At 41.6% G+C, this 72,089-nt stretch overlaps 2 protein-coding genes and 1 pseudogene across 2 annotated transcripts; all 3 read right to left on the bottom strand.

Annotated features, from left to right (window-relative positions):
• Positions 1–15,467: 15,467 nt before the first annotated feature.
• LOC121328962 lies at positions 15,468–23,855 on the bottom strand (annotated as a pseudogene).
• Positions 23,856–28,027: 4,172 nt separating this feature from the next.
• Positions 28,028–34,132, bottom strand: LOC121328961 (tripartite motif-containing protein 48-like). The gene is made up of 3 exons (XM_041274117.1): positions 34,108–34,132; positions 28,612–28,808; positions 28,028–28,320 (listed from the first exon to the last, which is right to left on the bottom strand). Exons 1-3 carry the CDS (start codon positions 34,130–34,132, stop codon positions 28,213–28,215), a joined length of 330 nt encoding a protein of 109 aa, XP_041130051.1. The 3' UTR covers positions 28,028–28,212.
• A 3,505-nt stretch (positions 34,133–37,637) lies between these two features.
• Positions 37,638–48,867, bottom strand: LOC121329256 (type 1 phosphatidylinositol 4,5-bisphosphate 4-phosphatase-like). Its single transcript, XM_041274759.1, has 7 exons — positions 48,406–48,867; positions 42,192–42,355; positions 41,384–41,490; positions 40,913–41,024; positions 40,758–40,810; positions 40,539–40,629; positions 37,638–37,790 (listed from the first exon to the last, which is right to left on the bottom strand). Exons 1-7 carry the CDS (start codon positions 48,527–48,529, stop codon positions 37,647–37,649), a joined length of 795 nt encoding a protein of 264 aa, XP_041130693.1. The 5' UTR covers positions 48,530–48,867; the 3' UTR covers positions 37,638–37,646.
• Between the last annotated feature and the right edge of the window lie 23,222 nt (positions 48,868–72,089).

Below are 72,089 nucleotides of genomic sequence, written 5' to 3'. Positions count from 1 at the left end.
AGACAGGGAGTTTTTTCGGTTCTCAGGCACCAAAATTAGAGTGGTCCGGCGGCAAAGGGTTGTTAACTGGTGTCCAGTCTCGCTGCTATGCACAGACTACAAAATTGTAGCCAAGGCTGTGTCCCTGAGGCTCAAGTCTGTCTGGCAGATGTGATCCACCCAGACAAGTCCTACAAGGTCCCAAATTGGACCATACTCGATAATGTCTTTCTGATTCGGGACCTGCTCCACTTCTGCAGTAGGACTGGTCAGACAGTCGCCTTCCTGTCTTTGGACCAAGAAAAGGCATTCGACCGATTGGATCACAAGTACCTGTTTGGAACACTGCAAGCATTTGGATTTGGGCTGTAGTTTGTCGGACTTCCAAATGCTGTGTGTCTCTGCAGAGTGCCTTTTGAAGGTAAATTGGTCCCTGATGCCACCCCTCAGATTCAGGAGAGTACATCAGGGCCGCCTTCTCTCCAGTCAGCTGTACACGCTGTGCATTGAGCCCTTCCTTTGCCTCCTTCATAGGAGGCTTAAGGGGTTGGTACTTGGTGCGCCGGACATAAGAGTAGTCCTGTCAGCCTATGCTGACGATGCGTTCCTTGTGGCCTCTGACCCGGTTGATCTGGAGAGGATGCAGAGCTGCCAGAGTGTAAACTCTGCAGCTTCCTCTGCCAGGATTAACTGGGACAAATGCTCCAGGGTATTAGTAGGTCCCTGGCAGGTGGATTCCCTCCCTGTCATGCTCCAGAGCTTTAAATGGAGCATGACAAGTATCAAATACCTGGGAGTCCACCTGACCAGACCTCAGTCGCAGTCAACAGGGTGGAGTTGGAGAACAAAGTTGCTGCACGGCTGAGATCCTGGTCGGGTCGGTGAGACTGCTTTCGTTCAGGGGGAGGGCTCTGGTGATCAACTAGCTGGATGCATCAATGCTGTAGCATTGGCTGATCACCCTGAGCCCGTGCCCTGAGTTCATAGCAAGCGTCCAGAGGAAGCTGACGGGCCTATGGGCCGGAAAGCACGGGGTCTCTGTCGGGGATCTGTGCCTCCTGTGATCAAGGGAGGGCAATGGTTAGTGTGCATCAAGATACAAGTGCACACCTTCCCCCTGCAGACCCTGCAGTGATACCTTCCCAGCGACAGCGAGTGGAAGCGACAGCGAGTGGGAGAAGTACAGGCGTGGAAAAGTACAGAGCAGTTTCGAAGCAGAAAGGAGAAATTGCATCTTGAATTGCTTTAATCAGAAAACAGAGGACATTGGGGAAACATAGCAGCAGCTCAAAGTCAAACAGCCGCGTGTGTTTTTCTGATAACAAACAAGCTGAAACTCGGAGCAGCTGATTCAAATTCAGCGCCGTTTTGAGACACGGGCGAGAGGAGGAGCCAACAGCACAGGAGAACAACGCAGTTAAACGAGGCAGTCTTCCCAGCGACAGCGAGTGGAAGCGACAGCGAGTGGGAGAAGTACAGGCGTGGAAAAGTACAGAGTAGTTTCGAAGCAGAAAGGAGAAATTGCATCTTGAATTGCTTTAATCAGAAAACAGAGGACATTGGGGAAACATAGCAGCAGCTCAAAGTCAAACAGCCGCGTGTGTTTTTCTGATAACAAACAAGCTGAAACTCGGAGCAGCTGATTCAAATTCAGCGCCGTTTTGAGACACGGGCGAGGGGAGGAGCCAACAGCACAGCAGAACAACGCAGTTAAACGAGGCAGTCTTCCCAGCGACAGCGAGTGGGAGAAGTACAAGCGTGGAAAAGTACAGAGCAGTTTAGAAGCAGTTTGAAAGCAGGTTGACGGCTGCAGAAGAAACTAAACTTAAAAAAAAAAAACCTCAACATGGTCTTCAAGCCAGTAATCTGTGACACCTGCTTGATGTGGGAAATCCGAGAAAACCCAGCGGAGCTAAACCAAGTAAGCGTAAAGTGCCGCGCGATCCAGGATTTGCATAAACTAGTAAGTATGCTAGAAATGGAGCTGGAAGAAGTGAGACAGCAACAGGATCTTGAGGAACTGGCACACCCACAATTCATGGAAGTCTGCATCACCCCTAACAGACTGAAAGCCACCAGGGAGATAGAAGGTCAGAACAGCTGGGTTCAGGTAGGCAGAAGCAGGGAAAAAAAGAAACTTCGTCAAACACCACCACCAGAAATCAAAACAACCAACAGATTTGAGTCACTTCAGAATTTTGATGAGCAGAACCAACAACAAGAGAATGAAAGGAACAACATCCAGGACCCTATTGACAGTGGTGACAAGACAGTAAAAAGAAGGGAGGTCATGATTGTTGGGGACTCCATATTGAGAAACACAGCAAGTTCAGTTCGCAGTTTGGACCCCCTTACTACAACAGTGTGCTGCCTTCCGGGAGCCTCGGTCAAGCACATCACTGAAAACGTGGACAGGCTCCTAGAACGAACAGGAGACGACCCGGTAGTAGTCGTCCACATCGGTACAAACAACATTGGAAGAGACAGACCAAAATCCCTGCAAAACAAATTCAGAGAGCTAGGAAGGAAATTAAAAGAGAAAACCAAAACTGTGGTATTTTCTGGTATACTACCCGCACCTTGCAAAGGACCATATGGACAGCTGGAAATAATTAATCAAAACGCATGGCTGAAGACGTGGTGCACACGGGAAGGCTTCACCTATCTTGATCATTGGACCACATTCTACAACGAGGACTATCTGTATAGACGGGATGGACTGCACTTAAATAAAAAGGGAACTAGTCTACTCGGAGAAAAGATCCTCGAGCAGGTTCGGAAGCATTTAAACTAGAAAGGAAGGGGGGAGAAATCAACAAAAAAACAGAAGGGAGACCGCATCAAAACAAGAACAACAACTCAGGTAAGACAACCATTAAATGTATTTATCTAAATGCTAGAAGTATCAGAAACAAAATTCTAGAACTTGAAGCTACTGCACTAACAGGTAACTATGATGTGATAGGTGTTACAGAAACGTGGTTGTCTGAGAGTGATGGGGACGAATATAATATTTGTGGGTATACACTGTATAGGAAAGACAGGCAGGACAGAAGAGGAGGAGGGGTAGCGCTATACATAAGAAACAGTCTTGAAGCCCAGGTGTTAAACCTGGACAAAGAAAATAAAACCGAATCAATATGGGTCAGAATAACAGACAAAAATTCAAAAGGCATAATAATAGGAGCATGCTATAGACCGCCAGATTCAGACGGTGAGCAAAATAATCTGTTATACAATGACATTAGAAATGTGTGTAGCAAAGGAGAAGCCATACTAATGGGGGATTTCAACTTCCCCCAAATAAAATGGGAAAACCCGGTGGGTAGCACGAAGGATGAAATAGAAATGGTGGAAATGACAAATGACTGCTTCCTAACACAATTTGTGAAGGCACCCACTAGAGGGGAGGCATGCCTTGATTTAGTCTTTTCAAATAACGAAGATAGAATAACTAAAACAGAGGTCAGAGAACCACTGGCAAACTCAGACCACAACATGGTCTCATTTGAAGTGTTTTTTAAATCCCCAAAAGTAAAGACTAAAGCTAAGGTTTACAATTTTAGAAAAGCAAACTATGAAGGCATGAAACAGAGACTAACAGAAGTAGATTGGAGTAAAATAGAGAAAACACCCACAGAAGAAGGATGGTTGTTCTTCAAAAATGTAGTACTAGAGGCGCAAAACAATTACATCCCTAAAGTAGACAAATCTAAATGTAAAACTAAATTGCCAAAATGGTTTAATAGATCAATTAAAAAAAAATATTCAGCGAAAAAAGGCACTTTACAGAGCATTAAAAAAGGACCAAAAAGAAAGTACACAGAAAGAGTACACAGAACTGCAAATGCAAGTCAAAAAGGAAGTTAGAAAGGCCAAGAGAGAAATAGAAATGAACATTGCTAAGGGGAGCTAAAACCAATTCCAAAATGTTTTTCCAATATTACAACAGCAAGAGAACATTCAAAGAGGAGATTAAAAGTTTAAGAGATACAAATGGCAAAATCGTAGAGGAAGAAAAAAAAAATAGCAAATATGTTAAATGATTACTTTTCACAAGTTTTTACAAAGGAAGATACTGACAACATGCCCCACATGTCATCCAGTTCCTATCCAGTTTTAAATAACTTTAGCATAACTGAGGCAGAAGTGTTAAAGGGACTAGGAGCTCTTAAAATAAACAAATCCCCTGGGCCGGATGAGATCCTCCCAGTAGTACTCAAAGAAATGAAAGAAGTAATTTACAAACCGCTAACCAAGATCATGCAGCAGTCTCTTGACACAGGGGTGGTACCGACAGACTGGAAAATTGCAAACGTAATACCGATCCACAAAAAGGGAAACAAAACTGAACCAGGTAACTACAGACCAGTAAGCCTGACTTCTATTATATGCAAACTTATGGAAACTATAATAAGATCCAAAATGGAAAATTACCTATATGGTAACAGGGTACTGGGAGACAGTCAACATGGTTTTAGGAAAGGGAGATCGTGCCTAACTAACTTGCTTGATTTTTTTGAGGATGCAACATCGATAATGGATAATTGCAAAGCATATGACATGGTTTATTTAGATTTCCAGAAAGCTTTTGACAAAGTCCCGCACAAAAGATTAATTCTCAAACTGAACGCAGTTGGGATTCAAGGAAACGCATGTACATGGATTAGGGAGTGGTTAACATGTAGAAAACAGAAAGTACTGATTAGAGGAAAAACCTCAGAATGGAGTGTGGTAACCAGCGGTGTACCACAGGGATCAGTATTAGGTCCTCTGCTATTCCTAATCTACATTAATGATTTAGATTCTGGTATAGTAAGCAAACTTGTTAAATTTGCAGACGACACAAAAGTAGGAGGAGTGGCAAACACTGTTGCAGCAGCAAAGGTCATTCAAAATGATCTAGACAAGATTCAGAACTGGGCAGACACATGGCAAATGACATTTAATAGAGAAAAGTGTAAGGTACTGCACGCAGGAAATAAAAATGTACATTATAAATATCATATGGGAGATATTGAAATTGGAGAAGGAATCTATGAAAAAGACCTAGGAGTTTTTGTTGACTCAGAAATGTCTTCATCTAGGCAATGTGGGGAAGCTATAACAAAGGCTAACAAGATGCTCGGATACATTGTGAAAAGTGTTGAATTTAAATCAAGGGAAGTAATGTTAAAACTGTACAATGCACTAGTAAGACCTCATCTTGAATATTGTGTGCAGTTCTGGTCACCTCGCTATAAAAAAGATATTGCTGCTCTAGAAAGAGTGCAAAGAAGAGCAACCAGAATTATTCCGGGCTTAAAAGGCATGTCATATGCAGACAGGCTAAAAGAATTGAATCTGTTCAGTCTTGAACAAAGAAGACTACGTGGCGACCTAATTCAAGCATTCAAAATTCTAAAAGGTATTGACAGTGTCGACCCAAGGGACTTTTTCAGCCTGAAAAAAGAAACAAGGACCAGGGGTCACAAATGGAGTTTAGACAAAGGGGCAATCAGAACAGAAAATAGGAGGCACTTTTTTACACAGAGAATTGTGAGGGTCTGGAATCAACTCCCCAGTAATGTTGTTGAAGCTGACACCCTGGGATCCTTCAAGAAGCTGCTTGATGAGATTTGGGGATCAATAAGCTTCTAACAACCAAGTGAGCAAGATGGGCCGAATGGCCTCCTCTCGTTTGTAAACTTTCTTATGTTCTTATGTAAACTCTCAGCCTAACAGGTAATCTTTTAAGGTCTCAAATGCCCATTTTATAGCCAAGCATTCCTTCTCTAGGACTGCATACTTCTTTTCTCGCGGTAGGAGCTTTCTGCTAAGATAGCCTACAGGATGTTTCTCACCATCGATGATCTGTGTCAACACAGCCCCTAGACCCACTTCTGAAGCATCTGTCTGTAACACAAAGGGTTGGGAGAAATCGGGTACCTTTAATATTGGACTGTTACATAAGGCTTCTTTAATAGCTTTAAATGCCCTATCTGTCTCGGTGTTCCATCTATCACAAACCGAAGCCGTCTTTTTTATTAAATCAGTAAGGGGGGTGGCAGTGGAGAAAAACTCAGGCACGAACCTCCTATAATAACTTGCCAAATCTAGGAAGGCTCTAACTTGTTTCTTATCTTTCGGAACTAGCCAATTAGTGATAGCTTCCACTTTATTAATCTGGGGCTTAACTTTACCACCCCCCACCACAAACCCTAAGTACTGGGCTTCCTGCAAACTCACAAAACATTTGGCTGGATTTTCCATAGGAGCTGCTTCTCTTAGGGACTGTAGTACTGCATTGACTTTTTCAAGATGTGTTTCCCATGAGTCTGTAAATATCACAATATCATCAATGTAGGCTGATGCGTACTGGGCATGAGGTCTCAACACTATATTCATAAGCCTTTGGAAAGTGGCGGGAGCGCCATGCAAACCAAACGGCATTACTTTATATTGGAACAGCCCTAAAGGTGTAGAAAAAGCAGTTTTTTCCCTGGATTCGGGGCTATGAGGGATTTGCCAATATCCCTTAGTAAGAGCTAAGGTTGTTAAATATTTAGCCGAACCAAGCCTCTCAATTAACTCGTCTACCCTAGGCATGGGATAGGAATCAAACTTGGATACCTGGTTTAATTGCCGAAAATCATTGCAAAACTGCAAGTTCCGTTGGGTTTGGCCACCATTACAATAGGACTGTTCCATGGACTCGAGGACTCCTCGATTTATGTCCATTTGTTTCATAGATTCGACCTCGTTAATCACTTCATTCCATTGGGCCTCTGGGATCCTATAGGACCTAACCCGGACACACACCCCAGAGGGTGTGTGGAGCTCATGTTGAATTACCGGGGTTCTTCCTTGTATGGGAGAAAACACATCTTGATTATCCTTAACACAATCCTGAACCTCTTGAATTTGCTGGGGAGTAAGTGAGGGCCTATATTAATGGACCTTTCTTCTAGTCCTGTCTTCCCTTCTTTACCCAACGCCACCATTGCTACCAAGTCTTCCCGATCTACCCATGGTTTGAGAATATTGACGTGATACACCTGTTCTTTCTTTCGCTTATCCGGTTGTGTTACTCTATAATTCATCTCTCCTACTGGAGCTATTAACTCATATGGCCCCTGCCATCTAGTATATAACTTACTCTCCGGAGTTGGCACTAACACCATAACTCTGTCTCCAGGGTTAAATCTACGGCGTATCGTTGATTTATTATATTGACCCGCTTGTCGTACCTGGGCTTCTTCCATGTGAGCCTTTACTATGGGAGTTACTTTGTCAATTCGGTCTCGAACCTGTAAGATGTAATCAATCACATTGCGACCTGATGATGTTTGAGCCTCCCACGTTTCCTTGGCTATATCCAAGATTCCCCTTGGCTGTCTCCCATACAACAACTCAAAAGGTGAAAACCCTGTAAAGGACTGTGGTACCTCTCGAACAGTGAACATCAAATACGGTAATAGGAGGTCCAAGTCTTTCCTGTCCTTTGAAGCGACCTTCTTTAACACTGACTTCAGGGCCTTATTTAACCATTTCACAAGTCCATCCGTTTGAGGATGGTAAACTGATGTCCTAATAGGTGTAATCTTAAGGGCTATGCAAAAATTATTCAATAATTGACTCACAAACGATGTGCCTTGATCCGTTAATACTTCCTTAGGGATACCTACTTGAGAGAACAAGTGTATCAGCTCTTTAGTAATAGTTTTGGAGGTTGTGTTCCTCAAAGGAATAGCTTCGGGATATCTGGTAGCATAATGTAATATAACCAAAATATATTTGTGCCCACGGGCCGATTTATTTAATGGCCCCACTAAATCCATAGCTATTCTTTCGAAAGGTATCTCAATAATGCAATGGTTTTCTTGGATTTGGACTAGCCAGCTGACATTCAGGACATGATTTAAAATATCGATCTACAGCCTTTCTAATTCCCACCCAATAGAACCTTCTCAGTATACGTTGCAATGTTTTTTCTGACCATAAATGACACCCAAACAAATGTGTATGTGCCAAATATAAAACTTGTGACTGGTAAGCCTGGGGAACAAACAACTGTTCTACTGGCTCTTGGTTAAGCTGCGTACAGCAATACAGTAAATCATTCTTTACAATAAAATACTCAAGCGGATTAACTACAGTGTTCTCTACCCTGATACCATTTACTGACACCACCCGCTCCCGGATATTCACGAGAGTAGGGTCCTGTTCCTTTTCCCTAGCAAAATCTCCACTCGGGAATTGAAGACAATCTTCCCAGGGCCCCTCCTTTGGGTTTTCTATTGCCACCTTTCCTGTTTCTGCAGCAATTTATATCTCATCACACTGTGTAGACACCCCCTTACTATTGCGTTTTGCTAGGACCCCAAATAAACTTTGTGTCCTAGTATCACGTTGTTGTCTGTGCTGAAGGCGTGATTTCCTCACTCGAACACAACTGCTTTCAATAAACATATCTGGGTCGGTAAATGGAAAAATGTCATGAGGGCTCTCTTCTGGCGTATTTTCTGCCTTATTGTTTACTTCAGGCTTTGCCAATGGTCTGTTAAATTTGACCTGGGTATCAAACCCTGGGATATTTCATTAATTATTTGGTGTGGAAGATGGGGTACCACTCCGACTCAGAGGTCTACCACCTGAGACCCAACTTCAGTGGAGACTACCACAGTCGGATAGTGCTTAATATCCCCGTGGATACAAGTAATTCCAGTCTTAAAATCATAATCCAATAGACTGTCCGCCAACTACTCTGACGTAACTAGTGTTATAGCACTCCCTGAGTCTGCAAGAGCCTCTGCCTTTTTCCGATTAATCTTTACCCAGACTAGATATGGATACATCCCCCCAGGATGACGTGGCATGATTATATTTCCACAAAATTGGCTTTCAGTGATACCAGGTTTAACAACATTACACTCCATTCGTTCTTCTTGTGTACAATATTTAGCAATATGTCCAAACTGATTGCATTTAAAACAGTGGTAATTACCATAACCCCAGGCCTCCACCCTTACTTCCCCATCTGTCCCCAGTCCCTTCACGGCCATCGGCCGCTCTTCACCCCTCTCTGGCACCGGCGGTTGCTTACCCGACCTTACAAGGCATCCGAATCCTCCATGACGTTTGTCATGGGTTCCGTGCTGCTGGGATCTGGGGCTGACAGGAGAGTTCTTCTGTGGCTAACTGCCGCTCCTATGAGATCCACAAACTCATTAATGGTAGTGGGGTCTCCTTGCCCCACCCACTTCCTCAGTGAAGCTGGTAATGACCTTAGATACCGATCCATGACCAGGATCTCCACTACCTTCTCTGCGTTATTTATATCCGGCTTGAGCCACCTAGTAGCCAGATGAATCAGATCATACATCTGGGATCTGGGTGGAACTCTGGTGGTGTAACCCCAGGCATGATATTTTTGTGTCCGGACAGCCAAGGTCACCCCTTCCTGAGCAAGGATCTCGGCTTTCAAATGGGGATAGCTGTCAGTTTCCTGTGGGGCCAGGTTATGATAGGCCTTCTGCGCCTCTCCTACCAAGAACGGTGCCAAAATCCCAGCCCATTTCTCTGACGGCCACCCCTCCCGGGTGGCAGTGCGCTCAAATGCCAGCAAGAACGTCTCTACGTCATCCTCCCGCGTAATTTTCTGTAAGACGTGGGAGGGTAGAATTGGAGACACATGTGGAGGTACCCCTGACTGATCCAAACGACCCTTTAAAATTTCTAGCTCCTGTCGGGTTACCTCCAATTGCTGTGTGTTTAGCTGGTTGGTCTCCTGTTGTAGTTGTACAGCCGACTGTTGAAACTTCTGCATTTTAGCGCATTGGTCCTGTAGCACTGCTGTAGCATATAGCAGAGCTCAAATCAGCACGTCGGTGTTCTCCATCTTTTTTTTTAACTGACTGGAGTATGTTTCCGGTCGATCAGAATCCCACTGCTGCCACCAAATGTAACGGAACCAGTAGCCACTTGCTGCTGAACCACTGCCTTCCCGTTCCACCTACTGACACAGACACAATATGTTTACAGGCAAGTACGTTTTATTTACATTTACATCAAAAATAACTGTTTCTGTCAAAGTTCACGCCCTGTACGGACCACTGACTAACTCACTTCTTCAACCGTCTCTAAGCTACTTCAAGACGTGGAGATAGAAGAGTAGTCCAAGGATCCTTCGAGTGAAGTGAGTCAGTCCACAGGAAAGAATTGGGTCAGCTCTCTTCCGTAAAGCTGTCCTGAGTCACAGGTAAGTGCAGGATGGACTCCCTCTCCTGGAGTGTTCCGGTGACTTAGGTAAGTACAGGACAGACTCCCTCTGCTGGAGTAGGCCTGTAGCACAGGTAGGTACCAGACAGGCTCCCTGTGCTGGAGTTGTCCTGGAACACAATACAGACGACCCTAGACATCCAAAGAAGTGAGCAAAGATAGAATTAGTTATATCTAGGCTGTGGAGAAGGAACTCCGGCAGCCAACTCCTGGTCATCCACGGAAGAAAATTGTATTCTTTTTAAAAGCCAGTGTCCATTGTCCCTATGTTAACCATATGCTCAGAGTCTTGTGTCTGTGTTAAAAATAAACAACGTTTTGCGCTTCCAGTCTCACGAGTCTGTTCTTTCTGGTTATAATTTACTATCTCTGCAACACGTAAATGATCAAAACCCCTCTGGGTTATAAAGCGTATAATGCAACACACTCCTGTTGTGATGGGGCACAACCGCACAGCACCGAACACCGCAGGTCTCTTTTTAATTTGCTAAGAAATACACTATCTTCAAATAACAACCAACAAAAGAAAATAAATAAACTTTTACAAACAAAAGAGCTACCTCAACACGAGGAAAAATCGCACTTAGTTTAAACTAAACGCCAGCTATATTTTAACACAAATGAAAACTTTACCTTGCGATGTTTTTCCAACACACTGTAATTAAACGCTACCTCCTTGTAGGACAGCAGGGCTGTGTTCCCCACCCCCATTATGGCTCTGCCCTGCTTCTTTTTAAACCCAGAAACCCTGCCCAATTAATTGGCACTCAGATTTCTGGGTTGTGTAGAGTCTCCCTTAGCGCCGCCATTTCTTAAAGGCGACGCTATCCTTTCCTCACTATATATATATATATATATATATATATATATCTATATATATATATATATATACCCACACACAACACACACATACATACAGTGGCTTGCAAAAGTATTCAGACCCCTGACCAATTCTCACATATTACTGAATTACAAATGGTACATTGAAATTTCGTTCTGTTCGATATTTTATTTTAAAACATTAAACTCAAAGTCAATTATTGTAAGGTGACGTTGATTTTATGTTGGGCAATATTTTTAAGAAAAATAAAAAACTGAAATATCTTGCTTGCATAAGTATTCAACCCCCACACATTAATATTTGGTAGAGCCACCTTTCACTGCAATAACAGCTTTAAGTCTTTTGGGGTGAGTACCAGCTTTGCAAAGTGTCGGAGTGATTTTGGCCCATTCTTCTTGGCAGATTTGTTCTAGGTTGGTTGGACGACGCTTGTGGACCGCAATTTTCAAATAGTGCCACAGATTCTCAATGGGATTGAGATCAGGACTTTGACTGGGCCACTGTAGGACATTCACCTTTTTGTTCTTGAGCCACACCAATGTTGCTTTGGCCTTGTGCTTGGGATCACTGTCCTGCTGAAAGGTGAATTTCTTCCCAAGCTTCAGTTTTCTAGCAGACTGAAACAGATTCTCTTGCGTATTTTCCTGTATTTTGCTCCATCCATTCTTCTTTCAATTGTAACAAGATGCCCAGTCCCTGCTGATGAGAAGCATCCCCACAGCATGATGCTGCCACCACTATATTTCACAGTACGGATGGTGTGTCTTGAGGCATGGGCAGTGTTAGGTTTGCGCCACACATAGTGGTTTGAGTTTTGGCCAAAAAGCTCTATCTTGGTCTCCTCTGACCACAAAACCTTTTCCCACATCGCAGCTGGGTCACTCTCATGCTTTTTGGCAAACTCCAGATGTGCTTTCAGATGGTACTTTTTGGGTAACGGCTTCTTTCTTGCCACCCTCCCATACAGGCCAGTGTTATGCAGAGCTCTTGATATGGTTGACCGGTGCACCATTACTCTACTCCCAGCCACTGAACTCTGTGGTTCCTTTAAAGTGACTGTTGGCCTCTTTGTGGCTTCTCTCACAAGTCTCCTTCTTGTTAGAGCGCTGAGTTTTGAGGGACGGCCTTTTCTTGGCAGTGCCTGGGTGGTGTGATGCAGCTTCCACTTCCTGATTATTGATCCAACTGTGCTCACTGGGATATCCAAACATTTGGATAGTATTTTGAACCCTTTCCCTAATCTATGCTTTTGTATTACTTTATCTCGAACTTCTGTAGAATGCTCTTTGGTCTTCATTTTCCTTCAGATTCACAGCCTTACCAATGATCCTTCAACAGTGGGGCTAAAACAGTTTTGTGCTCAGAAATAAAATTAAAAGAAGCTAGAAGTAAAAGAGATTAAATAAAATTAAAAGTGTACAAATGAGAGAGAGAGAGAGCACATAAGCTTTGTGTTTCTAATTGCATCACCTCTGTACCTGTTCTCAATTAGCAGCCACTTAGCCACAGCCCCCCAGCAATCTTTGACCCACAGCTACAATATATTGTGCAGGATACACCATGCTATGAAAATTGTAGCCACAATTTGGGGTCTTAAACACCCCCCCTGATTTGCTAGCTATAGGCAGCGAAACCTAATTTCCAGTTAATTATAGAGTGGTGTTAGATGCTGAGCCAGAGAAAGTGTTTCATGTAGATAATTTGAAACCATATTCTGGCTCTGCCTCCTTGTACCTCTGGAACACACACACTATGTAACATAGGGTCAATTGCAATGAAATTGCAGTTAGTACGGAGATGTGTATTAAGTTGCGTAATATTTTTTTAAAAGAAAAAAAATGAAATGCATTGCACAGGCAGAGATTGAACCTGGCATCTCCAGCACAGCGGCTACAGCTCTGATCCGTTATACAAGAGAGCTGCGCCATTTACCAGTGAATCAATATTGTTGTGTTGCATCACCTACCAGTCCTGACCCCTACCCCATGCATGCTACAGCCTACTAATATGTAGCACTGGCTACTAAAAGCATAATTTGACACAAGTATACATATAGCCTGTTATAGATAACTTCAATTACTCATATATTAAATATTGCAATTCTGTTCCATGTGGGTAATACATAATTACTGTATGGCTTTCAATATATTCTCAATTATTTCATAATATTTGTAATAAATCCTTTCAACCGTAATTGTAATATTTTGTCGTTAGATCATTTTTTCACTGTGGTAGCGATTTGATCAGCGTGGGGGTATCGTTTTCCGTATTGTTATCATGTCATCATGAAACTCATTCTAATGCTACACAAATATATTGTAAAGCAAGCAATGACATCCCTTATAATATATATATATATATATATATATATATATATATATATATATATATATATATATATATATAGGTATAGTGGGAGGGTCAGATCCCTCCCTGCCTAAAAACCATGTGAAAATGCACTTTTTGTTTAATTGCTTTTGGTTTAATGTGATAATTGCTAATTGTCCCCTGCACCTGGAGGTAATTGTGAATTAGAACCAGGTACAGGGTATTTAAAGAGTACAGCCAGTTTGTTCAGGAGTGAGTGGCTGTAGGGTGAAGAGCTTGTTTGCGACGGTGTGCAAATAAAAAAGGTATTAGTGAGAGACCTGCAAACGTTTAGTTAGTGCTCAATGAGAGCTAGGTGTTTGTTTGTTTTGATTTGTAATTTGAATAAAAGTGCACAGAAGCGCTTAAAATCTGGAAGTTTTTATTTCTGGATCACATATTTTTAAAAAGGGCAGAAATCCAATAACGACCAGCCACTATACTATAATATATATATATATATATATATATAATATATATAGATATATATATATTATATATATATAAATTGTGTTTGTGTGTAAATATGTCTTCTATATGTAAAATAATGAGCTACCCAGCTGGGCTCAGGCATGGTCCAGTGTGGTAAAATGTGTGGAAGAGTGCCAGAGGGAACATATATTAACCTACAGTTAAGAAGATTAGTATTTCCTTATTCAGGGTCTCTAAAATAACTGGGTAACAGTTTAGTATATGGATCTGTTATAAGTATTCACCCCCCTTGGATGTTTTCACATTTGTTGTGTTACAACCTTACATCTTGATGCATTTAAATGGGATTCTTTTTCCTTTGATTTACACAACCTACTCAACACTTTAAGAGGCAAGAGAATTTTTATTGTGAAACAACAGTTAATATAAGTCTCCACCCCCCTGAGTCAATACTTGGTAGAACCACCTTTGGCAGCAATTACAGTTGCAGGTCTTTTGGGGTAAGCCTCTACCAGGTTTGCACATCTGGATCATACAATATTCATCCATTCTTCTTGGCAAAATTGTTGAAGCTCTGTCAAGTTGGATGGGGATCGTTGGTGGACAGCAATCTAAGTCTTGCCACAGATCTCAATCAGATCCAAATACAGGCTTTGACTGGGCCACTCTAGGACATTCACTTTCTTGTTTTTAAGCCACTCCAGTGTTGCTTTGGGTGTGTGCTTGGGATCATTGTCTGAAAGGTGAATCTTCATCCCAGTCTTAGTCTTTTGCAGACTGAAGCAGGTTTTCCTCAAGGATTTGCCTGTATTTTGCTTCCATCCATTTTGCCCTCTACCCTGACAAGCTTCCCCATAGCACGATGGTATTCAGAATTAATCAATAATATTAATCAGGAAGGCAGGGAAACATTTTTTTCGTAGGTTTTTTATGGGAAAGCAGTGAAGTCAGCGTGAATTGAGTCACCATTTCCAATGTTTTTCAGGTGTTTTCCGTGTTTATTCACTATTCATTGATTCCATTTTTTTTGTATCAATTAAAACCAAAAATCAGAAACCCTAATGATATTTCACCAGGCTCAATGATACACAATACAGCTCTATACCAGCTGCTACAGATACTTCAACAGGCACAATGGATTCTTCATGTTTTAAATCAGCACATTATCCACATCTGGAATTGGAGGGCTAGCTTTCGAAATCTAAACCAGTGGAACCACCATCAAATTTACTGATTCAAAATTTTAATCTCTATTTAACCAGGAAGTCACATTGAGATTGAAAATCTCTTTTTCAAGAGAGACCTGGCTAAGAAAGCAGCAGTACAGAAACCATCACACACACAGAACTGCACAGATTAACATGAATATTGCAAAAATAATAATACCATTAAAAAGTAATTAATACATTTCATTGTTCATTTGATTTCTGAGGGAGAATCATTTTCCCAGACTTTACTAAACCTTCACACAACTGCACAAGATGACAGTGTTTACACAGCAAAATAATTATATATATATATATATAATATATATAATAGTTATATATATATATATATATATATCTATCTAAAGTTCTGTATGCAGCAAAGGGAGTTTAATGCTTCAGATGGGTTCCTAATACCTGCTGCACAGGGAGTGAATCTACAGTGTGCTGCAGGAGAAATGGGCTTCATCCCATTCTAAGGGAATTAAAGACTGGAAATGCAAAAGAAAAATAAAAGGTTAGATCATGTGTTAATGCCTTGGTTATTACCAATCTTTAGATATATAGTTACATAAATAATATCATAAACAATGTGGTATCATAGTGGTATTAGATTTAGAAATTGTACATTAATTATAAAGAGCTGTCTCCCAGCCAGCTTCCTTTTAATCTGAGCTCCTCCACACAGGTGTGTTGAGCAGTCAGCAGGAATGATGTATTTCCTGTGTTTCTATTGGCTGCAGTCAGAGTGACCTGATATTATACCAGTGAGACCCGGCCCCTCCATATAAACCCCCAGCACCTCCAGTGAACCACACAACCTGCTCCTGTTCTTACTGGTTTACTGCTCATCCCTTTAACGCAGGAGGAAATGAGCTTCACTGAAACTCTTCACCTGTAACTTCCACACCTTCCCCTCCTATCAGTGTGCAGCAGCCAGCAGGGTTACAGGCATATTATTATTATTGATTATTATTATTATAATTATTATACATCCCTATTGTTCATCTGGAACACATTGGGATAGTCTACTTTTATAACTGCCTTCACAGGGCATATTCTGAGAGGGGCAGTTAGGCAAGCCAGACCAGAAAAATGGAAACATTCTCTCAGTAAATTTGTGTTTAAAAGTGTAGTCTCATATCACTGGAAGAACTCCCCCCCCCCCCCCCCCCCCCCCACAGTCCAGCTGAACTCTAATCTTCTGGGGTTTATTCTCCACAGTGAGTCGTGTCTCTGGTGAGGTCCCTGTCCTGTACTGATCCCCACCCCTCAGGGCTACTACTCCTGGGTTCAGAGTGAAGCTCCCTTTACTCTGGCTGGACTCTTTTGTCACACCCAGATCCCAGTCAGGTTTGTTTCCCACTTCCACATCCCAGCAGTGTTTCCCTGCGGTGAATCCCTCAGAGCCCAGCACACTAACACATCGATCAAACCGCTGTGGGTTGTGAGGAAGCCGTTGTCTCTCATTACTGAGTCTCACACTTGTTAGATTCTCAGACAGTATCAGAGCAGGGTGTGCTGTGTTGGGATCCAGTGTCACTGGAGCTGAGAGAGGAAATGCGAGACAGGTTAGAAATAAGAACACCCCCCTACAAGTGTAATGGGTGTGCAATGTCATTTATTTATTTTTCTTTGGTGCAATTTTTGTTTCATTTTTTTATGTATGTTTACTTTGATAATGTGGTACATCCCCTTAAATCTCCAAAAAACTTGTTGATCTCCATAGTAACTGCAGTGCTAATTGCTAATTGGGACGTGTATAAAAACACATCAGGTCACCCAAACAACAGAGCTACCGGATTTAGAAGTTGTGTGAGCCGAGGGCACGGGTCTGTGAACTACAATTTGGTAAGGTTTAACTTTAAACCATAAATTGTAGTGCTTGCATGCACTGGAAATGGGCTGGAGTGCTAGATGCTAACAGTAAACGTCTTGCTATTCCCATTGAATAGTTTGGTCCGCTCTGTATTACAGTGGTTTGGTATAGTAACCCTCGTGCTCTCAGACCGGGGTAGCTATTTTGTATGTCTCTTGTCTAAACAAAAGAAAACAGCTCTTTTTAATTGTGAAAGAAATACCTAGATGCCTTCCTAACTATTGCCGTCCTGAGTATACTGCAGTAGTTGGTTTGAATCTATGTGCAATATATCTGTGAGTCCTGTGTATTAGCGTGCTTTAAATTTGCAGAACTAGCGTCTTTTTCTTTACCATTCTTTGAGTCTTGTTGTCTGTCCACTATACATGGTACATCAAACTTTGATAGCAAACTCATCTTGTAGCAACCTGCATAGTGATTCAATAGTGTCTACAGGAGTGTTTGGAATTAGGCAGTTTAAAGTTACATGATGCTTTGTGTTTTAGTTCTATGAAATTAATAACTTGCTGCTATTTTTGACATGTGTTATTTTAAAGTATATGAAGTTTTATTTATCTCTGAATTGTGCTTGTGAAACTCACTGTTTTTGAAGTGTTGGTGTGAAACTTACTGTTTTCGAAGTGTGTGTGTGAAACGCACTGTTTTTGAAGTATTGGTGTAAAACGCACTGTTTTTGAAGTGTGTGTGTGTGAAACGCACTGTTTTTGAAGTGTTGGTGTGGAACTCTATGTTTAAGGCACTATAGCACTTTTTGGCCCGATTTGAGGTGCTATTGTAATCTGCTGCTATATTTGACAATCTGTATGGTTTTTGCTATCAAATTGCTGAGTGATAATTATTGTTGGCAAGTGTTTTCTTGGATGGAAATTAAGTACTAAATGACTGATTAGTTCTTAATGTGTTAGTTGTCATACGCTACCCAAATAAAACCTGTTACTTTTTACTATGGTGTCGCCCTCACTTTATACACTTGCCTCTCTTGATTGTTAAAGAACCTGCTATTTATTTGAATCAGAAGTGGTAACCAGGGGCTGTCACGTTGTCTCCTGTGTTGGGCTCCGTTGGTATCCTAGGGGGCGCTATACAAGCATTTGAATAAATCAAATGGTAAGAATTGTATATATTTCTTTATACTATACCATTTCAAACAGTATTATTCAATATCAAACACATGTTTTAAAAAAATAAATTCACAGCATGTGTAAACCCATCTTTGATTGGCTAAGATGGTCAGTGAGAATTGTAGCTGCTAGAGTTCTATCAGAGCAATAGAATATAATACTGTGACACTGCTCTGTGCTGACATTCTTAGAGCTCTGGGAGCATTCCAAGACAGTGAACTGAACTCAGAAGTCTGTGTTCTACTGCAAGAGTTTCTTTACAAGGAGTTTTAATGCAGACCAACATGGGATCAGAAACCATTTTGCTCTCTTGGAATGCTCTTCCAGCTCACCTCAATACTATGTGTTTTAATATGAAACTGAGAGATGATCTTTCTGATAGATAGAAGTGTATTTGCTCCAGGTCTATAAGTTACATTGTGTATTATTATTGATTGTATAGAGCTGTATCTTGCTGCTTACACATATTGTGGATTGTGGTTATACCCCCCCCCCCCCCTCCCCTCCTTTGTGATGCTGCCCCACAGTACTCACTGTATTGAACAATCCCCAGCATGTTCTCCAAGGTGCTCGGCTACATCTATCAGCACTCCTGAAACACACTGTGGATCCTGTAGTGTGCACTCGGCTCTGCAATAATATTCAGGAGTTACTGCTGCTCTGTCCTTGCGTTCAATACAATACAAGAGAGGAAGACAGGCCACATCTTACATACCTTCTCTTTGTGTCTTTGTAATTCTGAAACAAATAAAACATGAATTGAGACATTATTAAAACACACCACTTTGATTGAAAACAGAAACAACGCTGTCCAGCTTTACATTTTGAACTCAGTGTTTATCCATTAACATATTCTCTGGAGCACCAAACCAATGAAACACCTCTGCTGGTTTGTGGGGCTGGAGGTGTTAAAAATTAAGTTAAAATGCTTGTAAATGTCACACACAGTTAACATTCACAGTATAGTAGCAAGTGTGCATTCACAATAAGAACCTGTCACACAGAGTTAAACAATCACTACCTGCAGGAATATGTCTACAGCTTCAATCTCCTGTTCTATCACTCTGATTGTTTCTGAAAGGGATGAGATTTCTCTTGTATGTTTTTCAATCTTCTCTTTTATGATTCATCCCTTTTGTTCCTCTCCCACCATGCAGAGGTTGAAACAGTGAGGCTCTGAAGTGGTTCATTTCTATGTGCAGAGGTTGAAACAGTGAGGCTCTGAAGTGGTTCTTATCTATTGCACACTGACTGGAATAGAAACAAACTGAGATATTTAAACAATACAGCTCTGCACCGAACATTAATACAATAACTCAAAGGGTACTGTCTGTGCAGATGAAAATTAAAAAGTCACACAAGCTCAATATGACAGCCTTATTAGGTCAGAGGTCAGTGGCAGGGTCACTACAGCATTAAGCATGTTGGAGTTATTGTGGTGGGAAAATTATAATGTTGCCACTGCTATGATTGTTTAGTTTCCATGCTCAGGTTTAAATGCTATTACGGGTTATAAGATTTAGGTATCATATAATAATAATGTATCATGTACTGGTAATTGTTATTGTACATACTTCCTCTTGTTGCAGGGCAAGTGGCCCATATAAGGGATGGAAAGATATTCACTACTAGCAAGAAAGAGGAAGTTCACTTTATTATCAACCGCAAGCTGCATCCGTGACAGTTCTCAGAAATGTCACTAACTTAGTTACAATAGGTCTAATTTCAGGGTGCTTGCAATTTAGATAAGTTGTTATTGTTGCATATGATTGGTCTCATCTTAATCTTCCAAGTTGTTGCTATCCAACTTATACTGAGTTAAGCTTCTGTGATTGGCTCGCAATAACTGTAGGTTACAAGGTATATATTATGCTTACTGGCTCTGTGTAGTCAGAACATTGCTCTGTTTCCTAACACTTGTGTGTGTGAGTGTATTCTCAGGTTTGCAAGCCTTGAGTAGTAAACTTTGTTCGATTCGATCTTGTTTGTCTCACTGAGTCTCTTTCAGAAGTTGAGTGAAAAACTTCCATGACATTTTGGAGACGAGGATGGGATCCTGAACTCCTCCCGTTAAACATCCCGGGAGACGGAGTAAATCACCAGTGAGACCTTAACTTAGGTCAGGACGCGCCATTACTAAAAAATAGTTGAAGGGGTCTGCTTAGAATCTGCCTTGGGGGCATCGGCAAGGTGGATAAAGGATCCCGAACACGAAACGTGAGACCTGGTGAGATAACAATTTTGAATTAGTAATAGAGTTTAAATTGTGAGATAATAATACTGTGTCTTAAATTAGACTGTGTGTCTAGGGATAATAAGACTGTGTGTCTTAAATTAGACTGTGTGTCTATACAGGACTGTGTGTCAGTCCGCGGGAATAAATTAGACTGTGTGTCTATACATAATAAGACTGTGTGTCTTAAATTAGATTGTGTCTATACAGGACTGTGTACCAGACTGCGGGAAAGTGAATTCCTGACATTGAATAAGACTGTGTGTCTTGAAATAGTGTACACAAATTGAAAGTAATTACTATTATTGAATAAGACTGTGTGTCTTGAAGACTGTGTGTCTTGAAATAGAAATTGAAATATCTTGTTATTAATTCTTTTGTTTCTGTGTTTGTCTGTGTCGCCGGCTTGTTATGTCCTAATATATGTCTGAATTGAGTGAAATCTGGTTTGAAAAGAATGGTTATAGTTGACTTATAAAATACAAAGAAAATACGTATTACATAAAAAGTATTTGGCCCAAAATTGAAATCCAAGTATTTAAATGTACGTTGTTTAAATTAACGATAGAAAAAGTTTGTCTCAAAGGACCAGAAAAATAGAAAATACTTTCCCTAAAAGAAGATATTATAATAAATGGGTATTTTGGAGGATATCCAATTTGACACAATAATAAGGAATTAGAAAAAGCATGTTTAAGAGAAGTTAGGCGACTAAGTGACATAATGGGTGCGGCAAAAAGTAATACTGTTGACTGTACTAGTTTGACTGGATGCCAGAGAAAAATGCATGATAGATGGGGAGAAAGTCCCCAGAGTCAAAATGACTTGTGGTATGCTAAGTCAAATTTCCCCCTTAGTGGAACATTAAGTACAAGTAAATTAGCTAACTGTGGGATGTAGTTAGAAAAATGGGATAAAACAAAAGAAGAAGCGTAAAGGAAGAATAGATTGGGATAGTTTTAGAAAGTGGGAAAGAATGGCAGAAGATGAGCTAGAGAAACAATAAAAGGGCAAGGGAAAGAATGACACAGACGACAAGTGTTACAGAAAAGAAAAAAGGCAAGAATAGTGTGGAGAAATTGGAACGCCTTCCCCCTCCCTATTACGGCCTTGACCCCCACCGGATGCTGATGACGATGAAGGAAATGACTCCAGTGACAGCAGCAGCATGGTAACATCCAGCTCCACCCTTTGGGGAGGGTCCAGCCCAGGAAAGCCACAGAGCTACGCAGCAGCAGCTGCACCTCCAGCAGCAGCCACAGCCCCGACCACACGCTCCAAAACGGGAATGAAGTCAAAGAACAGTACAGTGAAGGGGAGGTGTTTCCCCTGGTGGCATATCCTAACCCCCATAAAAGACCACCTCAAGACTCAGAAGGACATGACGACTGGGAGCCCACAGTTAATGTCCAATGAGACTGGGATATTGGCGAGATGAATGACATCGCCAGAGACCTGCCTGATCACCGTAAGGACTCTGGACAGTTCGTTGAACAGGTGCAAGCACTGGTTCAAACGTATCGGCCTAATGCTGGCGAAATAGGACAAGTATTGCACCACAAACTGAAGTTGGTTTGGCAGGCAGTTAGTGAACCATTTGACATTACTCTACCATACAAAAAATGACGGACATTATATCCAACAACTCAATGCTTTATTGAAGCGGATTGCTGATAAATGGCCAGTATAACCAGACTGTACTGTAATTCATAATTGCAAGCAAGGCTTAGAAGAAAGCTAGGATGATTATTACACTCGGCTGTTGAAGTGTTATCATGATCATAGTGGACTGAAACAGAGTAAATCTCATTTTAATGAAATGTTGAAAACAGTCGTCATGAATGGAATAAAACCCGGCCTTCGGGGTCCAGTAGCCCAATCCTGCATTGGATGGGAAACCAACAACAGGCTGCACAAGAAGAAAAGAAAAAAGAAGACAAAGAAAAAAAACAGGATTGCAATTGGTGCAGCTGCAACACTACCAGAATCAAATACCTGAATACGGGGCCGCACAGGGCAAAGTAGGGGGATGTGGTGGTCGTGGTGGACAAGGACAGGGGCAACAGCGATGGCAAGGTAGGGGCCCAGTGGGTCAAGGTTTTGATAACAAACAACAGGGTGAATGCTGGACTTGTCGTAAATAAGGACATAGGAGTAACAAATGCAGTCAGTCAGGGGGTGGATCAGGAAAGCGGGGAACACAGGGTTTATGGGCAGATGAACCACAGACACAATGAGATAAGGAGGGAACAGCAGAGAGACCGAGTGAGTCTCTGGGTCGTGACAGAGTTGAAGCAATAATAAACATACCACAACCGATTACAAAAAAAAAAAAAACAGATGATGACTTTCTTAGGCATGACTGGTTATTGCAGGAATTGGATACTTGACTATGCTACAAAGACACTATGGGACTCTGTGGAAATTACAAGATTTCCTGACTGCATCCAGGAAACCCATTAATATGGTGAATTAGTAAGGAACCTATTAGAGGCCATGCAGCGGCCTAAGACAATAGCTGTAATAAAATGCACAGTGCACACTAACTCCACTGATGCTGTCTCCCTGGGTAACGCACGAGCTGATGCTGCAGCTAAGGCAGCAGCAACATGTGACAGTTCTTTTCCGGTCCAGCAGTTGCTCATTTCCTCTGTTGTAGATCAACCTTTTTCCTTACAGGACATTCTTGACCTCCAGGCATCTGCTGGTGACAAGGAAAAACACCAATGGAAACAGAGTGGTGGTCAAACGAAGAGTGGTCTCTGGTTGGGTCCCAATGGCAAGCCCATCCTACCCAGAGCCTGTTATCCTTTGATCATGACCATGTGTTCAAAGGAGGGATGGTGGACTATGTTTATCAATTTTGGTTTTGCTTTGGCTTTGCTGCTTTTGCTGCTCAGCTTTGTTCTAAATGTGTTATATGTGTGCAGAACAACATGGGGAAAGGAACCAGGGTTTCCATGGCAGCCCATCCCAAACCAAACCAGCCCTTTGACCACGTCATGATGGACTTTATTGAACTAATTCCATGGCAGGAAAAAAAAAGTACTGCCTAGTCCTTGTAGATATGTTCTCACGCTGGGTAGATGCTTTCCCCATCAAACATGCATCCGCTCTAGCGGTATCCCGCGTGTTGGTAAGGGAAATTATACCCCGATATGGAGAGCCCATGAAATTGAGCTCGGACAATGGGTCACGTTTTGTGAACGAAATAATTGACTGTTTGGGGGCCTCTTTCCATGTTGATTTAAAAAGACACTGCGCTTACCACCCGTAAAGTGGGGGCACTGTGGAACATGCAAATCAGACCTTGAAAAGTAAGCTGACTAAACTCTGTGCTGAAACAGGGCTGGCATGGGGGACGGTTCTTCCTCTGGCCTTGATGTACATCAGAGGACGCTCTCATTCTGCACACGGCCTGAGTCCACATGAGGTTTTGACTGGACGAGTGATGTGTATGCTATCACAAAGACAGCCGGAGTGGGTGGAGTCAGACCAGAGCCAGAGAGGTGGAGTTTGGTTGAGCTGAGCAAATGGCTTCGCTCGGCATTTAATAAATAAACAAACAGACAGAAAATAAACAGCTGTAACAATACAAAAACAGGACACGGCACATTCGCCAAAATAAATAGACAAACAAAACGGACTAAACAAACAAACAATAGACCAACAAACAAACATGGTGAGCTTCTATTTTTGAACGATTACTATTATTCTTATTATTTCTATCTCCTATCCCGTTCTCCACTCACTGAACACCCAACCGCGAATGAGTGAAAACATGTTGCTTTTATGTAGCTGTACCAAGACTTGGTTGCTAATCAATCGTTCAGTTGGAGTCTGGGTACAACTGCACGTGAATTAATAAAGTGCAATTCTCAGTGCTCACATATTATTACTTTTTACTTGCACGTGAAGTGCTGTGCAATCCTCATGCCTAAATACAAATATACATTTTAAACACTTGTGTTACACAGACCAGTTTATATCCGAGAAGCGAGGCAGGCATCCTTGGACAAAATGAGACAGGCATCCTTGGACGAAGTGAGGCAGGCATCCCTGGGCGAAGCATGGCAGGCAGTCAGGACAAGCTGGGGTGCGGGTGTTTGCCCTCTTCTCAGCCACTGCGGCCGTGTGGTTCTTCCCCATGCTTCCCTCAGCAGCCTATGCAAGGGCTGCTGAGGACCGTCAGCATCTAGTCCTGGTCCTTCTGGTGAAGGGAGAGGCAGCTCCTGCTCCTCTCCCCGTGACGGTGGGGGAAGTGATACCAGCAGACATTCCTCCTCTGCTGGCGGACAGGGACCCAGCAGGCATTCACCCTCTGCTGGCGGACAGTGACCCAGCAGGCATTCACCCTCTGCTGGTGGCGGAGGCAGAGGCAGCTCCTGCTGCTCTGCTCCTGCCAGTGTAGGTGACAGAGGCAGAGGCAGCTACTGCTGCTCTGCTCCTGCCGGTGGAGGTGGCGGAGGCATGTAGTCTCCTGCCAGTGAAGGTGGTGGAGGCAGAGGCAGCTCCTGCTGCTCTGCTCCTGCCGGTGAAGGTGACAGAGGCAGAGGCAGCTCCTGCTGCTCTGCGCCTGTCAGTGGAGGTGGCGGAGGCAGAGGCAGCTCCTGCTGCTCTGCGCCTGCTGGTGGAGGTGGCAGAGGCGTGTAGTCTCCTGGCGGTGGAGGTGGGAGCAGCGTGTAGTCTCCTGGCGACAGAGGTGGGAGCGGCATGTAGTCTCCTGGCGACAGAGGTGGGAGTGGTGTGTAGTCTATCCTTGTTACAGGGGACTGGTGCGGCTCTCCCTCACCTGCAGGGGGCTGGTGTGGCTCTCCCTCACTTGCAGGGCTGTTGCAGCTCTTCTGCTCTGGAGACAGCGGTGGAACCTCTCCCTCTGGCGCTGGAGACGGCTCCTCTTCCTTCTTCCTCTGCTGGTGGAGATGGGAGCGGTGGACGCTCTGCCTTCCTCTTCCCCTTTTCCCTTCTCTGCCTCCTCCTCACCTTCCTCTCCTGGGCCAGTTCCTCCTCTTCCTCTTGGTAAGGGCAGCGCACCACCAGGTGCCCGAACTCCCCACAGGCAAGGCACCAGCCTTGGTCCTCTAGACCACCGAGGAGGTCCTCCAGATCCTGGAAGCCATCTCTCCAGTTCCAGCCTTCCATTTCTTTTTTTGTTGTTGTTGTTTTGTTTTTTTTGTTTTTGAACCCAAAACAGCGGTTGGAGGAGGCAGAGGCAGCTCCTGGCGGTGGACTGGTCTCATAGCCTTCAGACGAAGCCACTCCTCCACATCCTCCACCTTTCCCTCATCGAGGGCCTTCAAAAAGAGGGGGTCTTCATAGGGGCAAACTTCCCGGAGGTGCCCATACTCCAGGCAGAAGGCACACCATGGAGCCCCTCCTTCCTTCAACTCTTCCTGGCGATCACACCACGGCTGCCTTTCTTCCTCCCATCCCATTTTTCTTTTTTAATTTAATTTTTTTTTTATGAATGTGGTTCCTGCTCTGGACTGACGCTTCTTGGAGGCGCTGTTATCCCGGTTTGACACCACGTGTCACAAAGACAGCCGGAGTGGGTGGAGTCAGACCAGAGCCAGGAAATAAGCAACAGAGAGGTGGAGTTTGGTTGAGCTGAGTGAATGGCTTCGCTCGGCATTTAATAAATAAACAAACAGGACACGGCACATTCGCCAAAATAAATAGACAAACAAAACGGACTAAACAAACAAACAATGGACCAACAAACAAACACAGTGAGCTTCTATTTTTTAACGATTACTATTATTCTTATTACTTCTACCTCCGTCTCCTATCCCGTTCTCCACTCACCGAGCACCCAACTGCGAGTGGGTGAAAACATGCTGCTTTTATGCAGCTGTACCAAGACTCGATTGCTAATCAATCATTCAGTTGGAGTCTCAGTACAACTGCACGTGAATTAATAAAGTGCAATTCCCCGTGCTCACATATTATTACTTTTTACTTGCACGTGAAGTGCTGTGCAATCCTCATGCCTAAATACAAATATACATTTTAAACACTCGAGTTACACAGACCCATTTATATCCCGTGTACCAATGACTATACACCAACATTTAACACACCACACACAACATATAACAGATAATATACACAGGGGAGGGCACTTTGTCACAATGCCTAATCATTTATCTCATACCAGGCACCAGCTGACCCTTCAAGGATTTGACGATGAGTTAATTGCATATTGTGTGGCTCTTAACAATGTGCTCAAGAATCTTTTCTCTAGGGTATGAGCCACCTTGCCTGATCCAGCTGAGGGACCCAGACACAACATCCATCCTGGAGACTGAGTGGTGATCAAGGACCTGCTGAGGAAGCATTGGCACCAACAACGCTGGGCAGGTCCATTCCAAGTGTTGCTATGTTTTCATGAACCCCTGTACTGTGTATTACACTAGCATGCTGCTATGTTTTCATGAACCCCATGTACTGTGTATTACACTAGCATGCTGCTATGTTGCAGGACCACAAAAGGATTATTCCTGAGCTGTAGCCATTTCCTTTCTGTAGGCTGAGTGCCTACAATCTGAACATGTGCCATGAGCAGCAGCAGCTCCTCCCACATTCTTTTATTATAATCTGCACACTCCAGTACATGGCTAACCGCAGCCAACATGTAAACCAATCCTGTTATGTCTGGGCTGCTGTCCCACGAGGGAAGAACATGGGAATGAAGAATAGGACCCATTTGCCTGGGTAAAAGACCTACTTGAGCATGGGGAGCTACTCTGTTCCACTGGGCTATGTATGGATTAATATTGCTCATAGCGCTTTATCACTTGCATTAAGAAACTCTGTACCAAAGTGTTGGACACTGCTGTAACCATGCCTCTGCTTACCACTGATAGTCAATGTGACAAGGATACTGATCCCTTTTCTGAACTGGCTGATGATTTGATGTAATTTTCTCTTAGGTTGTAATTTAATTACAAAAGTAGGGAATGTGGTGGGAAAATTACAATGTTGCTACTGCTATGATTGTTTAGGTTTGCATGCTCAGGTTTAAAAGCTATTACGGGTTATAAGATTTAGGTATCATATAATAATAATGTATCATGTACTGGTAATTGTTATTGTACATACTTCCTCTTTCTTGTTGCAGGGCAAGTGGCCCATATAAGGGATGGAAAGATACTGGCTACTAGCAAGAAAGAGGAAGTTCACTTTATTATCAACCGCAAGCTGCATCCGTGACAGTTCTCAGAAATGTCACTAACTTAGTTACAATAGGTCTAATTTCAGGATGCTTGCAATTTAGATAAGTTGTTATTGTTGCATATGATTGGTCTCATCTTAATCTTCCAAGTTGTTGCTATCCAACCTAGACTGAGTTAAGCTTCTGTGATTGGCTCGCAATAACTGTAGGTTACAAGGTATATATTATGCTTACTGGCTCTGTGTAATCAGAACATTGCTCGGTTTCCTAACACTTGTGCATGCAAGCCTTGAGTAATAAACTTTGTTGGATTCGACCTGGTTTGCCTCACTGAGTCTCTTTCAGAAGTTGAGTGAAAAACTTCCATGACATTATACAACTGTAAATATGAAGTCACTACCTGTAATGGGTCAGAGATATAAGGCTTACAGAGGCGTGGCTGAAACAGCTATAAAATAAGGAGACGTACAGTAAGTACTTTCTATCTGCCCTTTTGTGATAGTCTGTATGTGTATATATATATATATATATATATATATATATATATATATATATAGGATTATGTTCTGCTCAGACTTGTTGGATCCTGTTGTTTAAATTGCCTCTTTATAATACCCCACCCCCCACCAACATGATTACTTGAGTACAGGAATAATAAATGAAACCCTACTGTGAAAACAGAATACTGTGTTTAAATGATTTTTTTTTTAAATCTGAGAAATCAAAGTTCTTCACAAACTGTATAATCCTGTGCTGCCTCCTCGACTGGACAGCACTTGTGATTTTCATGTTTCTTTGATATTTGACAAACAAGACTACGCAGCGACCTAATTCAAGCATTCAAAATTCTAAAAGGTATTGACAATGTCAACACAAGGGACTTTTTCGACCTGAAAAAAGAAACAAGGACCAGGGGTTACAAATGGAGATTAGACAAAGGGGCATTCAGAACAGAAAATAGAAGGCACTTTTTTACACAGAGAATTGTGAGGGTCTGGAATCAACTTCCCAGTAACGTTGTTGAAGCTGACACCCTGGGATCCTTCAAGAAGCTGCTTGATGAGATTCTGGGATCAATAAGCTACCAACAACCAAACGAGCAAGATGGGCCGAATGGCTTCCTCTCATTTGTAAACTTTCTTATGTTCTTATGAGGTCTTTTCTCTTTCCAGCACTGATCCAGACATGATTTACAGAAGCTGTGGTTACAACTAAGAGTTACAGGATCACTGAAAATATCACAGCACACAGCACAGGAAAGCTCTTCCAGACGAGAAGTGTGTAGCAATTCACTTGCTCCATAAAGTGGGTGTACGTTTCACCCACCTGTCCCTTTAATTAGGGTCAGTAGCCTGGCCAGGTTAAAATTCAATTTCCCATAGTTCCTTGTTATCACCCTCTGTTCATCCTCTCCCCCATTGGCTCATTCAGATTTCCACTCCTCAAATCTCAGAGCTCCTTGGAAGCCAGTACTGGTATTAAAGCTGGCTGCTAGACCAGGGGGGAACTTCATTTTCTCTTGAGGAATCCATTTACAAATAACAGCATATTACTTAATTACAGTGTAACGTTAACTTTATTTTAGATAAATACTGGTGCATCCATTTACTCTTTTGTTTTGAGTGGAAGCGACAGCATGGCGAAGTACAGGCGTGGAAAAGTGCAGAGCAGTTTAGAAGCAGTAAGGAGAAATTACATCTTTATTTCCTTTAATCAGAAAACACAGGACACTGGGGAAACACTGCAGCTCAAAGTCAAACAGCCCTGTGTGTTTTTCTGATAACAAACAAGCTGAAACTCGGAGCAGCTGATTCAAATTCAGCGCCGTTCTGAGACACGGGCGAGGGGAGGAGCCAACAGCACAGCAGAACAACGCAGCTAATAACGAGGCAGTCTTCCCAGCGACAGCGGATGGAAGCAACAGCGTGGGAAAAGTACAGACATGGAAAAGTGCAGAGCAGTTTGAAAGCAGGTTGACAGCTGCAGAAGAAACTAAACTTCAAAAAAAAAAAAAAACCCTCAACATGGTCTTCAAGCCAGTAATCTGTGACACCTGCATGATGTGGGAAATCCGAGAAAACCCAGCAGAGCTAAACCAAGTGTGCGTAAAGTGCCACGCGATCCAAGACTTGCATAAACTAGTAACTATGCTAGAAATGAAGCTGGAAGAAATGAGACAGCAACAGGATCTTGAGGAGCTGGCACACTCACAATTCATGGAAGTCTGCACAGACTGAAAGCCACCAGGGAGACAGAAGGTCAGAACAGCTGGGTTCAGGTAGGCAGAAGCAGAGAAAAAAAGAAACTTCGTCAAACACAACCACCAGAAATTAAAACAACCAACAAATTTGAGTCACTTCAAAATTTTGATGAGCAAAACCAACAAAAGAACGAAAGGAACAACATCCAGGACACTATCGACAGTGGTGACCAGACAGCAAAAAGAAGGGAGGGTCATGATTGTTGGGGACTCCATACTGAGAAACACAGCAAGTTCAATTCGCAGTTTGGACCCCCTGCCTTCTGGGAGCCTTTGTCAAGCAGATCACTGAGAATGTGGACAGGCTCCTAGAATGAACAGGAGATGACCCGGTAGTAGTCATCCACATCGGTACAAACAACATTGAAAGAGATAGACCACAATCCCTGCAAAACAAATTCAGAGGGCTAGTATTGAACTTAGAATGCAAGCCCAAAACTGTGGTATTTTCTGGTATACTACCAGCACCTTACAAAGGACAGCTGGAAATAATTAATCAAAGCGCATGGCTGAAGACATGGTGCACACGGGAAGGCTCCACCTGTCTTGATCATTGGACCACATTCTAGAAAGAGGACTATCTGTATAGATGGGACAGACTGGACTTAAATAAAAAGGGAACCAGTCTACTTGGAGAAAAGATCCTCGAGCAGGTTCAGAAACATTTAAACTAGAAAGGAAGAGGGGAACAAAAAAACAGAAGGGAGACCGCATCAAAACAAGAACAACAACTCAGGTAAGACAACCATTAAATGTATTTATCTAAATGCTAGAAATATCAGACAAAATTTTAGAACTTGAAGCTACTGCACTAACAAGTAACTATGATGTGATAGGTGTTACAGAAACTTGGTTGTCTGAGAGTGATGGGGACGAATATAATATTTGTGGGTATAACCTGTATAGGAAAGACAGGCAGGACAGAAGAGGAGGAGGGGTACAGCTATACATAAGAAACAGTCTTGAAGCCCAGGTGTTAAACCTAGACAAAGAATAAAGCCGAATCAATATGGGTCAGAATAATGGACAAAAATTCAAAGGGCATAATAATAGGAGCATGCTATAGACCGCCAGATTCAGACAGTGAGCAAAATAATCTGTTATACAATGACATTGGAAATGCGTGTAGCAAAGGAGAAGCCATACTAATGGGGGATTTCAACTTCCCCCAAATAAATGGGAAAACCCGGTGGGGAGCATGACAGATGAAATTGAAATGGTGGAAATGACAAATGACTGCTTCCTAACACAATTTGTCAAGGCAACGACTAGAGGGGAGGCATGCCTTGATTTAGTCTTTTCAAATAACGAAGACAGAATAACTAAAACAGAGGTCAGAGAACCACTAGCAAACTCAGACCACAACATGGTCTCATTTGAAGTGCTTTTTAAAACCCCAAAAGTAACGACTAAAGCTAAGGTTTACAATTTTAGAAAAGCAAACTATGAAGGTATGAAACAGAGACTAACAGAAGTAGACTGGAGTAAAATAGAGAAAACATCCACAGAAAAGGATGGCTGTTCTTCAAAAATGTAGTACTAGAGGCACAAAACAATTACATCCCTAAAGTAGACAAATCTAAATGTAAAACTAAATTGCCAAAATGGTTTAATAGATCAATTAAAGAAAAATATTCAGCGAAAAAAGGTACTTTACAGAGCATTAAAAAGGGACCAAAAAGAAAGTACGCAGAAAGAGTACACAGAACTGCAAACGCAAGTCAAAAAGGAAGTTAGAAAGGCCAAGAGAGAAAAAGAAATGAACATTGCTAAGGGGGCTAAAACCAATTCCAAAATGTTTTTCCAATATTACAACAGCAAGAGAACATTCAAAGAGGAGATTAAATGTCTAAGAGATACAAATGGCAAAATCGTAGATGAAGAAAAAAATATAGCAAATATATTAAATGATTACTTTTCACAAGTTTTTACAAAGGAGGATACGGACAACATGCCCCAAATGTCATCCAGTTCCTATCCAGTTTTAAATAACTTTAGCATAACCGAGGCAGAAGTGTTAAAGGGACTTGGAGCTCTTAAAATAAACAAATCCCCTGGGCCGGATGAGATCCTCCCAATAGTACTCAAAGAAATGAAAGAAGTTATTTACAAACCGCTAACCAAGATCATGCAACAGTCTCTTGACACAGGGGTGGTACCGACAGACTGGAAAATTGCAAACGTAATACCGATCCACAAAAAGGGAAACAAAACTGAACCAGGTAACTACAGACCAGTAAGCCTGACTTCTATTATATGCAAACTTATGGAAACTATAATAAGATCCAAAATGGAAAAGTACCTATATGGTAACAGGGTCCTGGGAGACAGTCAACATGGTTTTAGGAAAGGGAGATCGTAACTAACTTGCTTGATCTTTTTGAGGATGCAACTTCGGTAATGGATAATTGCAAAGCATATGACATGGTTTATTTAGATTTCTAGAAAGCTTTTGACAAAGTCCCACACAAAAGATTAATTCTCAAACTGAACGCAGTAGGGATTCAAGGAAACACATGTACATGGATTAGGGAGTGGTTAACATGTAGAAAACAGAAAGTACTGATTAGAGGAAAAACCTCAGAATGGAGTGTGTTAACCAGTGGAGTACCACAGGGATCAGTATTAGGTCCTCTGCTATTCCTAATCTACATTAATGATTTAGATTCTGGTATAGAAAGCAGACTTATTAAATTTGCAGATGACACAAAAATAGGGGGAGTGGCAAACACCGTTGCAGCAGCAAAGGTCATTCAAAATGATCTAGACAAGATTCAGAACTGGGCAGACACATGACAAATGACATTTAATAGAGAAAAGTGTAAGGTACTGCACGCAGGAAATAAAAATGTGCATTATAAATATCATATGGGAGATACTGAAATTGGAGAAGGTATTTATGAAAAAGACCTAGGAGTTTTTGTTGACTCAGAAATGTCTTCATCTAGACAATGTGGGGAAGCTGTAAAAAAGGCTAACAAGATGCTCGGATACATTGTGAAAAGTGTTGAATTTGAATCAAGAGAAGTAATGTTAAAACTGTACAATGCATTAGTAAGACCTCATCTTGAATATTGTGTGCAGTTCTGGTCACCTCGCTATAAAAAAGATATTGCTGCTCTAGAAAGAGTGCAAAGAAGAGCGACCAGAATTATTCTGGGCTTAAAAGGCAGTCATACGCAGACAGGCTAAAAGAATTGAATCTGTTCAGTCTTGAACAAAGAAGACTACGTGGCGACCTAATTCAAGCATTCAAAATTCTAAAAGGTATTGACAGTGTCGACCCAAGGGACTTTTTCAGCCTGAAAAAAGAAACAAGGACCAGGGGTCACAAATGGAGATTAGACAAAGGGGCATTCAGAACCGAAAATAGGAGGCACTTTTTTACACAGAGAATTGTGAGGGTCTGGAATCAACTCCCCAGTAATGCTGTTGAAGCTGACACCCTGGGATCCTTCAAGAAGCTGCTTGATGAGATTCTGGGATTAATAAGCTACTAACAAACCAAACTTTGTCTAAACCTTTCTTTTTTTGTTTACACTGTTACTTTAAGTTTATTTGCTGTTCAAGGTCTGTTTAGTTTGTTTTTGTTAGTGTGTACAGTATCCATTTTGTTCGATTCTCCTGATATTTTCCAAACGGCTGTTCACCACTCAACCCGGTACTACTCAACAGACTCACCATTTTCTACGATCGCTATTTTTTCATCAGTCTTCATCCATCATCATCAGTACAGGAATTTGGGACTTCATTATTTGTTGGTGAGATTATTCCTTTTTTGTTTGCTGGTTTTTTCTACTTTGATACTTTGGTTCCTGTAATTTTGGTTTTGTTCTTTTGTTTGGATTTCATGCGCATTGCTTCACTGGACTTGTTAGGCCTAAATTTAATTTATCATCCATTGCCATCAAGAATGTCTTTGTAATGTTTTCCCCATATAATTACACTATGCAACACAATTTTTGTTCCTGGGTAGTAAGTGTTATTTTCAAATTGCTTATGCCTCAAAAGTATAGAAAATGGCTATTATTCCCCACAGACTTTGCTTTTGTGACCAGGACAGTGATATTTTGAAATGTACCTATTTCCAATGAGAAAACGGGCAAATTTGTGTCTTTTCGTTCACATAAAGTCAGAAAAAAACAACAAATGAATCCAAATTAACATGTATTTATACTAAAGTAATACAAAAATGACTACAAAAGATTTAGAAGTGAGTAGTTTTTTTAGATTTACGATTATACTGTAAATCACTTTCATGAATCAGCCCCCAAATGTAGTCTCCCATCATATTCTCGTTATACTGTCCTTCGTAGTGGCGTTCAAAGTCCAGTATATCCTGGTGGACGCGCTCACCTTTCTCCTCCGAGTACGCTCCCATGTTCTCCTTGAATTTATCAAGATAAGCATCAAGGATATGGACTTTGAGGGATATCCTACAGCCCATTATGCCGTAGTTCTTCATCAGAGTCTCAACCAGCTCTACATAGTTTTCGGCCTTGTGATTGCCCAGGAAGCCCCGAACCACTGCGACAAAGCTGTTCCAAACCGCTTTCTCCTTACTAGTGAGCTTCTTGGGGAATTCATTGCACTCCAGGATCTGCTTTATCTGTGGTCCGACGAAGACACCGGCTTTGACCTCTTGAAGGTACTTGAAGGCTGCCGACTCCTTATCTAGAGCTCTGACAAATTGTTTCATAAGGCCCAATTTGATGTGCAGTGGTGGCACCAGCACCTTCCGGGGGTCCACCAGTGGCTCCCACTTGATGTTGTTCCTCCCCTAAAAGAACTCGGTCCCCTGTGGCCAGTCCCGCCTGTGGTAGTGCACCTTGGTGTCCCTGCTGTCCCAAAGGCAAAGATAGCAGGGAAACTTGGTAAAACCATCTTGGAGACCCATCAGGAATTCCACCATTTTAAAGTCTCCTATGACCTCCCAGCCGTACTCATCATACTTCAAGGCGTCCAGCAAGGTCTTGATGCTGTTGAAATCCTCTTTGAGGTGCACCGAGTGAGCCAGGGGAAGAGACTGGTACTTGTTACCATTATGGAGCAGCACGGCTTTGAGGCTCCTGGATGAGCTGTCAATGAAGAGGCGCCACTCATTCTGGTTACAGGCGATTCCGATTGCCTCGAACAGACTGGTCACATTGTGGCAGAAGCAGAGCCCATCTTGACGGGTGAAGAAGCTGGAAAAAGGTTGGTGACGCTTCCTCTGATCTGCGACTTGCACACTTTCATCCAACAAGTTCCACTGCTTGAGCCTAGACGTCAAAAGCTCGGCATTGGACTTGGCGAGACCAAGATTTCTAAACAAGTCGTTGAGATCTTTTTGGTTGGGGTAGTATGGGTTTCTCTCCTCAGCTCCACCTCTGAAATTGTCATCTGGATCTACAACGTCTTCCTCGCTCTCTGACTTGCTGCTCTCTTTTAAAGACGGCTGCTCTCTCTCCGGAGGAGTGGGTACGGGGAGCTCATGGCAGTGTGGCACCGGGGCGATGGATGAAGGAAGGTCCGGATACGTGATAGCAGGTGCATTCTTGCCAGTCCGACGTTTGGAAGGGTCCACCATGCAGAAGTAGCAGTTGCTTCAGTGGGTTCCCGCCAAATTCTTGGGATAGCGAACTTCATGGCTCTCTTTTCCCCTCTGTACCATCCTACAAAAATACATTTATTTCACCCATGACTAATGTGTAAGAGATTCTCGCAACATTTTTCATATATATTTTTTCAATAACATTGAAAATTGTAAAACATTTTAAAATTAAAAACTTTTACAATTTTAAAAATTTTAACAAATTTTATAACATAAAATTCCGAGCAACAATTGTCCATCTTACCTTCCAGAGTTTTTTTGCAGTGCTCGCAGGTGAAATGAGGTGCCCAGGGTTTGTCTTGATCCCCGACAGGCATGCCGAAATATGCCTTGTAGGCCTCACACATCTTAGCAGATGTTTCCACGGAGTACTTTTTCGCTTGTCTTGATAAATTAGCCAGAGACATAGCAAAATGCGTCTGCCGGATGCTTGCAGCCTCTTGATGCCATCTCAGAAAAATGCAGATATGTATCCACTTAGGCAGCTGGAACTAAACTGAACTGATGGGCTTAAGGCCCCTGTATTTATACTACCATTTATATTACTGGAAAGTTCTAGAAGTTACTCCAAGTTTACTCATCACTGAATCTATCTGGAATGTTCTGGAAAATAGGTAAATTTCAAAATATCACTGTCCTGGTCACAAAAGCAACGTTTGTGTGGAATAATAGCCATTTTCTATACTTTTGAGGCATAAGCAATTAGGAAATAACACTTACTACCCAGGAACAAAAAAAAAAAAAAATTGTTACACGGTGTTATCAAGTGTTCTGGGTAATAGCAAAGCTATTCACAGGGAATTTTGTGTGCCAAGTGAGAAGGGGGCTGTAGTGTCTGGGTGGGTTAGCTACTATTAAATACTTACCTGGTAAAGACAGACAGCCATAAATCTTGTTCCACAATAAGATCTTATATAGCAACTACTTACGATGGGAATAAGTCTTTAACCAATCAAATGAATACGTGGACTTTTTTGTTTGGTTGTACTTTGTAATCTGATGCTGATTTGCTGTAGGGAGAGAACTGTATACAGGGACAGGGAAGATGTTCCTCACTAAGTTTCTTTGAGAGGAGCTTCCAGTACTGTGGTCATTGTAACCAAAAGACAAAAAACTTGTCAAATTGTTTAAGCTTGACCTCTATTGTATTGTTTCCATGTTCTAAAAATATTTCTTACAGCATTGGCATCACGAACAGGATTCCCAATTGCTCGCTCACCCAACCGCTGAGATAAGCTAGAGTACGATGTGGCTGACATTCTTAGGGTAAGGATATTTAACATATTTTGTCTTATACGGTTTTAGAAGTCTTGCTTGCATTCAAAGAGGATCGACAGATCCTGTAAGAGAAGTGTTTATATGTATGTATATGTATGTGTGCAGTGGACTAGGGATTGTTCATGCCCTTGATACAATGTAACTGAAAGTTTTGGTGGAAAGTCGCAGGTGTGCGTTTGGTGTTTGTAGCATGAATGGATGGGGCGTGAGGAATTGTGTCCTGGATAAATGCATTTTAAATTTACAGGGTGTGAAGAGGTTTGAACATCGTGTTTCAGATATTTCTTGGAAGTGTCCAGTGCTAAGGCTCTTGAAGCTTTCATGTTTTCATTTGTTTGTGCGGCCAGTCTTGGGAGCGCACTTGCATTTATTTTGCTCAAACCAGTTGCAGTGTATTGGGGGTATGAATGATCCTGGAGGCTGCTCTCTGTGTGTGTGTGTGGATATATGTCTATATATATATATATATATATATATATATATATATATATATATATATAATATAATATATATATATATATAAATATATAATATATAATATATATATATATATATGTGTATATATTAGTGCTTAAACACAATAAATAAACATTTTTTGTAATATACTGTTGTTGTGTGTGCCATGTATGTGCTTTAACAACATTTATTTTTTTCATGCTCAATTTTAATTTAATGACAGGACAATTATTATTATTTATTATTATTATTATTATTAGCTAATTAGCATCTATCTCGCTCCCTTTCTTTTGCTCTGCCTATATGTTTATCTCCATCCCTCCTCTCTCTCACTCACTCACTCTGGATTTTTTCTGTAAGGCACATTTGTAGCAATATGTGGGTGTGATGCCTTACTTTTGAATTCTCCTTTAACAAGAAACTTCTTTTATAATAATGTCTGTCTCTGTACCCCCCTCTAACTCTCTCTCTGTTATACTCCAGTTTAATCAGAATAGTTATAAATCAGCTCCACCCCTCTCCTTTTCTCCCTCCCACCCCTTCCTCCTCCTCTCCTCCCTCTTTCCCTCTACGTGTAGTTCTGTACAGGCTCGCTGATTTTAATGCGGGTCCAGTAAACAGCCCAACCCAAACAAATCACACAGAGAACCAGAACCAAAGCCCAGACGGCATAGATTGCTCCGTAATGCTCAGCCTCCTGCCAAGTGCCAGCCTGTGTGAGAGAAAGAGAAATTCATACTTACAAATATTATTATTCAATTAAATTCTCTTTTTACTCCTGCTTCATGTTTCATTGTATTGAAAGATATTAAAAACAAAAGAAACCATGAAGTGTTTTTGAAAACACAGTTTGAGTGAGTTGCTCTAATTAGACCTTCCTCGGCCTGTTTGGTCTTAATAATTCCTTGATATTTTTTGGGGGAGTCGACGCACCAATTCATTTGAAATTGTGCGTGATGGTATACAACAGGGTTCTTCAATAGGCGCCCCGCGGGCCAAATCCAACCCACGGTAGTAATATTATTTTCTTTAGTGCGGCGAAACTATCTAAATATTCTTACAAACATTGCTGTGCATTAATTTAAAGCCAAAAATCCACGCCTGTGTCTAAAATGGCAAGTGATGTGCGGGATTAACATAAAAACCAACAAAGTGATGCTTCAGATTGGCAAGTGAGTCAGAATCGGGGCATACAGCTGCAGGTAATGCACATCACTCGAAAATGCTGCACTCTTTCCAGGCACTGGCCAAACTAGCAAGGGAAATGTCACGCATAGTGATCAACGTTTTGTTTTGTTGTGATCCTATTTTCTGTTATGAGGAAAGTACCAATAAATGAAAAGCAAAAAGGTGTTTTTTTTTTCTTTGTACAATGCCCCCTTTCCCACATATATTTTTTGAAGAGTAAAGTTAAATTTGACAGTTTTCAAAAAAGTAAACCCCAATAATGTTATTACTTTATGAAAATGTGTCATTTGCCACTTTGCTTATTGCGAAGAAACTACAATGGCAGGGATAAAAAGAAATGGAAAAGAAAAAAGCGATGTCTACTTATGTACTGTTTCTGCCTGAAATACATCTGTGAAATGTGTATCATTTAATGCGTGAGATCATCTGCTTTATCGTTAATTCAGTGGAGCAAAGTAAAGCCTTCACAACCTGTTCTGGAATATTACAGTATTGCACATTATTTTAGGATAAATAGTTTTGGAAATTGCTTTAATTTTGTTAGATTTAGCTGGGATTGTGCAGCAAGTGATTGGAACAGGAAAGTGAAAGTAGTTTTTGTATTAATTTAACTACAATACGTTAGCAATGTACTGTAGCTTAGGCATTGTAGTGAGTTATATGACTGATTAACCTATTATTTTTCATATGATAAACTAAGTACTGTTAGGAAAATTAACAATGCAGCCACCGGTAAGTGTTCAGTCAAAGGAAATTGGCCAAAGAAACCAAGCCTGTCAAAGATCTTTTATTTGGCACCAGTAAGAAATGCACCCACGGCACACCTCTCAAAGATGGCACGGTGGAAATGCACTTCAGTTTATTATCCCCTCTGTTTACTGCCATACCATGTATTTCATTGAGAAACTTTTCATTTACATTTAAACACACTGCAGCCAGAACATGCATATTTACACCGTGCTGCACTTCTAATCAGGTGCTTAACAAGATGCTTATACAACATCAGTGCTTTCGTTAACTTGAATGCTTGCTACATAGTGACTGTCGGAACGTTTTCTAGTTTTAATAAAATTAAAATGAATAACTTGCTGTTTTAATAGCAATACAGTGAGATTTGTATAATTATTTGTTTGCAAGATGTCATTTGAATACTGGTCAGGAAATTGTATTTGCTTTCTATTTGTATTGTTAATGGTGCTCAGACATTGTATCATATTAAGTAGTTATTTCTGAGAGGTGTTCGTTGATTGGTGCAAGTGCAGTGTTTTGTTATGGTATGTAAAGTGTGATTGGATAGTCAGATTTTCATGACCATTTGAACACCCCCCCCATCAGGACGCACATCTTGAGCGCCCTGCGGCCCTCCAAGGTCTGGACATTGCCTTATCTGTCCACCACAGGATGGAATTGAGTGCCACTGGTATACACCATTTAAACATATTCTACAATGAAAACATTTTAGTTGTACTAATAGAGCATCGCATTCCTGTTTAGTTGCTTTAATTCTCAAACATTATTTTGAGATATCTATCACTGTCATGTGGAAGTCAGTCAAGGTCATTCTCAGGTGCGAAAAACATGGCCACAGAATGTACCAAGTGGGTGTGGCCATGTAGCTCTTTGTAGTACACAAAGGCCTTGAAATGATCCTTTATTATTCTTCATTATTGTTAATTACGATGCCAACTCTAACTATTATTACTGTTTCTTTATCCGTTTTTATTTTAGAAGAATCATCTATGAAGGTCAGGTTTGTGTTTAGACAGTTGTCATTGGGAGGCAGCCATGTCCCAATGTATGGAAGTCTCCATGTATAGGAGAAGATACTCTTTTGACAACAGCTATATTTTTCATATCCAAAAAGCATACTTTATCATTGTTATTATTGAAATGATTATTATGTATTTGTTTATTAATTATTAATCCACCCTTATTAATCTACTTTTGTGTTAATTTCTATTTCTATATCCTCTTATTAAGTAACCTGCTGTTGTTGTCAGGGGTCTACAGGCCCTAGTGTATGAAGATGCCCATGCACTGGGATATGTAGTCTTTTCACTAGAATGTCAACACGCTTACTTATTATTATTGTCATTATTTCTATTACTATTCTTATCAATATTACTAGGATTGTTATTATTACTATATATTCATATAAAAACTAGATACAAAAAGAAAAACACTTACCCAAAGTACATACAAAGTTAACTGTAAACGTCAAACTGGCTTCCTCCTCTCCCCCCCCCCCCCTCCCTTCCTCCCTCCATCTCACCATTATTCCTCCAGCGATGACAGCAAAGAAGAGACCCAGCATGAAAAAGTAAACACAGCGTTGCCTGGGGTAACGTTGCCCAATAACGGACCTGAGAGAAAGACAGGGGACAGTTACACATTATAATATGATAAAATGTGAGGATAAATTCTGGACTGTGTAAGTGGCAGGGTCAGTGTGTGTGTGTATATATATATAAAACAGACAAACAGGTCTTACACTTTCCGACAGTGAGGGCATCTGGCAAGTTTCTTCTTTGTAAAGTCAGTCCACTGAGACAGAGAAAGAATTATCATCAATCTTACTGATTCTTATTACAGTACTTGTGATTATTAATTAGGATGATGAATATGAAGATGAATTGTGACTCGTACCAGGAATGTGTGAGCGCAGTGTCCACAGCTCACTCTGGCTCCACAAGGCTGTAGCTCTGGGCTGAGAGGACCTGAACCTGACTCCACCGGACCCAAGTTTATAATTCTCTTACTGAGAGAGAGAGAGAAAAGAAGGAGAGGGAGATGGAGAGGGAAATGGAGAGAGACATAATTACATATGTGTGCATGTGGGTCTTAATCTCCCCCTCCCCCATCTCCTCTCCCCCCACTCCAATCGCCACCCTCTTTCCACTCTCCTCTCCCCTCCCCCATCTCCACTCTCCTCCCCATCTCCACTCCCCCCTTTCCTGTCTCCTCTCTGCCCTCTCCCCCATCTCTACTCTCTCTCATCCCCACTCTCCTCTCCCTCCCCCCTCCTTCCCCCTCTCCAACCTCCACCCTCTCTTCCATCTCCCCTCTCCCCCATCTCCACTTTCCTCTCTCCCCCCACCCCCCTATCCCCTCTCTTACCAGTAAGGACGGGGACAAGCCACTCTCTGTGAAGTTGCTTTGCAGATCAGGAGACAGTTACAAGGACAGCGTACATACTTCTTACCAGGAGGAGGGTTCTTAATGGGCTGACAGAGAGAGGGGAAGGGAGGGGGAGAAAGAGACGAGAAGAGAGAGAGGGAGAGAGAAGGGAGGGGGAGAAAGAGATGAGAAGAGAGAGAGAGAGAAGGGAAGGGGAGAGAAGTGAGGGGGAGAAAGAGCCGGGAAGAGAGAGGGGAGAAAGAGAGAAGGGAGGGGGAGAAAGAGACGAGAAGAGAGAGGGAGGGAGAGGAAGAAAGAGAGCCAGGAAGAGAGAGGGAGAGAGAAAGAAGGGAGGTTAACACAGATACACTACTTTTCAGTACAGTAATAATTAAAATAATATGCAGACCTAGCTTCACACACGCACACATAATTACACACGCACACACATTTACACACACGCTGAGACATGCACATACTTACCCACACGCACACATACTTACACACATGCACGCACACACGCTGAGACATGCACACTTGCACACATGCACATGCATACATACTTACACACATGCACACGCATACATACTTACACACATGGATACTTACAAACATGCACACGCACACATACACACACGCTGAGACACACACACATACTTACACACAAGCACATGCACGTATACTTACACACGCACACATACTTACACACAAGCACATGCACGTATACTTACACACGCACACATACTTACACACATGCATACTTATACACACGCTGAGACACGCACATGCACACACACACTCTCCTTACCGTTGCCTCGTTGCAGACCCCACACTTAACAAGGTGCTGCTGGCTGTTTGCCTTCACACTAATGAGAGATTGACACACACGACAGTTGATCGTGGAAGTGCTGCCCGACGTCATTGGGGAGTAAGGAGGAGGGTCTTCCTCGATTGGGAGAACTGAGGGGAGGTCTGGAGAGAAGGGGAGGGAGATGGACAGAGAGAGGTTAATAAAGAGTGAGAGAAAAAAGAGGGCGGGGGAAGGATAAAGAGGGAGAGAGGGTGAGGGAGAGACAAGGTCAAGGTCAAAGAAAAGAATCTTGGCTGCACAGAACAGATTGGCTGTGTGGTCACAGTGAGACACAAGAATTGGAAATAGAGATGCACTTTCTCCTAAACTGCCATAAATACTTCCAAACCGAGATTAAAAAGATTACAATTTTCTCTGCCATTTCCCAAAATTGACAGAGCCAGAAAAACTGGCATTCCTCTTGGGAGAGGGACACACAGCCCCACTGGCTGCCCAGTGTGTGTGCGCCTGTCACAACTTGAGGGAACAGTCAGTGTGCACTCTGCATAAAGGCACCACTGGGGTTCATACCATCATATTCTGTTGAATTGTATTTTTTCTATAAATGTACTGCATTGTGTTATTATCGCTATCAATGCTGTTAGCCATGCTATTATTTACTCTTACAGTAAATATTTACCATTTAAATTCCCATTAATGTATTAATGCTTTATTCCATTTTTCTGCTCTCGCTCTCTCTCTCATATATATATATATATATATATATATATATATATATATATATATATATATATTTATCTATATATGGGCCATTCCTTGTCAGTATCAACCGGTGTGCCAATGTCACCATACGTCACAAATTGGATAAAAATCGTCAAAAAGTTAGTAAAAGTGTTTGTGAGGAACATTGATCTAACTGGAACCAATTTCATTCTGGGATCTTTTTCCATTCCTGAGATATAAAGAATTATTCATAAAAGAGATTTTTTGGGGTATATTCTATTCCAAATCAGGGGAGAGCAAAAAGCAATTTCTTGATTTAAAAAAAAAAAAAAAAAAAAAACACTATATTATATATATATACACACACACACACACACACACACACATATATATATCTATTCACATACACAGTATATGTAGCGTGATCGAGCTGTGTTCCCAGTGTTCTTGTGAATGTTGTCCAATGACGTGTCTTGTTATGTCTAAATGTTTTCTCTGGGTTTGGGGGTAAAAGGGCAGCTTGCACGCTGCTGTGGGCTGTGCTGTGGTGGCTGACCTCAATAAAACCTGAATGAGACCTTGCTGCGGTCGTCTGCCTCTCTTTTGTTTACCCTGGAACGCTACACTGATATCAAAAGTGGGACGGAATGAAAGTGTTTGGGACGAACAGAGGGAGCCAGGGGGAGACCTACCAGAGCAATCATGCAACCAGGGGGTAGTGGACTCCGAAAGGCGCTGAAATGTCGGGTTTGCATGCCGGCAAAGAAAGTGTCTCCAGAGTGGTCACAGGATTGGGTCGGCTCACTGGATGGAGAGCGGGAGCGGAGTTGGAGTGAGCACGGCGCAGAAAGACAGGGCTCGTCCAGGCCGAGCAGCAGAACCGGAGGAAGCACGGCAACTGGCACTGAACGACAGGGCTCGTCCAGCCAGCGGGAGACGGCAGAGATGTACCACATCTTTCACCCTGACCGACAGTCGCAGCACAGAGGCCACGACAGCACAGCATATTCTTTCATGATGGTTTTTCATTTCTGTATGTTTAGTAATGTGTGTGGTAACCAAAGAGAGCCCACATCTTAAATATAAATAAGTGGCTAAGCAAAGCCTTTCAATATAAGCTATTGTATTATTTCAGCTATTTAACATGCATACGTTGATGTACTTGTCAGAAAATGAAAATACTGTACTCAAGATTTGAAAAAGTATGTGTACAAATGATTTCCTCTCCCAAGGGTTGGCTGTTCGAGTATTAACCCTCGTATATGTTTTTTGGTAGCTGGGCTTCGTCCTTGGGATGCGCTGGCTATGCCACCCTCAATCAGCAACCACCTTTCTACCCTAATTTCCAGCAAGGGACGTCGGCCCTCTACTAAGTCTGGGATTCGCCCTTTCTTCTATCCTAAGAGTGTTCCTTCAGGGTCACTCTGTCCTAACTGCTCTTTCTGCTTCCTCTGCCCTATCCTTACATACCCAGCTCACGCCCCGGAACTGTTTTTTAAACCCCTATACAGCAGCTTATTTTCAGTGTTGAAACAGTACGTGTTCTCATTCAAGATATTTCAGGTGGCAACACATAGAACAATTGTATTGTGAGCAGTTCAGCAGCTTAAAATTTAAATGCAATATTTAGGGATTGTTTGGACAAAATCTTAAACACTAGTCATCCCTTCAGCCCTTAACCCTTTGCGGTTCGATGTCGGACCAGGTCTAACATCACAATTTTCCTTCCAGTCCTATGTCAGACCCTATCCGACATCATCAAAAATACGTAAAGCACAGGTCTCTAGTTTTTTTTTTCTCCGGAAAAAGCCGAGAAAACCCTTCAATGGCCGAATGAAACTGGGGAGGAAACCTAATACCTAATAGCCTCATGCACTACAGAGACAACACAGACATAACAAAGGAGAGAGCTGCTTCTGCATCCCGCTCTCAAAGAATATCACGGACATTTGCAGAGCTTTTTGAGATGTTATAGTAATAAAATAATGACTTGGATTGCATTATTGAGGAGTTTGGTGATAAAATGAATTATCAGGAGAGGATTTATCAGTATGCATGTCTATACAGAGGTATGTGAAAAATACAACGAACAAGGAGTGGGGCTTGGCTGAAGATACAGTACTGAGTGTCCTGTTGCAATTCAATGCCTTTTAAACCTGTTTTACGCTGAAAAAAATATATTTTAAACAGCGCGTGTAAAATAAACAGCATGTGTGAAAATAAATTGGACCTGACGCGCCTGACAAGCACTGAATAAATGGACCGCTAACGGTTAAGAGGGCTTTTAACATTGAGGCTGGTTTGCACGTCGAACATCCACGACATTCCTCAGAGTCAGGTCTTTATTAAATCGTTGTGAAAATGTAAACATGCTGCAGCTGTCAGTGTCAGGCTTCACATCATAATGACAACAATACCATTGACAGTTTTTTTCCAGGAAACAGATGAAAGAAATGGGATACGTCCAGCGCAGTCTGTTTCACCACAGAGCGACACCCTAAATATTTGGTAATTGCATTCATTTGGATAATTTCAACCAGGTGGAAGCTCTCAACCCAGGACAAGCTCAAACCTGCTCAAAAGCAGGAGAGCTTTCAGCCCGAGTCAAAAGGGTTGGGTTGAAATAAGCAACATGAATACAGCTGTCTTAGGATTTAGGATGACCTATAAAACTATATTGTTTCAGTCCAAACATTACAATGGCTGAATTGGAAGCTATAAAGTGCTCTATCAGGCTGATACTTAATCAGGAGTGTCACAAAATACAAGGATACTATATGAATGTCGAGTAAGAAAGGAAAGGTCTTTATTATTTTACCGGTAACCATACAATACTTGCCATGAAGGAAATACGATTGTAAAGCTAAGTAAACAAATATTTTTTATAACTTAAGGGCAACTAAGCTAGGAGTTGTGAAGGGTTATTACAGTTTGTTGGCCCTGAAAATTCAATTTATGTCAAAAACAATTTTTTGTGAATAATACTTTATATCGGAAATGGATTAGATTAGACCAATGTTTGTGATTTTAGATTCTATGACCTACAATTTATATGGGTGTGAATTTGTGAGGTTGTAGATCGCCAATATTTTCCCTTACCACTTTCAACTGTCATTGCACCTGTTAAATCTCATGTTCCATAATGGAATTGTTGATAACTCCTATAATCGAATAATGTAAATATATTCTGCTATGTATATTTTTTAGAAGGTACAGGTCCTGTTCTAAGTAAGTCTTTTAGTCCCGTCTTTGGCAAAAACCATGTAACCAATCAGACGTGACCCCCCCAGGGCTGACTGTTTTCGGAACGAAGTTCATTTCCAAAAACTCAAGTGAGCTGCATGAACGGACAAACTGTGCGCGTCACAACAGACCACACAGCATGGGCATAAACATGAGCACATCATCACTGTGGACCAAACACCACAAATAAAACAAACCGTCACTTCAATGACATTATTAGAACATAAGAAAATACGAGAGGAGGCCATTCGGCCCATCTTTCTCGATATTTTAAGAAAATGACAAATATCACCTACAAAATCTCTATATACAACAACACGTACCAGAAGCTCTCTGCGTAACTAACAATAAATAAATCAACAATATACACTTACTGAATAACCTAGCTACATGAATAATCAACGAAAATAAAAACTCAATTTTAACGTCAGCTGTCTTTCAACACGCTATCATGTTTCACTGTTTGTATCAAGCAGCCAAGCGAGGCAGTCTGTCACTGTAGCCTCCTCTGGAATCATGCACAGCTTCACTGCTTTCAAATCGTAGATACTGTTGACACATAGTATTTAAATACGAACCCTGAAAACGTTCCGATAGCATGCCTCCTTCTTCTCCTCCTTCCTCCTCTTTATAAACAGTAAAGTACAACAGATTATACAGAACAATCCATCCAATACTGTAATAAACTATAGTGCAGTATAATAAACTCTGGTACTGTATAAGTTTACTATACTAGATTGTTGTATCAGTTTACAACACTAATCACGATGCTATACTGTAAAAAGCTATAGTATAGTACAATACACCCTGATAAACTGGTACACTGATATCAACATGAATTATTTTTAATCTATTTTGATAATGTATTGAGAGAAGTAGTTTTTTTTTTTTCTCAGTCAGGGGCAGCGGCTGTGTAAAGGTTTCTGGAAACAGTCGTCACAAAACTGTACTTGGACTTATTACAATTTCCTGTTTTGGGCGAGTAAACTTCTGTGTGTCACTGTGTGTGTTCAGTTTGCGTGCGTCAGTGTATATGTGTGTCTATCTGTGTCAGCATGTATGTGTGCATTAGTGTGTTTCAGTGTATGCGTTTGTGTCCGCGACTACAATTTATAAAAATCACAACCAAGTAGGTCTACAATACAATAGCAGTACTAGCAGCAGTAGCAGTATTATTATTGTTGTGTATGTGTGTATACCTATCCAAGACTGTACAGTACACAATCAGATATATCTGACTGTTCGAGAGACCCGGTAGAACTGACTTCAGCAGCTTATGACGGTACATGATTTTGCACTGTACTTTATTGCCCTTTGCTATACTCTAGTACACAACAAAGTATTTATTTTGACATTGAATGAGCGCTATTTGTGTTTTTGAATTATACTGTACTGTAGGCCAGGGGTTCCCAAACTGTGGGTGGTCACTCATCTCTGGGTGGGCCACGGAAGCAATGTTTTTTTTTTTTTTTTAAACAGCAAGTAAAATGCATTTTACACACTCATAAGGATTTTATATAAATTAAAGCTAGACTCGCATCAAGCTTGGGTTGAGTTTCTGTGTAACTCTATGCATTTTAATTCTAATAAGTTGAAAGCCGTATATGCGCGCGCGGTTTGAGAAGCAGTTGCAGTAGCTGCTTTGAAACAGTGTGTTGTTTATTGTGCGCCAGTGGCAATTAGGACGCGTACTCGAGTTCTGTGGAGACGAGGTATTGTTTTACTTAGAAGGAATTTGTTTGTTTGTTTGATGACCATTGAAAATAGCTGCATTTTAAAAGACTTTTAGTGTACAGGTTCCTAATGTAACACCATAATGACAATAAACTAAAAACATAAGTTTACTTTTAGAATTTTATTAAATTTTTTTAAAAATCCATGTACATATTCATTGTGATTTTCAAAATATTTAGAAAATGTGAAATATATTCAAATAAAAACAATACTTCACATTAATATTGACATTATTAACCGTTTAAACATTGTATACTTTTATAATGCGCTGCTGGTGTGTCGCAGTACCTCATACAACTTATCAGCTGGGCCTGGCTCCAGTGAAAAAGTTTGGGAACCCCGGCTATAGGCTATTGTATTGTACTGTGCTATGTTGAACTGTTGCGCTGTGCTGTAACCATCACCCTAGTTTTATCGTGGCTAGTTAGCAAGCCAACATCAGCTACACGGTACCAATATAATATGCGCTACATAACTGCAGGATACTACAACTATTATTATTACTACTCACTCTGCGCCTGGCTAGGCAGCCCGTACGCCGCCGCAGCTGTCCCGGGCAACACTGCGCCGCTTCCGCCGATTGCTAAGTCGCTTGGCTCGTAGGAGAGGAGCGGGGATTTCTCGCCATCCGCCATGCCAACACGGGGACCCGCGCCGCGGCAATAATAATAAAATAAACAATAAAAAATGAAAGGTGGTGTTACAAGAGGTGGATTTGGAGACCGCAAGAGCAGCCAGGAAACAAGCAGCTCGCCTTGTCATGTGATTGTGTGTGTCTGTCTGGGATAATGGGGGCGTTCACAGCGATCATTCTGCGCAGACCCAGAACTTTGGGTGCGTTCTTATAGCACAGATTTCCTCAGTTCACAGATATGCGCAGTTCACAAAATAAACCGCAATTTGTACAATTGGACAGAACTGCAGAAATCTGCGCTAAAAGAACGCACCTATTCTTACAAGAATATTGTCTAAACAGGACAGAATCTGTGCAGAATGATCTCTGAACGCAGCAAACAAGATATGACACAACACAGGCCCGGTTTTTGAATGGAACCGCACAACAGTCTCGCGTTTTCATTGGTACATGTCTGTCACATGAATATGTCGTCACATGATTGGAAAAACGTGCAGGCATTTTTAACGAGAGAGAGAGAGAGAGAGAGAAGCCTTCCAGAAGTGACTAGCATGATAGGAAATGAGTGTGATTACTTTGAGAAATCTGATTTTTCCACAGTTTCAGTTTAGTTGTGAATGCTTTCACATCATCAAACACTGTTGTCACAAGCTGACCAGGATCTTGTAGCTTCAGGTTTAGGTTTTTCAACTCTTTGGTGATATCAACAAGGAAAGCAAGATCCATCATCCATTTTGTGTCTTCAAACTCTGACAGGGGCATATTAATCTCTTCCATGAATCTTTTCACCTCTGTTTTAACTCAAAGAATCTCTTTAAAACAGTGCCCCTGCTTAGCCAACGCACCTCTGTGAAGTACAGCAAGTGGCCATATTTGGATTCAATTCAGTCCGTGCTGCAAGCCCCTGGAGCGAATGTAGTTCACACATTTCACAACAACAGTCATAACGTTGTCGAGCTTCAAAGATTTACTGCACAGTGCCTGCTGGTGAATGATGCATTGTATTGCTCTGGTGGCTCTTTTTTTGCACAACCACTACCAACCCGTTCTTTTTCCCAATCATTACTGGGGCTCTATCTGTTGTTAGGCCTGCTAAATAATGCCACTGCAGACCAAGCGTGTTCTAGTGCGTCCTTAAGGTTTTGAAAGATCTGACTTGCTGTTGTTCTACAGCGCATTGTAGACAAGCTTAGCAGTTCTTCCGTGACTTGAAAGTTATCATCAACACCTCTCACAAATATCAACCAAATCGGTGCTCTCATCAAGCGCGATAGAGTATGCACTGAATGCTTTGCCTTTCTCGCAGAGCTGCTCCTCAAGATCTTTAGAAAGCTCAACAACACGCTCTGCTACTGTATTTGCAGACTGGCTAATATTGCTAAAAACATTTCTCCTGTCAGGACATACGACCACAGACACTTTGATTATACAGTCTTTAATAAATTCACCATCAGTGAATGGCTTCCCAGACTTAGCAATCATTTCACTCACCACATAACTTGCCAAAGCTGTTGCCTCTGAAAAAGCTGTTGCTGCAACAGTAATCCTTTCTTTAACTGCAAAGCCGAAAGTTCCCTTCCTGGGATGACACACTTGGTCCCGCCTACCGAGGGAATAAAACCGTCAAGCTCCTCCTCTTTTCCCCTCTCAATACAGTACAGTAAGACCTCTGTGTTGAGCGAAGTGTGTTGATAGAAAAGAGCTTCTCGGGTCTATTTGAGTCAGTTGTATTTCCCCTGCATTCGTGCTGAAAGACGGCTTGCCACTTTCCTGGAATAAACAACTTAAAAAGACTGAGTCCTTTTTACCTTTCTGTCTTTCAGCAGCCTCCCCACTTGAGTGGTAGGCCTAGGCCGCTCTCTTTTATATGTCTGTTGTGTGTGAGCGACTGCCTGTGCAGTCATCCGCGAATGATTGTCTTTTATTCCTGAGAGTACACGTGTCCTTCTCGGGGTTAGGCCTTGCCGTATCCCCGCTGTCGAGTGACCCTCCCAGCTGCACTCTCATCCACGGGGCTAGGCCTTGCCCCATCCCCGCTGTCGAGTGACCCTCCCAGCTGCACTCTCATCCACGGGGCTAGGCCTTGCCCCATCCCCGCTGTCGAGTGACCCTCCCAGCCGCACTCTCCTCCACAGGGCTAGGCCTTGCCGCATCCCCGCTGTCGAGTAGACCTGCAGGCCGCACAGGCCCACCACCTCGGTGAGTCGGATCTTGTAACAAAACGGTGTACTCTCTCCCTTTACTATCCTTCTACCATGTTTTATTTTCTGCTTAAACTTGCCCATCACGGCTTTAGCCCTGAGTCCCCCTGGTACACACTACGGTTAGGGTAGGCACATTGCATAGCGGCCTCCCAGGTGCTGCGGTACCACGGCACATACAAAGCCCATGATATATAGTATCTCGGGCACAGGTGCTTAGTATAAGCGGCACATAGTGCCCAGCGCCTCAACAGTAGTGCACAATAGCGCTGCACAGTACGCACAGTGCACACGTGCTGATACCTCTAGCACTCTAGTGTGGTTACGCACGGTACGTAGTTCACGCAGTGTACAGTACCAGGTACGCACGATGCTTGGGACGCGCAGTGCAAGCAGTGCACATGGTGCAATTTACGCTAGTTGTGTAGGCACTGCTCAACCTAGCGTATAGCTCATAAACAGGATACTCGGTGCGCACGCGGTGTACATAATGCACGGTGCACATGTAAACTGGTACTACACTAGTGTTCTTAAGTTGCTGCATGGTACGCAGCGCACAAGGTGCCCATGGTACTCTGCGCACAGTGTGCAGTGTTAATACCTTTGCTGCAACGCTAGTGGGTGTACACAATACGTTAACACTTAAAACCAGTGTTCAACGCAGTGTAAACAGTGTTTCAGTGCTATGCACAAAGCCAGGCCCATGTCGGAGTCCCATCCCTGTATGGCCTGCAACGCCAGCATCCCGCAGAAGGACAAGCACTCCCTCTGCGTGGAGCGCTTGGGCGTCCCACATGCCACCATGACCCTCGAGAGGGACGGGGCATGTAGTGTCTGTGCGGCCTTTCAGCTCCGACTGAAAGAAGCCCGTTTAGAGAGAGCCAGGAAGGCAAGTTCCGGGTCCTCCACGGCTGGACCGTCAGCAGCTCTGGGTGCCCCAGACGACCTGTCAGACATCCCCATTGTACAAGCCACCCGCAGTCACTCCCCATCTCCAAAGCGAGATGGGTGAATCGTTCTAAGCAGGCGAGGGACATTATGGACCTCAAGGCCCAGATGGCCCAGGTCCTGAAGCTCTTGGCTATACAGGTGCCAGAGGCCCGTGTCCAGGCATTGCTGCAGCCCCAATTGCCATACCCCCAGGGGGGAGTGCAGGGGGGGCGGTGGGAAGGGTCGCCTTAGCTAGTGCAGGACGATACGCTGTCCATAGTGGCCTTGGGTGATGAAGCTTCCTTCTCCTCTGAGATGCAAGTGGGTGAGGCCCTTGCTGAGGAAGAGCCTGGCTCTGAGAGTGCCTCCAAAGTACCACCCCGCTGTCCAGCTCAGTCTCGGCACTTATGGGATGCAGCTTTTCTGCAGGTTCCCTGGACGCCAGCAGCAGAACCACGCCGGGCTGTTTTCCGGACTCAGGCGCTGGCTCCTCGCCCTCAAAGGTTCCCGGCCTTCCCAGATTTTATGGAGGAGGTACGCTCCTCCTGGGAATGCCCAGCCTCGGGGCCTAGTGTGTAAAGCAGGCCGCAGCGCTCGCTTCCTTGGAAGGCGAGGATAAGCTTGGCCTGGTGGGATCTCCCCCGGTAGACTCCACCATCGTGGCCCTGTTAAGGCCCAGCTGGAGGGTGGTCTTGCTAGAGACCCGGTGTGCCCGAACCCTCAATGCAGGGTGACGGAGATACATTTAAAGCAAGCTAATACTGACTAATACAGCAAGTGTGCTGACTGCATATTTGGATGGTGTAGTGCTCGAGGCCCCACTCCCTGAGCCTGTGGCCACAAAGCTGCACCTCCTGTCCAGCACGCTGCTGTAGAGAGAACGCAAGTCATGGTTAGTCCACAAACCAGCGTCAGAGGAGGTGTTTTCAGGGCCAGCGCCCTAAACACTCACTCCAAACTGCCCAGCCCCAGCCTCAGCAGCCCCAGCAGGGTCCCTCAAGGCTGGAGGTCTCAGACCCCCTTTTCTGCACAACAGTGGCTATGCGCTTCAGTTTCGCTTGGGACCTCCTCCCTTTCGAGGTGTCACAAACACTTTTGTGACAGACCCTCTACAGGCCTCGGTACTTCAGAAAGAAATGGCTGCCTTGCTGTGCAAGTGAACCATTCGTCTTGTAGACCCCATCTCCCACAGAGAGGGGTACTACTTGAGGTACTTTGTGGTCCCCAAGAAAGACGACAGCTTTCACCCCATATTAGACCCAAGGCTCGTTAATGGGTTCTTAAAAGAAAGGAGTTTCCAAATGCTGACGCAACGTCACATCCTCCAGTTCGTCCGGCCAGACGTTTGGTTCACCACTGTGGACTTAAGGGACGCATACTTTCATGTTCCCATTCGTCCAGAGCACAGAAAGTACCTGCGCTTTTTCTTTCAAGGAAGAGTATATGAGTTTGTTGTGCTGCCATTCGGCCTCTCCCTAGCTCCGAGTACATTTTCATAGAGTGTGGCTGCAGGGGATCAGAGTAATAAACTATCTCAACGTCTGGTTGATCGGTTCCCAGTCTCGAGAGGGAGCACTGCCCACACGTCGGTTGTGACGGAGCATCTGGTCAGGCTGGGCCTCACCATAAACAATGTAAAGAGTTGGCTTACACCAGTGCAGTACACCACGTACCTGGGGCTCTGGTTGGCTGATGCGTGCATACCAAAAACTACTGGGTCTGATGGCCACAGCTGTCTTGGCCATTCAGCTGGGGCTGCTTCACATGCTCCCATTGGAAGCATGGCTCAATGCGTTTCATCTCAACGTGAAATTCGACAGACATCGTCAGCTGACTGTGTCTTATGCGTGCTCAGCAGCCCTACGCCGGTGGAGGGTTCCCGCTCACCTGCGCAAAGGTGTGCAAATGGGAATAGTACTGAACCGCCAAGTAGTGATGACAGACACCTCCAATCTGGGTTGGGGAACGGTCTGGGAAGGCAGAGGAGTACACAGATCCGTGGTGGCATATGTCAGCTTTCAAGCTTTTGATATGGGCTCAGAGGAACCTGCTGACCTTACAGGCGACGCACATTCCCAGAGCAGTGAACTGGGCAATGGACCTCCTCTCCCGGAGTGGCCTGCATCCGTCGGAGTGGCGACTCCACCCTCAGATGGTGGAGTGCATTTGGGAATGGTTTGGGAAGGCGCTGGTCGATTCAGCACAGACGACACGTGGTACTCCCTCCACCGCTTAGGTGGTCCACTCAGTGTAGACGCCCTGGCGCACGAATGGCCCAAAGCGTTTTTTGTATGCTTTCCCGCCTATACCGCTGCTCCTGGCTTTTCTTGAGAAAGTCTGGTTAGAGAAAGTGTCAGTTCTCCTAATGTCTCCCAAGTGGCCCAGGAGAATATGGTTCTCGAACTGAGCCAGCTGTTGCACAGCCAGCCCTGGGAGATTCCACTTCGTTTGGAACTCCTCAGTCAGGCGAAAGGCTCACTTTGGCACCCGGAACCGGGCAGCTTCCAGCTATTTGTTTGGCCTCTGAAAGGGATGATTGTTAGCCCTAGGGCTATCAGACACGGTTGTGGATATGTTGCAGAACACTAGGGCGGATTCCACTAGGTCCTTGTACACCTATAAGTGGAGGTATTTCCAGGCTTGATGTTTGGGTAGAAGCCATGATCCCATATCTTTCACTATACCAGCGATTTTACAGTTTCTGCAAGAACTGCTTGATGCTGGTAGGTAACCTTCCACCTTGAAGGTGTATTTAGAGGCTATCTCTCCTTGCCATGCCCCCATAGATTCAGTGTCTCCGGGCATGCATTTTTTGGCTACCCGTTTCTTAAAGGCACTCACAATTATGCCTTCCCAGGAGGACTGTTCTCCCCGAATAAAGCCTTAATTTTGTACTGGAGGCTCTCACAAAGGCCCCCTTTGAGCCCATACACTCCATAGAGCTTAAGTACATACGTAATGTCTTGGAGGTCGTCTTCTCTTTCAGGGAACCGGGTTACAGAAGAAACCTAACGTTTTGTGATCAAAATGTTTCTGCTGAAGCGCTGTGGCTTCAAGATGAAATCTCTCCTACCTTGTACAAAACAAAGGAATTGATGGCTGCCAGGTCCAGTAGAGATAACAACAGGCTTGCATATATATTAAAAATTGAATATTGTAGGTTATATTAAAAATGAAAACATGTATTGTAAAATGCGGTTCTAGTGTTAATGAAATGTAACGTTTAGATGTTCCACAAACACAAACACACACACACACACACAAATAGAAATTCTAAGTAGTAAAACTTGTAGAAATTATATTTTATATAATTACGTGTGTTCGTGCCGTGCATGTGTGTGTTGGAAAGGTAACCCGACAAACAAGTAAACGTAATTCAAAATGTGCGCGGCAACATGAGAAACTAGAAAGGAAGGGGGGAGAAATCAACAAAAAAACAGAAGGGAGACCGCATCAAAACAAGAACAACAACTCAGGTAAGACAACCATTAAATGTATTTATCTAAATGCTAGAAGTATCAGAAACAAAATTCTAGAACTTGAAGCTACTGCACTAACAGGTAACTATGATGTGATAGGTGTTACAGAAACGTGGTTATCTGAGAGTGATGGGGACGAATATAATATTTGTGGGTATACACTGTATAGGAAAGACAGGCAGGACAGAAGAGGAGGAGGGGTAGCGCTATACATAAGAAACAGTCTTGAAGCCCAGGTGTTAAACCTGGACAAAGAAAATAAAACCGAATCAATATGGGTCAGAATAACAGACAAAAATTCAAAAGGCATAATAATAGGAGCATGCTATAGACCGCCAGATTCAGACGGTGAGCACAATAATTTGTTATACAATGACATTAGAAATGTGTGTAGCAAAGGAGAAGCCATACTAATGGGGGATTTCAACTTCCCCCAAATAAAATGGGAAAACCCGGTGGGTAGCGCGAAGGATGAAATAGAAATGGTGGAAATGACAAATGACTGCTTCCTAACACAATTTGTGAAGGCACCCACTAGAGGGGAGGCATGCCTTGATTTAGTCTTTTCAAATAACGAAGATAGAATAACTAAAACAGAGGTCAGAGAACCACTGGCAAACTCAGACCACAACATGGTCTCATTTGAAGTGTTTTTTAAATCCCCAAAAGTAAAGACTAAAGCTAATGTTTACAATTTTAGAAAAGCAGACTATGAAGGTATGAAACAGAGACCAACAGAAGTAGATTGGAGTAAAATAGAGAAAACACCCACAGAAGAAGGATGGTTGTTCTTCAAAAATGTAAGAACATAAGAACATAAGAAAGTTTACAAACGAGAGGAGGCCATTCGGCCCATCTTGCTCGTTTGGTTGTTAGTAGCTTATTGATCCCAAAATCTCATCAAGCAGCTTCTTGAAGGATCCCAGGGTGTCAGCTTCAACAACATTACTGGGGAGTTGATTCCAGACCCTCACAATTCTCTGTGTAAAAAAGTGTCTCCTATTTTCTGTTCTGAATGCCCCTTTTTCTAAACTCCATTTGTGACCCCTGGTCCTTGTTTCTTTTTTCAGGCTGAAAAAGTCCCTTGGGTCGACACTGTCAATACCTTTTAGAATTTTGAATGCTTGAATTAGGTCGCCACGTAGTCTTCTTTGTTCAAGACTGAACAGATTCAATTCTTTTAGCCTGTCTGCATATGACATGCCTTTTAAGCCCGGAATAATTCTGGTTGCTCTTCTTTGCACTCTTTCTAGAGCAGCAATATCTTTTTTATAGCGAGGTGACCAGAACTGCACACAATATTCAAGATGAGGTCTTACTAGTGCATTGTACAGTTTTAACATTACTTCCCTTGATTTAAATTCAACACTTTTCACAATGTATCCGAGCATCTTGTTAGCCTTTTTTATAGCTTCCCCACATTGCCTAGATGAAGACATTTCTGAGTCAACAAAAACTCCTAGGTCTTTTTCATAGATTCCTTCTCCAATTTCAATATCTCCCATATGATATTTATAATGTACATTTTTATTTCCTGCGTGCAGTACCTTACACTTTTCTCTATTAAATGTCATTTGCCATGTGTCTGCCCAGTTCTGAATCTTGTCTAGATCATTTTGAATGACCTTTGCTGCTGCAACAGTGTTTGCCACTCCTCCTACTTTTGTGTCGTCTGCAAATTTAACAAGTTTGCTTACTATACCAGAATCTAAATCATTAATGTAGATTAGGAATAGCAGAGGACCTAATACTGATCCCTGTGGTACACCGCTGGTTACCACACTCCATTCTGAGGTTTTTCCTCTAATCAGTACTTTCTGTTTTCTACATGTTAACCACTCCCTAATCCATGTACATGTGTTTCCTTGAATCCCAACTGCGTTCAGTTTGAGAATTAATCTTTTGTGCGGGACTTTGTCAAAAGCTTTCTGGAAATCTAAATAAACCATGTCATATGCTTTGCAATTATCCATTATGGATGTTGCATCCTCAAAAAAATCAAGCAAGTTAGTTAGGCACGATCTCCCTTTCCTAAAACCATGTTGACTGTCTCCCAGTACCCTGTTACCATATAGGTAATTTTCCATTTTGGATCTTATTATAGTTTCCATAAGTTTGCATATAATAGAAGTCAGGCTTACTGGTCTGTAGTTACCTGGTTCAGTTTTGTTTCCCTTTTTGTGGATCGGTATTACTTTTGCAATTTTCCAGTCTGTCGGTACCACCCCTGTGTCAAGAGACTGCTGCATGATCTTGGTTAGCGGTTTGTAAATTACTTCTTTCATTTCTTTGAGTACTACTGGGAGGATCTCATCCGGCCCAGGGGATTTGTTTATTTTAAGAGCTCCTAGTCCCTTTAACACTTCTGCCTCAGTTATGCTAAAGTTATTTAAAACTGGATAGGAACTGGATGACATGTGGGGCATGTTGTCAGTATCTTCCTTTGTAAAAACTTGTGAAAAGTAATCATTTAATATATTTGCTATTTTTTTTTCTTCCTCTACGATTTTGCCATTTGTATCTCTTAAACATTTAATCTCCTCTTTGAATGTTCTCTTGCTGTTGTAATATTGGAAAAACATTTTGGAATTGGTTTTAGCTCCCTTAGCAATGTTCATTTCTATTTCTCTCTTGGCCTTTCTAACTTCCTTTTTGACTTGCGTTTGCAGTTCTGTGTACTCTTTCTGCGTACTTTCTTTTTGGTCCTTTTTTAATGCTCTGTAAAGTGCCTTTTTTCGCTGAATATTTTTTTTAATTGATCTATTAAACCATTTTGGCAATTTAGTTTTACATTTAGATTTGTCTACTTTAGGGATGTAATTGTTTTGCGCCTCTAGTACTACATTTTTGAAGAACAACCATCCTTCTTCTGTGGGTGTTTTCTCTATTTTACTCCAATCTACTTCTGTTAGTCTCTGTTTCATGCCTTCATAGTTTGCTTTTCTAAAATTGTAAACCTTAACTTTAGTCTTTATTTGTGGGGATTTAAAAAACACTTCAAATGAGACCATGTTGTGGTCTGAGTTTGCCAGTGGTTCTCTGACCTCTGTTTTAGTTATTCTATCTTCGTTATTTGAAAAGACTAAATCAAGGCATGCCTCCCCTCTAGTGGGTGCCTTCACAAATTGTGTTAGGAAGCAGTCATTTGTCATTTCCACCATTTCTATTTCATCCTTCGCGCTACCCACCGGGTTTTCCCATTTTATTTGGGGGAAGTTGAAATCCCCCATTAGTATGGCTTCTCCTTTGCTACACGCATTTCTAGTCATTGTATAACAGATTATTGTGCTCACCGTCTGAATCTGGCGGTCTATAGCATGCTCCTATTATTATGCCTTTTGAATTTTTGTCTGTTATTCTGACCCATATTGATTCGGTTTTATTTTCTTTGTCCAGGTTTAACACCTGGGCTTCAAGACTGTTTCTTATGTATAGCGCTACCCCTCATCCTCTTCTGTCCTGCCTGTCTTTCCTATACAGTGTATACCCACAAATATTATATTCGTCCCCATCACTCTCAGATAACCACGTTTCTGTAACACCTATCACATCATAGTTACCTGTTAGTGCAGTAGCTTCAAGTTCTAGAATTTTGTTTCTGATACTTCTAGCATTTAGATAAATACATTTAATGGTTTTCTTACCTGGGTTGTTGTTCTTGTTTTGATGCGGTCTCCCTTCTGTTTTTTTGTTGATTTCTCCCCCCTTCCTTTCTAGTTTAAATGCTTCCGAACCTGCTCGAGGATCTTTTCTCCGAGTAGACTAGTTCCCTTGTTATTTAAATGCAGTCCATCCCGTCTATACAGATAGTCCTCGTTGTAGAATGTGGTCCAATGATCAAGATAGGTGAAGCCTTCCCGTGTGCACCACGTCTTCAGCCATTCGTTTTGATTAATTATTTCCAGCTGTCCATATGGTCCTTTGCAAGGTGCGGGTAGTATACCAGAAAATACCACAGTTTTGGTTTTCTCTTTTAATTTCCTTCCTAGCTCTGTTTGACTTTGAGCTGCTGCTGTGTTTCCCCAATGTCCTGTGTTTTCTGATTAAAGCAATTAAAGATGCAATTTCTCCTTACTGCTTCTAAACTGTACTTTTCCACGCCTGTACTTCTCCCACTCGCTGTCACTGGGAAGACTGCCTCATTTAACTGTGTTGTTCTGCTGTTGAAGGATCATTGGTAAGGCTGTGAATCTGAAGGTAAATGAAGACCAAAGAGCATTCTACAGAAGTTAGAGAAAAAGTAATACAAATGCATAGATTAGAGAAAGGGTACAAAATACTATCCAAGTGTTTGGATATCCCAGTGAGCACAGTTGGATCAATAATCAGGAAGTGGAAGCTGCATCACACCACCCAGGCACTGCCAAGAAAAGGCCGTCCCTCAAAACTCAGCACTCAAACAAGAAGGAGACTTGTGAGAGAAGCCACAGAGAGGCCAACAGTCACTTTGAAGGAGCTACAGAGTTCAGTGGCTGGGAGTGGAGTAATGGTGCACCAGTCAACCATATCAAGAGCTCTGCATAATATTGCCTGTATGGGAGGGTAGCAAGAAAGAAGCCGTTACTCAAAAAGTACTATCTGAAAGCACGTCTGGAGTTTACCAGAAAGCATGAGAGTGACCCAGCTGCGATGTGGGAAAAGGTTTTGTGGTCAGATGAGACCAAGATAGAGCTTTTTGTCCACGCGCTATGTGTCGTGCAAACCTAAGACTGCCCATGCCTCAAGACACACCATCCCTACTGTGAAGTATGGTGGTGGCAGCATCATGCCGTGGGGATGCTTCACATCAGCAGGGACTGGGCATCGTATTACAATTGAAGGAAGAATGGAAGGTACAAAATACAGGAAAATACTGCAAGAGAACCTGCTTCAGTCTGCTAAAAAACTGAAGCTGGGGGAGGAAATTCACCTTTCAGCAGGACAATGAGCCCAAGTACAAGGCCAAAGCATCATTGGAGTGGCTCAAGAATAAAAAATGTGAATGTCCTACAGTGGCCCAGTCAAAGTCCTGATCTCAATCCCATTGAGAATCTGTGGCACTATTTAAAAATTGTGGTCCACAAGCGTCGTCCAACCAGCCTGAACAACCTGGAGCAAATCTGCCAAGAAGAATGGGCCAAAATCACTCCGACACTGTGTGCAAAGCTGGTACATACTTACCCCAAAAGACTTAAAGCTGTTATTGCAGTAAAAGGTGGCTCTACCAAATATTAATGTGTGGGGGTTGAATACTTATGCAAGCAAGATATTTCAGTTTTTTATTTTTCTTAAAAATATTTCCCAACATAAAACCAATGTCACCTTACAATAATTGATTTTGAGTTTAAGTGTTTTTAAAAAAAATATCCGAACTTGATATACTATAAAGTTCAAATTTATGTTACAAAGTTTCCATTAAGTAATATCAGTAATCTGAGAGAATACATTCCGTAAGTGTGTGTGTATATATATATATATATATATATATATATATATATATATATATATAATATATATATATTATATATATATATAAAAACTGCTAATATCGACCACTTTCCAAGTTAGATAGATAAAATTATCTGGATATGACAGTGGTGAAATTTTATGAAGATTTCAAATAAAAACACAGTTTTCAAATATTTTTTACTCTTGACAAGCTAAGGGTTTGTCCGAACCAAGCCTGTATGTAAAATGCCCCAAACAGCGCCATCTTATGGAAGGTGGCCGGACTAAGCAAAATATCATAAGTACTTTGTCAAGTCTGATGCAAAACCTTTTATACTGAAAATATACAAATACATACAAGTGAAAATGCAATTGTATTTTTTTTTTTATTATTATTAAAAGTATTTTTCTTACATTTACTGAAGTGCTGAAAAGCACATTCTTGTTATTTTCAGCATACACTATAAAATAAATAAGCATGCAGCAAACACTAATCATATTACTATATTATTATATGCAAACGTTATAGAAAAAAGTTCAATACAACCACAAATAGTAAAAACAAGTATGAAAACAAGTTATTTTATGTAAAGCAGAATAATGCAGCCTACATGTTGCGACGACGGCAAGTAAAAAATAAAGAAAAAGTATATATTCAGCAGAAGAAAAAAAACATCGTTGATAGAAAAAAAATAACTTTATGATGATAAGGCAATACATGTAATGCAAAGTAAACAAAAAGCAATTTTGCATGTAAAATGCAAGTTATTGCAGTCAGTGCAAGCAAATAATGTACCATCATCGTCAAACATAGGAAGCTCATCTGTTTTCAAGCGTGTATGAAAAAAAGAAAACATATATAACATTTCATAATACATATTGAATCGTAATACGTATTGAATTACTAATTCAGGAGATAATTACCTTCAAAAACAGCCGTGGATGAGAAGTCTGTGTTGCCTTTGTGCTATGTTTACATGGTATATCTCAAACTTCCTCTGTAACTCGGCTTCAAAAATCAGTGCTGCCGATCGCATTTCCAGTACATGACAATACATGGAGGGAAACATGGGTTTTTTGTTTCTAGGGGCCTAGGTATACTCAATAATAAGCTTCAAAAAGACTGATTTGATACCACACATGTTATTATTGCTGTGAGACATCACGGAAGACAGGCGGTTTTTTTGGTTCTCAGGCACCGAAATTAGAATGGTCTGGTGGCAAAGGGTTAAGAACTGGTGTCCAGTCTTGCTGCTATGCATAGCCTTGTAACAAAATTGTAGCCAAGGCTGTGTCCCTGAGGCTCAAGTTTGTCTGGCAGACGTGATCCACCCAGACCAGTCCTACACGGTCTCGAATTGGACCATATTCAATAATGTCTTTCTGATTCGAGACCTGCTGCACTTCTGCAGGAGGACTGGTCAGACAGTCGCCTTCCTGTCTTTGGACCAAGAAAAGGCATTCGACCGATTGGATCACGAGTACCTGTTTGGAACATTGCATGCATTCGGATTCGACCTACAGTTTATTAGGCCTCTTAGGCCAGCTGCACGGCCTGAAAAAGAATAATTGAAATACTGTATATTTCATAAGCATTTCTTCATTATTACTGGGTAAAGTCAATAACATTCAATTACGCAAAGGTGTTCATACTTAATTTAAAGCATTTGCATTCAGTTTAAGGGTAGTTTTACATCCAGTCCTTATCCACTGCTAGTGATGGGAAAAGTGAAGCCTTGTGAATCAATTAACCTTTTGAACCAATCGGTTGGCTAAAAGATTGAAGTCGAATCACTTGAAGCACTTTTTGCTGTGTAGTGCCCTCTCTTGGTAGAACTGAGTCATAAAACATACTTAGAGTTATACAGGTTGTTATTTCCTGGAGAAGGTGTTTGGAATGTGTTCGATAGACACATGCTTTTTACAGTGCTATTTTTGACAAAAAAAATTAAGTTAATTAAAAATTGTATTTGATATGTGGGCATTTGGAATTCATAGGAGTTTAAAGCAGCATTGCGGTGCCCTTTCTGTACACCTCTGCTGTTACTTTTGTATTATTCCAAATACCTGCAATTATGTTATACATCAACCACACATGTGATGCCCAAGAGAAAGCAATAAATAATATTTACAAATGCTGTACAATGGAAAAAAATGTGAGGCTTCAGGCTTGGAAATGGGTCTGTTGGTGTTGGTTCTTTGGTATAAATAGTAAAACAAACCAAACCTACAGTAAGTAAGGATCGTGGAGTCCAATCCCTGTTGTAGCTAGTATAGCCTACTCTTAGAAAACTAAAACAATTTTAACAGGTCATTTTAAAAATAAAGAATATATATATATATATATATATATATATATATATATATATATATATATATATATATATATATATATATATATATATAATATATATATATATACACATATATATATATATATATATATATATATATATATATATATATATATAAAACAAATGTAAACATAAATGTACATACACTTACTTCATGTTTTTTAGTTATGAAAATTACTCAACTAAAATATTTCCTGAAATATAAAACAATATGCAGCATTTTGATTAAAAGAAAATTACCGCTTTTTATTTGCTGCTACTTTTTTCATTAAATGCAGTGTTTGGTTAAGTTGGACTCTACAACATTGATTACGTTTACCATACGTTTACATGGAGGCACGTAGCGTAGGACAGTTTTACTGAATTAAGCCATATTAATCAACCCTAAAATTAGCAAAAGAGATAAAGGCCAGACTTAGTTCAGGCAGAATAATGCTATTGCATTCTAATATATTAATGGTAGCCTGTATTTAGATGTAAATAAATGGACCTTCCACTAAAGCTTAAATGACTTCATAACAGATCAATGGAGTAAAATAAAATTATTGAAGTATCTGAATTAGAAATAAACTGTTGAAAGAACATATTATAAGTTTATTATAGCAGATGCTTGACATTGACAGTGTTGTGAACAAACTGTTAAAACACATTTGAGAATGTTCACTTAATCAATTTAAGAATTATTTCAGTTTCTGTCTCCAGCTAAACAAGTCTGTTAGACATTACAATATCAATTAAACTAAAGAATACAAATGTTTAGTTTATATAAAGGTTTTTGCAACAAAAAAAGAGGAACGGTTAAGTCTGAATTTAAGACAATAAACGGTATAATTTTAATTATTATGAATACGATCTGTAAGCATGCTGAGTGGTTGACTAGGCTGAGCATGATATTGTATAATACATAATTCAGTGTGACAGGGTTGACCGAGATGGTGACGTCAGGCCAGAATGCAGGAACAAAAACAAAGCAGTGCGGTGCAAAAGATGCTGCGGTGTCGTTTATTTTCTTTAGACACCAATGATAAAATACACAGAAAAACTTGCTCACAGAGCAAATAAAACAGTTAAACAAAAACAAAGTCACAAACACCAAACAATACCTCAGTCAAGCTGGGCAATCACCTTCACTGATCTATTTTAGTTTATTCTCTCTCCCTCTCTCACATCCACCCTTGCAGCCAAAGCTGCAGGTCTTTTATATCTTCACAATATCTTTTTTTGTTTATTTTATTATAGTTTTTCATTTTTATGTCATACATTATTTGTGCTAATTTAGAAAATAAAGCCTCCAAAAGAGGTTGAAAACAAAACAAATGACTGCAGATTTCGGCAAAAAGAAGCAAAGCTATAACAATATCTTTGCAGCCATTAAAACAAGTTCTTCATCAGGCAACAGCAACAAACAGAATGTCTTTGCTGGGTGAGGTGGGTGGATGTGGTGAGTCATATTCTACAAGATTAGTTTGAAAGTCTTTTTTTAGCCCTGTTATCCCCAAATGTATGGCTCCTATTTTTTCTCATTGGAAAGTGACGTGATATGATCTACACACCAAACGAGCAAGATGGGCCGAATACCAAACGAGCAAGATGGGCCGAATGGCCTCCTCTCGTTTGTAAACTTTCTTATGTTCTTATGTTCTTATGTTCTTATGTATAGCGGCGGATTACAACGTGACCCAGTTATTTTATTTCAGCAAAGCTATAATTAGTTGTTCATGATGACTGTTATATTACAATATTTTTGACCCCTCATTTGCACTACACCCTGTTTTTGCGATTTTCTACAGGAACGCCCAAATTACATATTTATTTAAGGGTAAAGCACAAAGTAAAACTGCAACTGCATTCATTAAAATGATGCTAACAGTGTTGCATTTGTTTAGACTTCCAACTTGTTTGCTGTAGGCCTACACCTACCCCAAAGTCGTGAATTTCGCAGGGCGCTAATCATAATACACAAACTATAACATGAGCAGAGTGTCACAAAATAATTACACAAGTATTCAGAAGAGTTTTGCTTTTAGCTTTTTAATTGTAAATTGTATTTATTTTTGATTTTAGGAAACCTCAAACATTCACAATAATGCTACTATCAGATTGATCCAATACAAGTACAAAAAGAGGTAGAGTTCTTTATAGATGTGCTGGAATGTCTCAGTCTTTTTGTGAAGCCATCAAAACCTGAACTACAACATGAGTTCTTTTCAAAACACCCTGTACAGCCAAAAGACACCATTCCATTTGATTGTGCTGTTTACAAATGGGAATTCGTAGGTGGAAGAAGACTTGCAAGAAAATGGTTGTCTCATTCATATCAAGAAGAAAAAATATTTTGCAACATATGTTTATTTTACAGTGATGGACACTGCAAATCTTCATTTGTTCATGGCTGCAATGATTAGAGACACATACACCAGGGGGTATCGGAGCACGAGTCATCAAAGCTTCATGAAAAAAATGTTGAGGCATTTCTGATGTCTAAGCATGGGTGCAATATGTGCCATAAGGCTCTGGACATTATAATCATTAATTGCACCTGTGAATCATTGTCTGTGTGATTAATCCATTCTGCACTGCACTCACCTGCACATACTTACCACTTTGCCACATGTGGTTGTCAGAAGAGGGATGGACTACGCAGCACTGTCGGTGCTGCTGGAGCAGCTGGTCAGCAGATGGGAGGCTTAGAAGAGATGGAGAGAGGAGAAGTACACTGCGCTGATCGAGGGGGTCGGGCTGGTGATACCACCTATAGCATCAGCAGGACTGAGCCTGATGACTTCAAAAGCAACGATGCACAAGTTGATGGTGGAGGATGACCCAGAAGCGTACCTGGTGGCATTTGATGTGGCGTCATGGCTCAGAGAGTTCTGGGCAAGCCAATTAGGATCTGACCTATGAAAGGTCGAGTGCACCCCTCCCCTTTGGTCCTACTGCCGATTATTTCCACCCCCTTTGAACGCCCTTTGCTACCTTCTGACTCTGGGGTCACACATATATTAGTGGTAGTAAATTACGCAGTGCAATACCTGGAGGCAGTTCCATTGAGGTCCACTAGTGCTACTGCAATAGCCAAAGAACTAGTGCGAGAGTAGGGATCCCCTAGTCAAACATGTTACAGCAAATATACAAAATACAAAAAATATGTTCCATCAGAACGTCTGTTTATCATCCACAGACGGATGGATTGGTGGAACGTTTTAGACCCTGAAGATGATGCTGAGATGCTTTGTAAATCAAGAGCAAAAACATTGTGCATCGCTTCTTCCCTACGTCCTTTTTTACAGTGAGAGAGGTGCTACAGAGTTCGACAGGGTTCTCTCACTTCTAGTTTTTGTACGGCAGACAGCCTTATGGCATTCTCGCTCTGTTTAAAGAGGGTGGGAGGAACACAAAGGCTCCTAGCCTAGATTTGGTTGGTCGTTTGGCCCAGGACAATCTCAAATTGGCTAAGCACCGACAACAGCCACATCACAATCAAAATGCATTGATTCGAAACCTGGAGACAAGGTAATGCTGCTGATTCCCTCATCAGAAATCCAAACTATGTGCTAAATGGCAGGATCATATGAAGTGAATCTGGCTATAGGAAAGGTGAATTATAATATTAGACAGCCCGATCACCGTAATGAAAAATACATTTATCATATAAATTTATTAAAGCCCTGGAGGCCTGATTTATAGCCCTAGGCAATGTAGAGGATGATTTGAGCCCCGCACTAGTTACCTCTAGCACAAAGAACATTTCGATGAAGGAACAATTACTTTCTGATCAGCAACGTGAGCTGCGCATGTTAATGAGGAATTCAACAACTCAACTTTTTCTGACGTGCCTGGTAAAACTAACCTTGCCACTATCTCTCTCTCCCAGGTGTCACAGTGCAAGAGAGACCTTATTGGATCCCAGAAAGTCGACGAGGTGGCGTTCTCAAAGAGATATGGGACATGCTTGAACGTGGGGTGATGGAGCCTTCCAGGAGCGAGTGATGCAATCCGATTGTCATAGTGGCCAAAAAGGATGGCACCAACTGCTTCTGTGTTGATTTCCATAAGGTCAATGCTATTGCCAAGTTTGGTGCCAATCCCATGCCTCGAGTCGATGAGCTTATAGATAGACCGGGGACAGCAAGGTTTATTTCTTCTCTGGATCTGACGAAGGGATACTGGCTCGTAGTTCTGTGCAATTTCACAACCATGCCATTTGGGCTATATGGTGTGCCCACTACCTTTCAAAGTCTGACGGACCAGGTATTACATCCACATTATGAATATGCAGCAGAATATATCGACGATGTGGTTATCTACAGCTCCACCTGGCAAGAGCATTTGGCTAGGATCACAGCCATCCTTCAGTCTCTAAGGGCAGCCCAACTAAAAGCTAACTTGTGCGTTTGCAAAAAAAGAGACACAATATTTGGGATTCATAATGGGGAAAGGTAGGGTGAAACCCGTTGTCACCAAGGCCCAGGTCTTGGTGGATGCGACAATCCCCAAAACCAAGACTCAGTTGAGGTCTCCATTGGGGTTAGCTGGTTATTACCGCCGCTTTATCCCCGAGTATGCCACAGTGGTTAATCCCTTAGTTGACCTTACCTGAAAGAGCACACCAAATGTAATTAAGTGGTCAGCAGAATGTCAGGGGGCGTTTGACATTATTAAGCTGAGACTTTGCCAAGGCCCCCGCTCTCATCACTCCAGACTTCAACAAATTCAGAGATTCATCCTCCACAGGGATGCTTTGGATGTTGGTTTGGGTGCAGTCCTGTGCCAAATGTTAAACAGAGTAGAACATCCCATTCTATACCTAAGTAAAAAAATGCTTCCTCGGGAACGCAACTGCTTCGTTGTCAAAAAAGAGTGTCTGGCCATCAAATGGGCTACTTACTCTTGAGATACTACATGCTTGTGCATTCATTTGATCTAGTCACTGCTCACTCCCCACTCATATTAAAAATGCGTGTAGCAAAGGAGAAGCCATAACTAATGAGGGATTTCAACTTCCCCCATATAAAATGGGAAAACCCGGTGGGGAGCACGACGGATGAAATTGAAATGGTGAAAATAACAAATGACTGCTTCCTAACACAATTTGTCAAGGCACCAACTAGAGGGGAGGCATGCCTTGATTTAATCTTTTCAAATAACGAAGACAGAATAACTAAAAAGGCAAACTCAGACCACAACATGGTCTCATTTGAAATTTGAAATATTTTTCAAAACCCCAAAAGTAATGACTAAAGCAAAGGTTTACAATTTTAGAAAAGCAAACTATGAAGGTATGAAACAGAGACTAACAGATGTAGATTGGAATAAAATAGAGAAAACATCCACAGAAAAAGGATGGCTGTTCTTCAAAAATGTAGTACTAGAGGTACAAAACAATTACGTCCCTAAAGTAGACAAATCTAAATGTAAAACAAAATTGTAATAGATCAATAAAAAAAAAATATTCTGTGAAAAAAGGCACTTTACAGAGCGTTAAAAAGGGACCAAAAAGAAAGTACACAGAAAGAGTACACAGAACTGCAAACGCAATTCAAAAAGAGAGAAATAGAAATGAACATTGCTAAGGGGGCTAAAGCCAATTCCAAAATGTTTTTCCAATATTACAACAGCAAGAGAACATTCAAAGATGAGGTTAAATGTCTAAGAGATACAAATGGCAAAATCATAGATGAAGAAAAAAATAGCAAATATATTAAATGATTACTTTTCACAAGTTTTTACAAAGGAGGATCAACATGCCCCACATGTCATCCAGTCCCTATCCAGTTTTAAATAACTTTAGCATAACCGAGGCAGAAGTGTTAAAGGGACTAGGAACTATTAAAATAAACAAATCCCCTGGGCCGGATGAGATCCTCCCAATAGTACTCAAGGAAATTAAAGAAGTTATTTACAAACCGCTAACCAAAATCGTGCAACAGTCTCTTGACGCAGGGATGGTACCGACAGACTGGAAAATAGCAAATGTAATACCGATCCACAAAAAGGGAAACTATGAAACTATCAAATATGAAATTGGAGAAGGAATCTATGAAAAAGACCTAGGAGTTTTTGTTGACTCAGAAATGTCTTCATCTAGACAATGTGGGGAAGCTATAAAAAAGGCTAACAAGATGCTCGGATACATTTTGAAAAGTGTTGAATTTAAATCAAGGGAAGTAATGTTAAAACTGTACAATGCACTAGTAAGACCTCATCTTGAATATTGTGTTCAGTTCTGGTCACCTCGTTATAAAAAAAATATTGCTGCTCTAGAAAGAGTGCAAAGAAGAGCGACCAGAATTATTCCGGGCTTAAAAGGCATGTCATATGCAGACAGGCTAAAAGAATTGAATCTGTTCAGTCTTGAACAAAGAAGACTACGTGGCGACCTAATTCAAGCATTCAAAATTCTAAAAGGTATTGACAGTGTGGACCCAAGGGACTTTTTCAGCCTGAAAAAAAGAAACAAGGACCAGGGTCACAAATGGAGTTTAGAAAAAGGGGCATTCAGAACAGAAAATAGGAGCCACTTTTTTACACAGAGAATTGTGAGGGTCTGGAATCAACTCCCCAGTAATGTTGTTGAAGCTGACACCCTGGGATCCTTCAAGAAGCTGCTTGATGAGATTTTGGGATCAATAAGCTACTAACAACCAAACGAGCAAGATGGGCCGAATGGCCTCCTCTCGTTTGTAAACTTTCTTATGTTCTTATATTCTTAAATAACTTTAGCATAACCGAAGCAGAAGTGTTAAAGGGACATGAGCAAATCCCCTTGGCCAGATGAGATCCTCCCAATATTACTCAAAGAAATGAAAGAAGTTATCTACAAACCGCAAACCAAGATCATGCAACAGTCTCTTGACACACGGGTGGTACCGACAGACAGAAAATTGCAAACATAATACTGATTCACAAAAAGGGAAACAAAACTGAACCTGGTCACTACAGACCAATAAGCCTGACTTCTATTATATGCAAACTTATGGAAACGATAATATGATCCAAAATGGAAAATTACCTATATGGTAACAGTATTCCTGGGAGACACTCAACATGGTTTGAGAAAAGGGAGATCGTGTCTAACTAACCTGCTTGATTTTTTTTTGAGGATGCAACATCAATAATGGATAACTGCAAAGGATATGACATGGTTTATTTAGATTTCCAGAAAGCTTTTGACAAAGTCCAGCATAAAAGATTAATTCTCAAACTGAACGCAGTAGGGATTCAAGGAAACACATGTACATGGATGTTCTTGTGTGTTATGATTCCTAGTAGTGTTAATATTATTCTTAGTTTTCAGACCAATCCTGCAATGTCGGTATTAAACACAGCCAGAAATGAGGCTCGATCCAAACAGAGAGCTGAGCTCAGCAAGGTACAGGGGTCGAATCAACAAGAAAACTAACACCAACAAGCAAAGAATTATACCAACAAGCAAAGAATTATTTTTCGGCATTTTAAAAGTCACTCAGCGTTCTCATGTAGCAGAGCTTTAAGTCATTTAATTCAGTTCAATATGCTTTCTGAGCATTCTCTCTGAGCGTCTCAGTTACTTAACATGCCGAGTAGGTCTTTTAAATTGTACATTTGTGGTAAAGTGCCCAGCCCCTGTGTGTATTTTGTGTCGTATGTTGTGTGTTAATATTGTTGTATAGTCATTGGTACAAGGGATATAAACAGGTCTGTACAACACAAGTGTTTAATATGTATATTTGTATTTAGGCACTAGGATTGCACAGCACTTCACGTGCAAGTAAAATGTAATAATATATGAGCACGGGGAATTGCACTTTATTAATTCAAGTGCAGTTGTACCGCGACTCCAATTGAATGATTGATTAGCAATCGAGTCTCGATACAGCTGCATAAAAGCAACGTGTTTTCACTCAGTCGGGGTTGTGTGTTCGGTAGTGGAGAACGGGGGAGAGAGAGAGAGATGAGAAGCGTAATTATAAATATCAATTGCTTAGAGTTCTGGAAGCACCAGCACCATACTTGTTGTGTGTAGCATTTGTCCACCCAGTTTTGTTAGTGTCTATTTGTATTGTTTGTCTAATTATTTTGGTCTCATGTGCCTTGTGCTGTTTTTGTAACAAACCTTTTTTATTTTCTGTCTGTTTAATTATTAAACTGCACACCAGCGCCTTAACCATTCCAAAACCTGTGTTCTGGGTCAGTTCCTGTTTCTGGTCACCCACTGCAGCCGTCTTTGTGACAACAATGTAGAAACAAAATGGTTCCCATTCTAATAATGTCCTCCCTTGCATTAGCAAAATTGCTGACTGAAATCAGGATGTGGATGGATTTTCTATCTACCCGCTATGCACTCTGCAAAGCCAGTGCATTCCTTACCATGTGTAACAATTATATTGGCCATTCCTGCAGTTAATATATATATATAGGATATGGACTGGAGAGGAGGGGTAGAGTGGAAAATAGTTGAGCATTTAATTTAATTTTCCACTATATCCCGAGTCTGCAGTACATATTCAATATATGAATCAGTCAAGAGAAAAGAAAGAAACGTTACCGGTAGTGCGTTTCCATGGTCTCCTCTTTAAATCGTGGTCAAGCTGTGATGCTTTAATCACTGTTTTAGTGTTTGGAGCATCTGCTGTAGTTTTTCATTTTTAATTCAACTTCTGTTAAGTTACAGAAATGCTGTTCCTCACTGTGACGGTCAGCTATTTTGGGTGAAGGTTGAATAGCGTTTGGTTCGTGTTTGAGAAGGGGCGGGACTAAGTGACATTAACCAAGCACATGTCAGAATTAGAAATATTGACCGATGGTGGCCAGATGTCAGGGCAATACAAATGATATGTTCTTCTCTGAAACGAATAGATTCATATATAACAATATCAGATTCTCCCAGCACTTTGTATTCAGTGTAAAAAGTAATTGAATACTAGATAGTATTTTGAAGTCTGCAGAACATAAAGTATGTCACAAACAGCAGTTTACATGATTGCTTTTTCTCACGAGAATCATCATTGCGCGTGCACCTTGGCTGGAAAAACTTGTGAAACTGGCCCAAAAAACCGGAGCAAGTATTTAACCAGGAATTGCCTTGAATCTCACATGAAATTTGGACTGTCCCGTGAAAATACTTGGTCCGTTTTCTAGTTTGACGAGTTTTTCCATCCAACGTGCTTGCGCAATGCCGATTCTCGTGA

This window comes from Polyodon spathula, chromosome 16 (genome assembly GCF_017654505.1).
Source record: "Polyodon spathula isolate WHYD16114869_AA chromosome 16, ASM1765450v1, whole genome shotgun sequence".
Taxonomy (NCBI): Eukaryota; Metazoa; Chordata; class Actinopteri; order Acipenseriformes; family Polyodontidae; genus Polyodon; species Polyodon spathula.
Note: the sequence above shows the minus strand (reverse complement) of the source record. Positions and strands in the feature narration are given on the sequence as shown.

What these genes read in the sequence shown, in the direction of transcription:
- LOC121328961 (XM_041274117.1), bottom strand. Translation starts at nt 34,132, where the DNA reads ATGGGAGCGTACTCGGAGGAGAAAG. An exon ending in AGCGTACTCGGAGGAGAAAG is followed by an intron (nt 28,809 to 34,107) that starts GTGAGCGCGTCC and finishes CAGGTGGGTGAA; the next exon opens with ACGTACACCCACTTTATGGA. An exon ending in GAAAGTTTACAAATGAGAGG is followed by an intron (nt 28,321 to 28,611) that starts AAGCCATTCGGC and finishes AATGCTTGAATT; the next exon opens with AGGTCGCTGCGTAGTCTTGT.
- LOC121329256 (XM_041274759.1), bottom strand. Translation starts at nt 48,529, where the DNA reads ATGGCGGATGGCGAGAAATCCCCGCTCCTCTCCTACGAGCCAAGCGAC. An exon ending in GCTGCCTAGCCAGGCGCAGA is followed by an intron (nt 42,356 to 48,405) that starts GTGAGTAGTAAT and finishes CCTTCTCTCCAG; the next exon opens with ACCTCCCCTCAGTTCTCCCA. An exon ending in GCTTGTCCCCGTCCTTACTG is followed by an intron (nt 41,025 to 41,383) that starts GTAAGAGAGGGG and finishes TCTCTCTCTCAG; the next exon opens with TAAGAGAATTATAAACTTGG.